The sequence below is a fragment of the Camelus ferus genome, chromosome 19, assembly GCF_009834535.1.
Source record: "Camelus ferus isolate YT-003-E chromosome 19, BCGSAC_Cfer_1.0, whole genome shotgun sequence".
Classification (NCBI taxonomy): Eukaryota; Metazoa; Chordata; class Mammalia; order Artiodactyla; family Camelidae; genus Camelus; species Camelus ferus.
In genome coordinates, this window is record NC_045714.1 from 14,887,796 (window position 1) to 14,956,209 (window position 68,414).

At 63.4% G+C, this 68,414-nt stretch overlaps 2 protein-coding genes across 6 annotated transcripts in view; both read right to left on the bottom strand.

Moving 5' to 3' along the window:
• Nucleotides 1-1,772: 1,772 nt before the first annotated feature.
• On the bottom strand, nucleotides 1,773-51,878 carry KCNQ2 (potassium voltage-gated channel subfamily Q member 2). Of its 5 annotated transcripts, XM_032461578.1 has the most exons (18): nucleotides 51,445-51,878; nucleotides 35,402-35,492; nucleotides 34,611-34,737; nucleotides 34,164-34,339; nucleotides 33,205-33,330; nucleotides 31,063-31,173; nucleotides 30,313-30,408; nucleotides 27,745-27,839; nucleotides 26,613-26,642; nucleotides 23,631-23,699; nucleotides 20,225-20,254; nucleotides 16,049-16,102; nucleotides 12,557-12,780; nucleotides 11,894-12,002; nucleotides 11,357-11,488; nucleotides 9,390-9,497; nucleotides 6,606-6,729; nucleotides 1,773-5,996 (listed from the first exon to the last, which is right to left on the bottom strand). In XM_032461578.1, the coding sequence occupies exons 1-18, from the start codon at nucleotides 51,738-51,740 to the stop codon at nucleotides 5,265-5,267; spliced, it is 2,730 nt and encodes a 909-aa protein (XP_032317469.1). In that variant the 5' UTR covers nucleotides 51,741-51,878; the 3' UTR covers nucleotides 1,773-5,264. The 5 variants fall into 5 exon arrangements, with proteins under 5 accessions (XP_032317469.1, XP_032317470.1, XP_032317473.1 ...); XM_032461579.1 differs by lacking the exon at nucleotides 9,390-9,497; XM_032461582.1 differs by lacking the exons at nucleotides 9,390-9,497; nucleotides 16,049-16,102 and having other exon boundaries at nucleotides 11,894-11,999; nucleotides 12,557-12,744.
• Nucleotides 51,879-63,521: 11,643 nt separating this feature from the next.
• Nucleotides 63,522-68,414, bottom strand: part of EEF1A2 (eukaryotic translation elongation factor 1 alpha 2) — an 8,295-nt gene continuing 3,402 nt past the window's right edge. The window contains exons 4-8 of the mRNA XM_032461583.1: nucleotides 67,719-68,015; nucleotides 66,754-66,904; nucleotides 65,379-65,635; nucleotides 64,538-64,772; nucleotides 63,522-63,925 (exon numbers count right to left, since the gene is read on the bottom strand). Of these exons, the coding sequence (XP_032317474.1) occupies nucleotides 63,798-63,925; nucleotides 64,538-64,772; nucleotides 65,379-65,635; nucleotides 66,754-66,904; nucleotides 67,719-68,015 (1,068 nt within the window). The 3' untranslated portion in view covers nucleotides 63,522-63,797. The remainder of the gene's footprint in view (nucleotides 63,926-64,537; nucleotides 64,773-65,378; nucleotides 65,636-66,753; nucleotides 66,905-67,718; nucleotides 68,016-68,414) is intronic.

Sequence of the window (68,414 nt, forward strand, 5' to 3'; positions counted from 1 at the left end):
AAGCGGGACCCCCTGCAGCACAGCAGCCCCTTGGCCAAGGCCTCCCCCGCCCCCCCACCGGAGCCCGGCCAGGAGCCCGCAGGCCGGAGACGGCGTGAGAGGACAGAGGCCACACGCTGTTCAGGTTGAATCACTGTGTTTTACTAAGTGCACAGGTCCGTTGGGCATCCGAACTCGTCCCTGTGGCAGAACTTTCCACATGCATCCCTGCTGCCGCCTCCACGCCCGCGGTCCCCGGCAAACAGCACTGGGCCTCCTGGTGGCACAAGCGTCAACCTGACAGTGAGTTGAGTGAGAATCTCAGCTGGTCCGTAGAAAACTATAGAGTTCTTTCCCTGGGCGTCTGTCCCTAGAAAACGGCCGGTGTGTACGTCCCCCGTCACAGGGTGGTGACCCGCCCACGAGGAGAGGCCCGGCGCCTGCTGCAGGGACGCGTGGGAGACAGTTTACGTCAGTACTGAAGGCATCATGACATTTTCTTTGGAGCATGAACGTGAACAAAAGTGCAGACAGCCAAGGCAACAGCGCGGGTGGGGGTCACAGCCGCCTTTGGGCCAGAGGGTGCGGCTGCGAGGACAGCATGGGATGGGGGCGCAGGGGACCCCAGGGGTGCAGGGGGACCCTAGGGGTGCAGGGGACCCCGGGGGCGCAGGGGGACCCCAGGCGGGCATGTGGGTGGAGCCCAGCAGGTGCGATGATGTGAGATCCGCCGCCCACTCTGTGCTTGCTGTGAGCTGGTCCCGCAGACCACGGACGGAGACGGCAGGGTCTGGTGTTGGTGCCTGGCGGATTCCAAGGGGGCATGGGGTGACCTCGGTGAATTTTCATCAACATTCATTAAGGCAGTGACTTCCACAGGCCCACCTGGAAGCCCTAGGACTGAGGGCCGCCCCCAAGGAGGGCCCCTTCCTCCCTCTCCCAGCACACGATCTGTCCATCCTGAGGGTCTCTCTGGACAGGGCCACCCAGCCACACCAGGGGCACCCATGCAAATGTCCACAACAAGAGGCCACCCGACTCTTCCTCCAACCCAGAGGGGTCTCTCCTCCCAAGAAGCATCCTCCTCACTCTCTCTGCCCTGCTTCCTAAGCTCCCCTCCCTCCAACACCCCGTCTTCCTATGTCTGTTGTCAGCCCCCATCCCTCACGAGACGGCAGAACCCAGGGAAGTGTGGGACCCCTCATGCATGCTCCAGGGCTACGCAAGGTCTAGGCCTGGGCAGCTGGCTCCCCTGGCCCCTGGAGAGAAGAAAGGTGCCAGCTACTGGCCCCAGCACACCACCTCCTCCAGAAGCCTCCCTGGATGTCTTTCCCACTTCCCAGCACACCACGTCCTCCAGGAAGCCCTCCCTGTTTGTCTCTCCCACTTAGCATTTGGCAGGAGCCCAAGTGGAGCCCACCCCTGGGGGCAGGAACGTGGGAGGCAGCTTGCCTGGGACCGCCACACTGGGCAGGCACCTCCATGGGCGCTACAATCAGGCAACCTACCCTCACAGGGCCCCACCCAGCCCTCCTGCCCTACACCAGACGTTGGACGTCAGTGCATACAAGCAGGAGGCCTGGAGATCTGCTCGGGGGTCACGGAGGGCAGGGTTATCCACGCCACAGCCTTAGGACCACTCAGGACAGCATCGGCCAGGGAAAGGAGTGTCAGACTCGAGTCACTGTGCACTGGGCGTCACGGAGCCCCACCTGCTGCTCAGAACTCCCCACCCTCCCACGGGTGCAGGATTACCCAAACTCTCCCCGGCAGGTCCTCACTGTCAAACCAGCCCTCTTCGCACCACGTTTATTCCAGCGTCTGTGACGCGGGGGCCGGGAACGCGTCCTTCCTCGCAGCAGGAGACCTGGGCAGGCGCCTCCATCCGGCACTCTGCCCATTATATACAGCTCAGGGTGAGGGTGAAACCGTACACATGCCAGTGTTTCTACAAAGGCCTCCCTGCAGCCCTCCACCCTCTGGGGCTTCGGAAGCATCTAGAAATGTCCCAGGGCCAAGTTCTGTCCAAACAGCAGGGGCGGGGCACCTGCTTCCCAGGGTGCCCCACAAGAGTGGGGCTGGCAGGAAAGGGGATGCCTTCCCATCCCCTCCCATCTTAACACCTCAGATTCGTGAGCGCCGGGGGACCCCAGCCTAGTGCAAGGAGGGGTCAAAATCAACCCATGCGTGAAGGATGTGCCGAGCCACCCGGCTGGTGCCTGAGCTCCAGGCTGGGGCGTGGGGCGGGGGTGGGGAGAGGCGGTGGCTGGCTCTTACTGCTCTGACCAGGTGGCCCCCTCGCGGGGTGGACTCCCAGAGCCTCTGAACAGGGCTTTGAAGTGACTCTACCCAAAGGACAGCTGTGCCGCTGGGGGTGGGGGCTCCTGTGGGCAGGGGGCAGGCCCGGGAGGACCCCCGCCCCCTGGCTGGGGTCCTCCATCCTCCAGAGCTGCCCCAGCTGAGACCATGGCTCGTGATTTCACGTGGACAGAAGAGGGAGATGCCGGGCCGGTGAAGAGAGAGGCTGCCAAGGCCGGGCTGCAAGGCTAAGGAGGCAGGGACCGCCCTGGCCCAGGCTCTTGGCATCTGGCTGAGTCAACACTCCAGACAGCCACCAGGGCAGCTGAGGGTACGGAGGAGGGCAGCGTGGGACCCTGGATGGGCTCTGGCGGACCCTCTGCCAGTGCTGCCCAGAGGCCCCACACAGCAGGGACCCTCACCCAGGGCCCAGCGTTTCAGGATCACCTGGGCTCCCGAAGTCATTAATTCTTCTGGCTTAAAGTGGGGGGAGCCAGAGAGAGGTCAGACAGGGATGTGCGCACACGTGGGGGCATGTGTGCACGTGCACGTGGGCGTGCACATGTGGTGTGGGGGTGGGTACACTCGTGCACGCTGCACGTGCAGGCGAATGTGCGCTGTGTGCCCGCGGGTGTGCACATGAGTGCGAGCTGCTGCGTGTGTGTGAGCACAGGTGTGTGTGGGGTTTGTTTGGGGGTGCGACCTCTGGTAGCACACCTGCTCGTCTTGGGAAAGACACGCCGCGCCAGCCACGGGGCAGTGGCGGGCCCGCAGCCCAGGAAGGGCACCGACTTCCCAGCGAGCGCCCAGCCTCTTTCCTGAAGCCTACGCTTCCCAAAAGTGGGGCCCCTGGGCAGCGGACAGACGTTGCTCAGGCCTGGGTCTGGGGGCCCCTGAGAAGAAGCCTGTACCCCATCCTCTCCCCAGACTACACCCCCAAACCATCCCCCAAGCAGAGACGCAGGCCTCCTGTCTTACAGAGGGGCCAGGATGAACTTCATAACCACCTTGCTGCGGGCAGCATGTCCACAGTCTAGCCTCAGTCCCTCCTGCTGCAACCTTGGAGACCCTCCCAGCAGTGGCCTGGCACCAGCTCCAGGCTCCGCGGCGCTGGGGACAGGAGGCGTGTCAGAGCTGGCTCCTCCGTTGCCAGGGCCCCACGGCACAGGGGTGCCTGGTGCAGGACACAAAACTCTCACCAGGGGCCAAGGACCCCTCCTACCTGGGCCAGGGGTCCATGCCAGCCAAGGTCTGACACGGACGGGTCGCTGCTGCTGGCAACGTGAATCTCTCCCCCCGGGGCCGGAGAACGGCAGCCGGGGCCGGGGTGAGGTGGGGCCTCCCCTCCCACAGCGGGAGGGCGAGGGGGGCTCAGACTCCACCCCAGGAGCGGCCCTCTGCCTGGGCCTCTTCGTGCCAATACTGGGAGGGGCTTTTCTCAGCATTGCAGGGTCTGGGGCTGGAGAAACACTGCCCTCGAGAACGAGGAGGACTCTGAGAGGGGGACACAGCAGGGGGAGGGGCAGCAGGCGCCCCTCCCCAGGCCACATGGCAGGCTCCACGCCCGATCCCTCTGGGCTGCTGGGAAGGAGGGGGTGCCCTCACACTGCGGCCCTGAGCACAGACCACGGGTTCTGAGTCCAAGCCTGGGTCCTCCTGCACTGGGCCCAGCCCACCCTCCAGCTGCCCGGCCAGCAGCCCCAGCAGAGAGGTGTCCATGGGTGGGACCCTGCATGGCCTGGCCAGGGTGCGGGGCACACGCAGAGGCTACAGAACACACTGCTCCCCAAAGGTCTCAGAGCGCCAGGACATGGACAGCTGGGGTGGGGATTCCACTCCGTCCCCCACGATTTGACTCTTGGCTCCAAGCTGCTTCCCCTCAGGCCAAGATGCCCAAGACTAGAGGGATGGGGATCCCTGCTCCCCAGGGCCCAGTGTGGGGATGGGCTTCTCTGACTCCCAAGACACCAAGAGGTCGCAGCCAAGGGGCTGATCAGTGGGGGAGGACGGACAGTGGGTGGTGAGCTCCAGCAGGGGCAAGAGAGACACTCTACAAGACAGAGCTGCCTTCATCTCTGGACTGGGGTGGGGGCTCTACTGCCCTGTGGGGCCCTGAAGGGTTATCCTGGGGGTTAGCACACTGCCCAGCCCCAGGTCCTGTGAGGGGACTGATGGGGACAGGCAAGGCAGGATCCTTGGTGAAGGACAGTGCAAACCTGTTCACCATGACCTGCCGGGCCCAGGACCCCAGAACCCGAGCCCCGGCCAGGGGGACGCCACACCCCCACCACATCACTCCTGCAAGCAGTCCACACTGCAGAGCTGGCCACAGCCTGGTGACCAGTGCCCGCTAGGGCAGGGCAGAGAGGACCACAGGAGTCTCCTAGAAATAGACGGGAGCCCCAAGCACCCTCTTCCAGGAGTCTGCAGAGTGGGCCCCTCCCCACAAGAGCCACGTTCGGGATGTCTGAGGGTCACTCTGTGCACCCATGCGGTGCCCGGCCAGGGTCCTGGACTTGGGATGGGCTCCCATCACAGAACACTCAGAACCTGGGATGGGGGGATAGGATGACACTGACCAGCAGCTCTGGAGGGACAGCCATGAGGCAAAGGTCATCGCCCGAGCGGTGCTGCCGGCCACACCTCCCCTGAGGCTGCAAGGCCGCTGATCCTCTCGGAGACCCCTCACTGCCACCCTCACCCGGCCCTGCTCCCGGCCCATGCCTCCACCGGGCCACCAGGGGCTGCCTTCAGCCTTGACCCCGGCCCCCGTCACAGCTGGGCCAGCAGTCTGCAGAGTGGGCACGGCCAGCCTGGCTGCCCCTTGCTGGAAAAGAATTTTTGCCAACTTGCAGTGTGAGAGACCAAGGGCTGCGCCCGCCCGCTGCCCCACACGGGCACCCCCACTGCGTTACTCTAGGAAGAGGCCCCAGAGGGTCCCCCTAGAGACCCGGCTGCTGGGAGTCAGGGAGAGGCTGGAGGCAGCCTCACTTCCGGGGCCCGGCCCAGCCCACGTCACCGAAGGGGCCCTCGCCCGTGGCAGAGCGCGGCGGGGGCCCGCAGGGGGTGCAGAGGTCCGAGTCTGTGTCCGACTCGCCCTCGGCGATGTAGGGCCTGACTTTGGCGCACGGCGCGACGGCCGCGTAGCAGCCGCTGAGGGCGTCCAGGTTCTCCTTGGACTGGGAGATGCTGAAGCCGCTGAAGGAGCGCTCCAGCTCCTCGTGGTCCACGGACGGGATGGAGATGGACGTGTCGCTGCCCCGCAGGGCACCCTCGTGGGGCCTGCCGGCCGGGGCGTCCTCCTGCCTCAGGAACTCCGTGCTGGCCCGGTTGCCCCCGCTGTAGGCGGACAGCGACCGCTCGTGGGCAGGTGGTGGCGGGATGCGCACCAGCGAGCCGTGGTCGCCCACGGGCGAGGTGCCGTAGCCCTGGCGCGGGAAGCCCTGCTGCTGCCACGAGGTGGACGGCGGGCACTGTGCGGGCGGCGCGGCCGGGGGCGCTGAGAAGTTCTTCTGGCCCGTGGAGCTGGTGGAGCGGACCAGCTTGACGATGCAGCCGTTCCTGCCGCCGTGGTCCCGGCTGTCCTCGGGGCTGTGGTACGGTGGCGCCGGCTCTGGCTCCTTGGCCCCAAAGTAGGCCTCGGTCTCCGTCGGGGCGACACCCATGCGCTGCATGTAGATGTTCACCAGGAAATCCAGCTTCTTCTCCATGGACAGGACCTGCAAGAGGGTCTGCTGGGCCGCGCCGGGCCGCTCCTGGGGTGGGGGACCGGGCCCCTCCCAGGGCCGCTCCCGGGGTTGGAGGGGCCCGGGATGTTTCCCACAGAGGTGCGAGGCACCCGGCAGGCAGGCCCGGCAGCAGCTCAGCTGCTGTGTGTGCGGCCCCAGGGCTTCAGAGCACCAGCCCTCCTGCCGGGCTGGGCACCCCTGCTGCCCACTGTGGGTCCACCCCTTAGAGCAGGCTCTTTGGAGGGAAAGAACTAGCCATTCCTTTCCTCAGCTCCCAGAAGCAGACCCTGAGTGGGGGGCTTCACTCCCAGGAGAGAGCAGTGGGGAGTCAGGCAAGGGGGAGAAGGCCAGCCAGGTGGGGTGAAGGACGGCCCCACAGGGCGTCCAGTACTTGGGGCCTCGCAGAGGCCCCCACCCAGGCAAGGGGAGAGGGCGTAAACTGGGGCTCAGCCCGTAGGCCTGTGGGTACCAGAGGGCAGAGGGAAGTGCCCCAAACCCAGGAGAGGCTCACGGGGTGCCGGGTCCAGATGCAGTAGCCCTCCCCTCCCCTCAAAGCTTGAGCGCCCCTGCAGGGTGGGGGCCCTCCCCTGGTCTCCCCACCTGCTTCTCCACCTTCCCCAGCCGGCCCATCATGCTGGGGTCCTCGGGCAGCTCCGCCTCCGCCGGGCCCTTGCTCCGGTCTTTATCCGCTATGGCTGGGCCCCGCCCAACGATCTGGTCCACTCTGCCAGGAAGAGACCACACCCCCAGCATGAGTTCGGGTGGGAGCAGCAGCGGGGCCGCGGCCCTCTCCTCTCCTCCTGGGCCAGGCTGCAGCCCCCGGGGCCCAGGCTCCAGGCTGAGCCCAGAACCCACCGGGGACAGTGAGGAACCAGGACAGATGGATGCCAGGTGACTGGTCCTCATACTGCTGTCTGACGTCCTCGGGGCTCAGCCCCAGACCATTCTGTCCCAGCCCCAGACCATTCTGTCCCAGCAGGCTGGCACATTAGCAAGGAGTAAAGAGAAGGGAGCTAGGGCCACGCACCCCCAGCAACCCAGCCCCCACCCTGCCCCACCCCCACACCAGCTTTGCTCCTGCGTAATGTGCCACTGGGGCCGCCCCGCCCCGCTCTGGCAGGGCGGGGGTAAACGTCTGCAGCGGGAAAACAGAAGCAGAACTCGCTCCATGCGCCATGGTGAGAGGGGACACAGACCAACACAGGAAACCGCCACGCACAACCAAAGGAGGAGACGGACAGAGCCACTGCCAACCAGAGGAGGTCTGTGTGCGCTCGTGCGTGTGCACGTGTGTGCCCACTGTGTGTGCGCGTGTGCGCTGGTGCGAGGGTGTGTGTGCGTGGGTGTGCCTGCATGTGCGCGCACATGTGGGGTGCAGAACACAGCTGGGCTGATCTCAAACAAGGCCATGGTCACGAACGCCAGCGAGAGGGGAAGGACGCTTCCTTCGAGGAGGGGGCTTCTGCCAGACCCGTGCTGAACAGGCAGGGCCACCGAGGGGCTCAGAAGGGGCCTCAGAGCGGCAGTGTGGGCTCCCAACTCTCCAAGCCGGAGAGGTGCGCCTACGTGGACGCTCGCTTGGTCTGCAAGCCACTGGGTCAGTCCCTGAACCAGCTGGGCAAACGCCCTGGGTGCAGCCACGCAGCCCCCGCCTGTCTCTGGCCTGGAGTCTCAGGCACAAAGCACGCCTCCCAAGCTCCGGAGCACAGAAGGGCGCCAGCCCCCGGCAGCTCGCGCTGCCGTCCCATCGGGCACCTTCCTCACCCACAGGGCCGTCCCTGCCGCCTCTGCCAGGGGCTCAAGGGGTCTGCTCTTTCTGTCGCACGAAGCGGGAGGGGTTCAGGCTCGGGTCAGCCGCAGGGCAGCCGCCTCATGCTCCACTGGGCGTCATGCTTGACTCATGCACGGGGTGGGAGCTGGGGGGCGGGGGGCCCTCAGGCTCCAAGCAGACGCTGGTGGGAAAGGAGCAGGGGGAGGGGATTCTCTGGAGATCCGAGTGTCCACACAGTCCAGGCACGGGCGCTCAGCGCCTTCACCCCTGCCACATGACGGGCCACCTGCCTGGCCGCTCCCCCTTGAGAGCCTTGGCCAAGGGTCAGCCTGGAGCTGCTGCTGCTGGGGCACTGGGAGAGGGTCCTCTGTGGAGCCTGTGCCACCCCCTCCCACAGCCTCACGCTGACCAGTTGGGCTTAACCACCCCCCAGGGACTGGTCTGTCCTCCTGGTCCCCTCCCTGTGGGAATCTGTGTGTCCTCAGGCTACAGTGGCCTGGGAGGCCTGGAGGTCCGGGGCTCTGAATGCCCAGCCCCTGTGCCCTGCAGCGACGCCCAGAAAGAAGGGCTTCTGTCTCGGGGCACAGCATCCTGGGATGGGGGACACGGGCAGGAGAGGGGACACGGCAAACACTGTCTGGGCTGCCCTGGGTCAGGCCTGCTTCCCCAGAAATTCCTTTCACGTGGGAGAGCTCCCAGGTTGAGATGCCCAGCTCACTGACCCTCAGCCTCACGTACAGAAACCCTGCGCACAAGGAGTATGGGTCAGATGCCCCCAGTCGCTCCGCTGGCCCGGCTGCCAGCATCCCCAAGGGCCTCCGGACGCCCCGGGCTCCCTCCGCCAGCACAGCCGGGGTGCGTCTGCCCTCACCCTCACAGGTCTGTGCTCCCAGACCTGCCAGAGGAGGCGGAAGGGTTGCAGCCATCACCTCTGGGGAAGCAGGAGCCTCCCACGTCTGAGTCCATCACCAAGGCACCTGCTTCTGCTGACTCTCCGCCTAACTGACCCACCTCCTCTATGCTGGCAGCCGGGCCATCTTCAGTAACACTGACCACGAGGACAACACTGGTAACGGAGCTGCAAAGCCCTCGGCGCTCCCTGGGAGGCCGCTGGGGCTGGGCACCTGCTCGGGGCTTTCCACTCATTCACCAAAAGAGTTTAAAGGCAAGAAAAGGGCAGGGCCTGCTCAGAGCCTCACAGCAGCCCAGGCCGACCCACGGGGGGCGGGGCTGGGGCCAGAGTCGGTGCTGCGGGAGGGCCAGCGTGGGGCATCCCCGCACGTCCGAATGATTCTGATCCTCGCAGGGCTGCCCCTCTGCTTCTGCCCCGGGACCCCCCGTCCAGGCGGACATCACACAGGGTATCCGTGGAAAGGGGTCCCTTGGAGAGCCTCCGCAGGGCCCCACCAAAAGGGGCAGCTCAGGGGCACACTGACCCAGCCCCCGGGACCTGCCCAGGACCAGGCTTCTCCCGGAGGTCATTTTGTCAGGGACAGAAAACCCTCCCCTCCATCCGGTCCTGTAAGAGCAGTGCTGGTGCTGTCGTCATGTGGCCTGGAGTGAAGGGGGCTGGCCTCCCACACAGACAGGCGGGAGCGGGTTGGCATCCTGACCTAGGTGAGTACTGGGGTGACTCTCTCGGAGGGGCCGTGGGTCCTTTGGTGGGGTACTTCTTGTGCCGGGGAGTTGAAGGGGGTGGGGGGCCCACAATCATATCTATCCTGGCGAGTAAACAAGAAAAGAGACACCAGGAAAATGCATCATGAAGCAACACCAAAGGGAGGCAGCTGGAAACTTGCAGAGACAAAGGGATCGACCCGCCGAAAGCAAGAGTGACACTTCTTACAGACCCCGCGCTCCTGGGACCTCAGACTCGCCAACCTCTCCTTGTTCAAGCAAGCACCGGCCGGGGCCACGGCCCTGTGGTGGTGCCCCGCTGCCCGGGCGAGCGTGCGCGCGCCGGCCGGGGGTGGGGGGGCAGCAAAGTGCCGGGTGCGCGGGGAAGTACGCCGAGGCCCAGCCAGCGGGCACAGCCGTCTGGCTCCTGGGGGTCGGTATGTCTCGTCTGTTTTCAGACAGAAAGGGAAGGAGAGGGAACGTTTAGGGCAGAAGCACCTGGTGAACAAAAACGGCTGCCGTGAGAGGAGTAGACAGGCCAGCCTCTCCCTCGCACATGTGCTCACACCCACACCCACACACACATACGCTCACGTGTCTGCACGCTCCTATACAAACATGCATGCTCTCACACGTGGCTCACACGTTCACACACGTTTGCACACATGCACAACGCAGGTCTACTCAACACTCCAAGAGGACGCTGAGCCGTCGGCCTGATCTGGCAGGCAGGAAGGGGTCCCCCGCGGCCCCACCCAACAGGAGCAGCTGGAGGCCCAGAGAAGCCCCTCCCCTGGGACCCCAAGCAGGACAGAGCAGACGCTGCCTGCTCAGGGGCCGGGAGCTGGGCTGACCCCCCGGACTGCCCCGACCTTCCAGACCCCCACAGCCAGGGCCCAGGCTTCAGGGGCGGAGAACTGGCTGCAGCCTCTTGGAGAGTCCTGATGAGCAGGAGTGTGGGGCCCCCTCCAGGGGACCCTCCTTACAGGCCCCGCAGATGTATGTGCCGCTGCTTGTGCGTGGGTGGATGGTGTGTGCCTGCGAGCACCCTGGACTCAGTGTGCATGAGCATGCGTGGGACCCATGGGACGCACATGTGGGCATGAGGCTGAGAGCACGGTTACACAGGCTGGCACCCGTGTGCATGCGGGAGTGGACATGGGTCTGTGGACATGGGTCTGCGCTCGTGTATCCAGGCCCTTGCGTGTCTATACACACGTGTGGGGCCACAGACTGCAGCCTCGGTATGTGCCCTGCCACGGCCACGCTTCTCACACGCATCCAGCCCTGCTGCCTGCTGGGGACGTGGGAGTCCCTCTGCGCAGCGGGGAGGGTGGACGGGCCTCTCTGCTCTGGAAGAAGAGGTTCTACGTAGCACAGCTGCTGCCTGGTGGGGCCCCCAAACCCTGCAGCTTCACCTGTCCACAGAACTGCTCTGTTCCCCACACACACGTGTGCACATGTGCGCACACATGTGCATGAATACACTACACCCACGCATGGACGCACTAACACACAGACATGCACGCATCCACACTTTTGCAAAACATGTGTTGCACACGTGTGCACACATGCACGTGCATGCACTTGTACGCACATGTGCACACGTACATGCACCTGAGGCTTACCCCGTGCAAACACACATGTGCGTCCACACACGCACATGCATGTGCACACGTACGTGTGCGCACACGTACACACACATACTCGCCCGCCCGTCACAGCAGGGGCAGGAGAGGAGAGAAAGGAGAGACAACAGAGATTAAAAACAGACACAACACACGAGGACACAGCAGAAAGCCCACACGGGGCCGACGTGGGGCCGGAGAGGAAGGGTCCCCTGTGCCCCTGCAGCCGCACCCCCACCCCACCTCCAGCGGAGAACCAGCCCATGCCGTCCGCTGTCCCGTCTCATGCCTGGCTTTGGCGCCAGGGGATGGGCGGGCAGGGGAGGGGCTCTTGCCTGGACTGCAGGTTTTTGATGCGGGACAGCATGTCCAGGTGGCCGGCTGAGTACTGCTCGATCACGTCCATCACGTCGTAGGGCCGTAGGCTCTCCTTGAACTTTCGCTTGGACACCAGGAACCGCATGACACTGGAGGGGATGGGCAGGGGGCTGTGAGCCCTGGGCAGAGATCATCAAAGGCTGTCCCAAGTGTTCACCTGCCTGTGGCCCTCCCAGCGTCTCTGAGAAAGGCCACTGATGACCTGTCCCTATTAGCTGAGCCACCCCCCACCTTGTGCACTGGGCCCCGCCACACAGAAGGACCCTTGTCCACCCGAGAACCCCTGTGCGGCAGCAGCTCCCGGCCATCCACTCACAGCCTCGGGCACCCAGCCCCCGGGACACAGGTGACAGCTGTGAGGGCAGGTGCCTCGTGAGTCACAGGGAGCCAGGCTGAAGGGGTCTCAGCCAAGAAGCATCCCACCGGAGTGTGCGCCCTCACCAGCCCCACAAAGGCCCCAGCCCCCTCGCCGCGCCCAGGAGCCGGGCCCTCACCACACGGCCCGGATGCTGACTTTGAGGCCCGGGGTCAGATCCTCGGCCACAAACTCGCAGGTGCAGCTCTTGTTGTCATCCACGATGTCCTCCCCGGGGAGACTTGCTTCTGGGTGGAAGGACACAGCCATGAGGGGGCAGACGGGACAGAGCAGCCCCAGCACCACGGCCCCGTGGCACACACCTGTCAGAGAGCACACCCAGCTCCAGAACCCACCCCTACCCCCACCCGTGGCCCATGGGGAGTGGCCACCACGCGGGCTTGAAAGGGCATCCTATGACTGGTCAAGTAGACACAGTGTGACACGTCCACACACGGTGACCGGGGAGCGTCCACCACGAGAAAGAGCGAAGCACGGTCACCAGCGCAGTGGGGATGAGCCTGGAGAACAGACTCGCAGGGCAAAGCCAGACACAAAAGGACGACCCCGTGTGACCCCACTGCACGGGGCCCAGAACAGTGGGCCCACAGAGTCCAGGCGGGAGCGCCGCCACAGACACGGGCCTCCTCGGGGTGTGGGGCGCTCTGGGACTGGAGGTGGTGGTGGACAAGGTCGACTCTGCTGCACGCCGCTGAGCATTCACTCTCAGGGGCTAGTTCTTCACCTCAATAAAGGAAGGGGCGGGGAAGGAGAGGCCCTGCCCGAGGGGTGCCCGACCCACCTTCCGAGTTCTGCCGGGAAGCGGCGCCCCTGGCCCGGAAGGCCTGCCGTGCGCGGCCGCGCTCCCCGAAGCTCCAACTTTTGGGCACCTTGCTCGGACTGTCCTCCAGGCTCTGGTCGGCGCTGGGCGACCGCCGCATGGTCTGGGCCTGGGGGGACCCCTTGCCCTTGGCAGCCACGCCTCGGGGGCTGGAGAAGACACGGTCTTTCAAACTGACCTTCTGACTGCTCCCGCGAGAACCGACAGACGGACAGACAGACAGATACACAGAAAAACAGCAAGAGAGGTCACTCTGCAAAGAACACACACACCCGTGTCTGCTGGCGGCTGGCCCCGTATGTGGGGCCGCCGTGGCCGAGGGGATGGACACGGTCAGCTCCACCTCGGAGCCTGTGCGGATGCCCGGCCTGGCCGGGGAGTGATCAGTGGACGAAAGGTGCCTGAGGCTTCTCCACGCCATCCGGCCAAATGCCTGCGTGGCTATGGCTCTCCCTGGCACCTGCTGAGGGCCCGGCCCCTCCAGTGGTTTCCATGCCTGCCCTCCAACCCCCTGCCCCCCAGAACGGCCCCAGGGGGCACTCTCCAACCTGTGCCTCCACCACCAGCCCACCTGCAGGAGGGTGGGCTCTGCAGCTGACCATGGGCCCCTCTGCCGCGTCCCGGGGAGCAGGGCACCAGAAGGGTGCAGCACGGAGGGTGAGGGTCTGCCTGCCTCCCCCCACCCGGACCAGCACAGGCCCACAGCACCGCCGAACACATCTGGGAGCAGAACGTCCACGCCCCCCGAGGGGTGGAAGCGGGCAGGTCACACCAGCTGTAACGGGCCTTGCCGGCCCCAGCCCCGGCCCAAGGCCACAGTCACAGCCCTGCCACGGTCTTCGGGCCTCCCTGCCCCTGTGTCTCCTGGTAATCGTGGAGACCGTCCTGACAGTCCAGCGACAGCCAGGAGACAGAGGCTGTCTCTGGTCGGGGTCAGAGGTCAGGCCCAGGGCCAGGCAGCTACTCCCTTCCTCCCGCCGGCAGTTTCCAACACCTGCCCAGGAGGAGAGTGGTGAACTGTGAACCCACTCACCACCACATCTCGTCACAGAGCCTCCTGGAGTGGCGCCTGGCAGGGCCCCTGCTGGCCCTGGGAAGCCGCCACCACCAGCTAATCCCTCAGACAGCGCCAGACCCACCTCAGCCACCCCGAGTCGGCCGCCTCCGCTGGCCAAGGGGGACCTGCCACTGAGACACGTCCATCAGACGGTGCAGAGATGGCAGGCCAAGGACAAGAGACAGCCCACAGCCTAGTCCGCCGCCAGCCTGGACACTGAGGTCCAGGTCTGTGCCCCCTCCCTGCCCCCGGGCAGCTGAGACCCACCTGTGCTAGCCCGAGGCTTGGAGCCCACTCAGGGAGCGCTCCCCAGGAGCCCCTGGGGGCTCTGTGTCCCATGAGCACAGGAGCGGGGGTGTCTGCTGCTCGGAACACCGCTGGCCCCAAGCCCGGATCTGCTGTGCATGAGGCCAAGACAGGGGTTGGGGGCCAAGGGACATCGGTAGCCAGGCCATGGGGGCTTTGGTGCAGGTAACCCTCTTCTTCCTTCGTTCCCAAAGGAGACCACCAGCTGGTCCAGGGGGACCATGAAACCAGGAGAACAGAAGACCCCAGCTGGACCTGATGCCCGGCGCAGCATAAGAACTTGGCCCATGCAGCTGCCCGCGAGGACAGAGCCATAGGAGGGAGCCTTCCTGGCCTCAGCCTGGGCCCCCTGTCCCAGGCCCTCAGGCTGCTCAGACCAGGGAAGGGGTGCCTTGCTGGAGGAGGCCACGGGTGGTCATCTGGACGTCCAAGGTCATAACAGCTCAGTGCCCACAGGCACTCAGCCCCCCCGGCCACCCCAGCCCTGCCTCAACTCCAGGTGTCGGAACAGCTGGCCAACAGTCCTGCAGGTGTGAGAGAGGCCCTCCCTCAGCTCACAAACAAGGACAGAAGCAAACCCAGGACAGGGAAGGAGCCCGAGGCCAGACCAGCCTCCGTGTGGGAGACTAACTGGGGGCACCTGGACTTCGGCGTTTACGTCGGGCCCAGGGAGCAAGTCCAGGAGGATCTAGGGGAGAAAGCCAGGCCCAGCCTCTCCTCCCCTGCCTGCCACGCTTCCCAAGGCGAAATTCCAAATACAGGAGGCCAGCCATCCACAGGGACAGGCGAGCGGGAGGCCCCAGCGGAGATCGGCCACACCCCAGTCTGCACAGCTGGGGCCCAGTGCAGCAGGGTTGGGGTGGCGGGGAGCTGCATCCACAGCGACCTGCCCAGCCCACGGCCAGACCGCGGACGCCCAGGGGAGGTAGGGGGCGGAGTGACGCTCGTGAGACTCGCGCACCGCAGAGCTGAGCCTGGCCCGGGCTCCTGGCCCAGCCGTGGGCCCCTCCGGGCCTTCTGATTCCCAGCAGCCTGATCACAACCCCTGACCTGAAGGAACAGCCTGTGGCCAGAAGCACCCTGGACACAAGCTCCAGGCAAGCAGTACAGCTTCTGCTGGGACCCCAAATCTCCTCTCGTGGGGCTGCAACAGCCTCCCCTGCAGCACCCACGTGGGGGACACACAGGCAGCGCGGGCAGGTGGGGGCCACCCTTCGAGCCCCTCTCCAGGCGGGGGACTTGGAGCATGCACGGATGCAGATGGACAAGCATGCCGCCGCCCCGGGGGCCCTGACCCTGCTGTGGAGCCCCTCCCGCCGCCCGCCGCTGGGCACCACGGCTCCCAGGGCCAGCGCGGACCACATGCACATGAGGACAGGTGAGCACAGCTGCCGGCACCTGCAGGGCCGCCCCGGTCGGGGAGGGGGCGGGCAGGAGGGGCACCCAGAGCAAGCAGGAGGACAGACGCCCCACACGCCCGACAGCAGACAGTGGACAGAGAGGGAACGTGCCAGCAGTCGGGGAGCCCACGGGGCAAAGGTCGGGCAGACTTTCACCGCCCTGTTTCCAGTCTGCCCTGAGCCAGGCCTGTACGGGGGAGGGGGAGCTGTGGACCTCCGGCTTTCCGGTGTGTCTGGTGTGTCAGGACCAAGGGGCCCGGCACACACAGAACGGAGCCGCCTCCCGCGGGCGGGCGGGTTAAGGGCAGCGGCCCTCTGCTGCATAGTAGAGGTGCTAGATGGGCCAGCCGCAGGGGAGCGGCTCGCCAGAGAGCAGTCAGGGCCTGGACACGCCGGTGCTCTGTCGGGGTTTCAGAGCCCCCGGCCAGCCCCCCTCCTGCTGGGAGCAGAGCATCGTTTGGCTTGCAGATGAGGAAGGGTGTTGGCTCCATGACCACGTCACCAGGAGGGTTCGGAGTCAGAGGGAGCCTAGCGCTCCAGAAGCGGCTGCCAATCAGAATCGGGCCTAGGGGGCCGGGCCGGCGCCACCTCTCCCTGGTCCATCTAGAACCTCTAATAAGCAGAGTGTCCGGAGCGGGAGGGGACAAGAGCCGTGCAGCAATGGTTGTCCGAGCGGCGTGTCCGAGGTACCTAGCGTGTCCAGGGCAGCATCCACACAGGGACTCTCTGCACCGTCTGCCTTTACTGGAAATGAGGAGAGGACAGTTAGTCCCGGGGGCGCCGGCATCCAGGACGTGACCAGAGGGGCCTGCCCGGCGCGCGGGCAGAGGGCACAGGAGAACCGAGCCACCGACCGACCCAGGGCAGCTCTGGGCTCCGGCCCCACTGGCTCCAGAGTTCGCGTCTGAGCGAGAGCAGCCAGGAGGCCGTGAAGAAAGTCTTCCCGCTGGCCTGGAAAAGAATAGCCCCTATTTTTGGAGGAAAAAAAATCCCTGTTTTTTCCTCCAAAAATACCTTTTCCTTCCAGCGTCAGTTTTGGGACCACGTCTTTTAAAAGATGTATTATTTTTTGCTCTATTCATGCCAACAAAAAAATAATACATGGGCTAAGGCTTTGCCAGTTCTGGGAAGACAGGACTCCAGAAAGCTCACGTTTTCAGAGGAAAAACGTGCCAGTTTGGCTTCACAAACCAACCCAGCCAGCGGCCCGATCAGAGCGGCCCCGGCTTACCAGGAGACAGCGGCTGCCTCTACCTGGAGGGAGCCAAGGAGAAGGGGGCTCAGGGCACCTGGACTTGGAGGGACCGCCAAGGTCGGATCTTGGGTGAAGTCCACCCCGTGCTGAGGCCCCGGCAGGGCGGAGACGGAAGGCCCACGGCCAGCCCTGCCCAAGAACCTCCCCAAAGGCCCGAGACTCATCTCTGCACTAGAACCTGCAAACTTCTAAGCAAAAATGAAAAGAACAAGAACAAGCAAGAACTTTAAGAAACTCTTCACTTTCCTGGGGCCTCTCTGCCTCCACCTTCAGTGCTGTTGCTTCTGTGACAGTAGTTCTCAAACTGTGCACCTGAGGAACCCAGACGCTCCCGTGTCCTTACGTTCACCTACATTCCAGCGGCACCTGCCAGTGTCCAGACAAGGATCTCCCCACTATGCATGAAGGACACCCTTTCTTAACACCAGCAAGCCTGCAGGTCAAGGTTCCTTAAGGAGCTTTCGCTTGGCTGCCCACGGCTCAGAGTCACTGGACCCCTCCCCGGCCTCATCCCCACAGGGGACCCCGCCAGCATGGCTTCCTCCCGATGGGACCTTCCCTAGTCACTTCGGGGTGTTGAACAAAATGAACTAGAGGTGGATCCCAGGCAGGACGGAGCCGGGGTCCAGCTGTCAGGTGAGTGTACTCATGCAGGGGTCCCTAGGACCCAGAACCTCACCCAGCGGCCCCTGAAACTGGGGCAAACATGCTCTCCCAGGGTGCGTTCTGGAGGCAGCCGCATTTCCACCAGGGCCTGCTGGACAGCAAAGGACCTAAAGACCCAGACCCCACCCCCCAGCCAGCTCCGCCCGGGGTCCCCAGGCCTGCACACAGGGCCCTGCCCACCCTGCCTGGAGGCTCCTCCCCTGGGAAGAGGATGCAGCGGGGATGGTCTCTGCCTCCAGCTCCCTGGGACAGACCCAGCTCTGACCACTCCTCCAACCTTCAAACTTCCTGCTGCCTTTGAAGCTCCCAGCAGTTGCCCCAGAAGCATCTCCCAGGCCCCGTGGCCCAACACCACCAAACGCACCATTCCGTGGGCTCAGTCAACCACCCCGTGCCCGGCTCCCAAGCCCAGGAGACCGAAGACCAGTTCTCTAACTGCGTGGAATCTTTAATTTTAGTGAAAACTTAAACAGCCTCTCATGGCCAGTGGCTCCTGTGTGGGGCACTGCCGTCTGAGAGCATGACAGAGCAGGGGACGGCAGGCTGCTGACACACGGCCCTCCCCGGGCACTGCCCCATGGCTTTGGGGGTGGGAGGATGCCTGGCTAAAGCCCGTCTCCTCCAGGCCCCAGGCTGGCACTAGGGTTTCCTGCCCAGGTCAGCCCCATGGAACCTCACCCCATCCAGACTGCCGGCAGGCAAGCCCAGAGGACCTGGGGCCCAAGAAGGTGGGAGAGGTGCCCACAGACACTCACCAAGACCAGACTGGACAGACACGCAGGCAAGCAAGGCACACTGCCGCCTGCGACGAGGAGGGGGCCACACGGACCAGGGCAAAGCGGCTGGGGTGCAGGGGTTCCCCCAGGCACAGAGGGGCAGTCAGAAACAGGGCGGACACAGGGAGAGGTCAGAGACACACCCGGAGCAGCATAGCCCGAGACCCCCCGCCCGCCCCAACCCCCAGCCCCACACCTCGGTGTGACACCCACACAGGCAAGGGGCACGCTTCCACCTTGAGCCAGGACCGGGGGTCTCACAGCAGCTGAGGGAGGGTTCCTGGATCCACCCTGCCCACCTGCACTTTGTGGAACAAGGTCCCCTCGCCAGGCAGCTCAGAGACAGGCCCACCCCACCCTGCGCCCAGTGGCAGGACACTTTCCCGCACACCTGCTGTGCCCCGGGTGCTAAACGTGGCTCTGGACGCCCCAGTCAGGGGAAAGAAATGCCGCCTCTGTCACCTGGTGGACAGGTGTGCATCCAGGAGAGGCAGGCCCTCTGCTCCCAGGGCCTCAGCCCAGGGTCCCCGGGAGGAGGGCTGGTCCAGGCAGGCCCGGGAAGCCGCTGGGTCACAGGCAGGCAGGGACACAGGACACACGGGGAGGAACGGAGGGGTGGTGTGCGGGAAGCAGGGAGGAGCCACAGAACGTACCGGAGAGCCGGGGGCTCCCTGTGTCCTCACCTCGAGTCCTGCTTTCAGGGCCAGCCACCTCATCCCCAAAGACAGAGCGGACGTGAAAGGGGCCCGAGAAGGGCAGTGACATGATTAAAGGCACTTGGGGGGGGCAGCAAGATTTTCCAGATTGGGGGAGGGGAGGGCAGGAGAGGAGAGAGAGAGAGAGACAGGCTGAGACGACAGTTGTTGGCTGGGGAGTAAAGCAGGGCTCGAGAAGCCGCGTCCAGCCAGAGGGGCCTTGGTCCACCAGGCGGGCGGGCTGAGGGCCGGAGCAGCACCCACCAGGGCAGAGCCAAGGGCAGCCCCACCTGCTTCCTCAGGCAGGAAGGGCCAAAGGCAGCGCCAGCGGGGACTGACAGAACAGGACACCCTTGGGGCGCGTCACACACCAGGCCCTGCCGCACATGTCTCCCACCCGGCCCTGGCCACAGCCCCGCGTCGGGACCCCCTCGCTCCCATCCTGCGGATGAGAACAGAGCTCGCTGCCCGGGCTGAACCCTCTGGTCCCGGGTCTGAGGGGGTCACCACTTCTGCTCTTTGGGCTGGTTGGGGGCAAAAGCATTGCTGACCTCCCCAATCCCAGTCCCAGCTGCCACCCCACTTCTGGGGACGTGAGGGATGGAGGCGCAGGCCCCCTTCTGATGGAGGCTGAGGGTGGGGCTCAGCCTGACTCCTCCCCAGCCGAGTGGCCGGCCAAGCTGCCTTCGGTCCAGGTGAGCAGGCACCTCTGGACCACGGCCTGGGGAGCTGGACTCACTCTGCATGGGGGGAGCGGGCACCAGGGACCCCTGAGCTCAGAGATACACAGTGACCCACACGCAGGCTGAGGTTCATCAGTCTCGGAAGTTGTGAACTGACCTGGATTTTCTATTAAACGCTAGGAAACTAGCAGGCTGCCAGCACGCCTTCGCTGCCCCCAGCAGAGGCGGCCCGTGGGGGTCCCTACACCCACCAGTCTCTGACTCCCAGAAGTAACAGAGCTGCAGGGGCCTGAACAGACACGGGGAGGGAGAGCTCCGGCCCCACCGAGGGGCTGTGAGGGGGCGGGAGACTCTGCCCAAAAGGGGACCCTCTCCCACTCGTCCAGGAAACTTCAGCAAACGGGACTTGCCAGCGGGTGGAGCGAAGACGCCTCGGTAGAGTGGCCCCACCTCCCACCCTCCGCCCCGACCCGCAGTGTCGGAGGGAGACCCGTCCACTCAGAACAGCCCTGTGCCTGGACTGGCGGGCGTGCTCTCCCAGAAGCCCCTGCCTTCGAGGGGCTGCAGTCCTGCGTGGGAGGCGGGAGGGAGCTGCCCCTAGGCTGTGAGCCAGCCCCGGGCCCTGGGAGGGGACATGCACACAGCAGGTGATTGAAGGGCCCACATCACCGGCGGGCAGGGGTCTGCACACAGTTCCACACGGGAGCACGCCCAGGCCCCACGACAGCCCTCGGCTACCGGGTGACACGTGCAGCAGGCGCGGAGGGAGCAGGAGGCAGACAGGCACTGACCTTGGCGAGGGCTCCGGCTGAGGCTCCTTCCTTCAAACAGAAGCACAAGACTATTAGCAGCCGGCCCGCCACGTAGAACCCAGCACAGACCCCACACCCGGCCCAGGCCCGCCCCCATGCTCCCACGGGCGGGCGTCTGCGTGTGAGGGGTGCAGAAACAGCCCCCCGCCTGAGGGCCCCTGGGGGAAGCTCTGAGCCTGGGGTCACCACCTCCCCACGCGTGGGGGCACGCATTTTAATCAGAATCACCAACACTAACAAAGTTTCAAAGAGGCACGGGAGGGAGGCACTGGAGGTGGTCAACTTCCACAGTCGACGTTCAGGACAGACATCAGCTGAGACGCTCCCCCCACCATGGACTTGATGGAACTGCCATTCTTGGAGGGTGGGGCTGGCGCCAAGCCCTGGGCGTGTGTCCCCCCAGGTCCTGTTCTGCTTGGGCTGGTGACCTCCACGAGTGAACACCAAATAGAAGGCTGAGGGCTTGGACTGTTCTTGGTTGGTCCACGGACAACTACTGGCCACACCCTGCAGGTACCTGGGGACGGTGGTGCTCACACTGGTCTGTTGTGTCACCAAGCGGGCGCTCCGTGCACGTCCAAAGTCTTTGCAGAACAGGCTCTGTGTCATCATGACGTTGGCAGAGCCAACGTGACAGTGAAGACAAGACGGTGTGGCCAGACAACCTGCTTGGGGCTGGGGTCTCTGGGGACCGACCCCCGGAACTCACACCCTCAGGAATAACGTCCACCCCAGAGAGACTAGTTCAGAAACGCGTGTGTGGACGCTCCGTGGGCGCCCCATCCCGACAGCCCCACTGGGAGCTCAACGTTTAGAGCTCTCCTGGGCACTCTCAGCCCGGCCCGGGGCCGTCCGGCTCGCCCGTGTCCGTTTCCCGGGACGTGTCAGGTTCCTGGGATGCCAAAAGCAAGGCAGCACAGACCTGCACTGAAAACAACAGAAACGCGCCCTCTCCCAGCTCTGGAGACCAGACGTCCGAAGCCAACGCGTCCGTCAGGCCGGGCTCCCTCCAGGTGCCCTGGGAGGGTCCTTCCTGCCCCTCCAGCTCCTGGAGGCCCTGGCCTGGGCTCGTGGCTGCCTCCCTCCAATCTCAGCGGATGCGTCTCCTCAGGACACTTGTAACTGGCTCTGGGATCCACCAGACAGCCCAGGACGAGCTCATCCAGAGACCCTTAACCACAGCGGCAAACAAGGCCACATTCACGAGGCTCCAGGGCACGGACCCGTCTTGGTGGAGCCACCATTCAACCCACGACAGTCCGTCCCCCAAAGTTCATGCCCACTTTACATCCAGAACACATTCACCCCAAGCCAGCGTCTCTCAAAGACCCAGCCCGTTACATCATCAGCTCTGTGTCCAAAACCTCACTTCAGCCTCATCAGCCCACAAAGTCCCGAAGGTCATCGTCTCAATCACCTGAATCCGGTGTGAGCGGCTCTGGGTGTGGTCCGCGAGTGGACCCAGAAGGCAAGTGATCTGCTCTAAAATGCAGCGGCAGGACCGGCACAGGCCAGACGCGCCCGTTCAAAACGGGAAACCAGGAGGAACAGTCACTGGTCACCCACATTTGAAATCCCACAGGGCAAATCCACTTGGTTGGAAGCCCCTTGCCCACCTCTGTGCTCCTGGCTCCCTAAGCCTCTGCCCGCAGCCCCGGCCGAGTCATCGTCCCTCCTCCTGGAGGGCCACGCGTGCGCAGCCAGCCGACTGGCTCCACCAGCCTGCTTCCCGCGGCGGAACCCCAGGGCTGCCGCATTCCTGCTTTCCGCCCACCTCCCTCCCTCGCTCTTGGTCCAGGCAGGCAGTGTTTCTGCCAGGATGAAACTCCTGAAGCCTCGTGGGCACCTGCACATGCCCCGGGAGGGACCTCTGCCCGGTGACCCACCCTAGTCCCGCTCCTGCCAGGAGGGCCGGTTGCACCCACGATCACACACCGGTCCCCCCCACGACAGTCGTCCAGCCACGCCCATGGCCCTCTCTCCAGAGCACGCTCTCCTGGACCCAGGGTCCTGGTTCGTGGTCCTGTGCACCCCGGACGGGCCCGGGCCGCTCCTGCCTCCACCCGCCTTCTCTCCACCTGCGTTTTCCCACAAGCAGGGAGGAGACGCCAGGCCCACTGCCCACACTCTGCCTGGAAATCTCCTCACTAAACGTCCAAGTTCATCGAGTGCAAGTTCTGGGATGGGATTCGGCCACTTTCTATGCCACTTACAGAAAGGGTCACCTTTCCTCCAGTCCCCAACGACTCGCCTCACGCCATCCGAGCCCCTCCTCTGCATCGTATGTGGAGCAGTCACGGCAATTCCTGCATCACGGGACATCCCCGTGCGCCTCGGTCATCGTGCCTGCCAGCTCCCACGGGAACCAATTTTAACGTCCGTATTCCCACCAACTGCCTCTCCCAGGCAATCTGGGCCTTCTGTCTCGTGCTCTTCAAAACGCTGCCGCCGTCATCCAATTCCAACCACTCTCCAGTCTCAGCCTGGCAGCACCCCACCTCCCGGCCCCAAAATCCCTGCTCGGCTGCCAGAGCTGCCATGATGCTGCACCACAAACAGGGCAGCTTAACTAAATCACAGAAGTGCGTCCTCACCCAGCTCTGGAGGCCAGGCTCCAAAATCAAGATGTCAGCAGGGCGACCCCTCTGGGGCTCCAGGGAGGGTCTTCCTTGGCTCCCCAGCTCCTGGTGGCCCAGGCATCCCCTGGCTGGCGGCCGTCTCCCTCCAGTGTCTGCCTCTGCCCACGTGGCCATCTTCAGTGTCTTGTGAAGGACACCTGTCATTGGCTGAGGGCCCACACTGATCTAGGAGGACCTCACGCTGAGGCCCTTCACTTAATCACAGTCGCAGAGACTTCTTCCAGAAGAGGTCCCATTCGCAAGTTGCAGGACATGGACATATCTCTGCAGGGTGGAAGCCACCATTCAGCCCACGACGGCTGCTCACCCGAAGGAGGGTTCTTCAGTCGGGGAGCCCCATGGGCACCGTCCTTGCCTCTCTCCCATCTGCAAGCTTGTCTCCCATGCACATCCGTCTCTGTCCAGCACTCTGGGAGTCGCAGATTTTGTGTTCACGGGAGAACCAGCGGTTACCACCCACATGTGTGTCCACTCAATGCTCCAGGGAGATGCGGGGCTGGACTCTGCCTCTCACCCGCAGCCAGAGCTTCCTGGCCCCACGTGGAGGTCCACCCTCTGCCCCACCCCCGCAAGCAGCTGCCCTTGGGATGGGAGCCTAGGGCAGGGTCGGCAAAAGCGGAAACCACCAGTAGCACCGGGTCCCATGGCCAGCCCACCGGGAGCGCCCCGGGGCTCGGTGGCAGCCGGGGCCCCTCAGGAGTCCCAGACACCAGGGCCCCGAGCTCCAGCCTGCAGCACCCGCTAACCTGAAGGTGAGGCCAGATTTACTCTTGAGGTTCCGCAGCAGCTCCAGCTGGTTGAGTGGCGGAATCAGTCTGCAGCGAGAGGAGAGGGCAGTGAGCCCCCGCCACGCAGCCCAGGGCCCGCACCCCGCCCTCACCGGGGTCACCTCACACACGGGGCGGGCGGCGCCTGGGGGACTCGGGCTGTGCCCTGTCACAGGCAGAGAGGGGGACTTCATGCGGCCCAGGCTGGCGTCTCCACCGCTGGGGCCGGGGCAGCAGCCGCACTCCCCGGGGGGACTCTCCAGGGGCTTGGCCCTGGCAGTTGGCGGTGCCCAGGCCGTCCCTAGAGACCCGGCCCTGCCCACGTGGAGCGGGCCCAGCACAGCCCTGGAGGACAGGGGCTAGGGGGCTTCTCCCAAGCCCTGAGCACCCCCCCGGGGGCAGCACAGTGGCAAATGCAGCCCCCCAACGTCCTGAGGCTCCCCGACCCGTCTCCTCAGAGCCACACTCTCTGCCAAAGCTGGGGCGGGGCCGAGGTCAGTGGGAAGGGCCGTGCCAGGCAGAGAGGCCCACTGGTCTGTAGGTGAGCCTCCAGGACGGCTGGAGGAGAGGCCCAGGACCCTCCACCACCTGGCCTGGCTCCACTCCAAGGCCCCTCTTCCCAAACCAAGTCACGGCCACCAGGCCCACATTCAGCACTGCAGCCACCAGGCAGGGAAGCCGAGAGGTGAATCAAGTTTCCTTGCGACGCCAGCGGCGGGCTGCACACCTGGGAGGTTCCCGGGGAAGCCCAGGCTCCCCGCTCCGGCCGTAGGAGCCTCAGGCCCTCACTAGGTCTGCAGAGACTCCTGCCCCCCACCCGCCCCCCACCCACCCCTCACCCACCTCGCTCCCAGCTCCTTGTCACCTTCTGCCCCTTCACAGGCTCCCGTCTCTTTGCCCTGCTTCCTGACCCTGGTCTCTCCTTCCTGACCCAGCCCGACCCGCTGGGACACCCCCACGGCTGTGACACCCCCACCCAGTCTCAGCCCCCGAATCTTGTCCTGAGCCTCCATGGTTCCTGACCCTGAGGCCCCCTATGCCCCAGAGCACCTTTGTCCAAGCCTCTCCTGGGCATGCTCCCTCTGTGTCCTGCAGTGCCACCACCCCCGGCACAGGCCTGGCTCCAGCCCTCACCCCACCCCCCACTCCGTCTCCTCCTGGACCTGCCTCTCCCCTCCCGCCCCTCCTGTGCCCTCTCCCCTCGGGCTCCCTGGATGCCCACCACCCCCCTTCCTGGGGCTTGTTCTCGTCACCCTCCTGCTCAGACTCTCCAGAGCGCCCTGTTGCCTCCAAGGTAGAAGGATCTCTGACCCCACTGCACCTGGACGCGCCTGCCGGCCCTCCCTGCTAGTCTCTGGCTTTGCTCTGGTTCCCCCTCCTCTGCCCAGCGCTGCCCTCTGGCGCCAGGTGGAGTGCCCTGTGCCCCACTGTGGCCCCAGCAGAGCCAGGCCTGGATCCTGGAACACGCGCCCTCCCCCCGCCTCCCCCTCCAGGGCTGTCCCCTGTCCTCATAGGTCAAGACCAAGCAGGAGGCCCGGGCAGTCGGGTCGGCTCATGTCATGGGTGCAGCAGAGCCCCAGGACTGGACATGGGGCAGAGTTGGTCCTCCCACCCCCCTGACCGCCCACCACAGGGCCTAGAGCAGAGACCCCAGACAGCTGGCCCCACTCAGCCCCCACACACACAGGTCCAGGGTAGGGACACGCAGTGAGGACGTCATGCCTTGGACACACAGCGGCAGGGAACAGAACACGGGCGGGCAGGGCCACGGGCAGGGACGTGCACGCACCACGCACATCGGGGCCACGCACACACAGCACCGGTGTGGGGGATGAGGGTGCCGTGAGCAACAGGGGTGGGGACACGCTGGGGAGCGTCTCCCAGGAGGGAGCAGTTGTTAGTCTGGGAGTCAGCCACCTCCAGGAGGCCTGGGGCAGGGGGGCACCTCCACAGACGTCGAGGGGTGTGGGGCTGGCTGGAAAAGACGGACCGAGGGAACCACCAGGTCTAGGAGGGGCCTGTCAGGGCCTGACGCAGGCACCCTCCAACTGCGTCTGCCCCAGCAGACCAGGATCAGTAGCTGGGGAAGGCCGCTGCTCCCACTGGCACCTTGTCCTCTGAGTGAGGCCCCCAGGGTCTGCAGCCAAGGGGAAGGGTAAGCACTGCTGGGTGGAGAGGCCGAGGGGCTCAGGTCCCTCCCTCCCATGGAGCCTGCCCTGCACTGCCCAGCACGGCACCCTCTTCCCTTCTGGGAGTGGAAGGGTAACTTTCTAACAGGGCGCCCATTCAGGTGCCAGGGGAGGGTGAGAGACCCCTGGAGGGCCCCTCCTGGCCTACGCAGGGAGACGGTGTCCCTGGCTCGGCAGGGCCGTGCGTGGACATCCCCGTCTAGCACAGTCCCACCACTCTTCAGGGAAGGACAGGGCCTGCAGGGGGACCTGGCCCCGGGCTCGGGGAAACCTCCTATAGCAGCTCAGGGCCCCCAGTAGGCCCAGGACCCCAGACTAAGGGCACAGCAGGAGGAGAGCCCTCCGGCGCAGACACAATGCGTGGACACACGGGTGCACCGCAGCCTCTCCTCCCAGGGCCTGCGGCCTCCCTCTCGCTGCAGTGGGCCGCAGGCTGGGGAGCCCCATCTCTACCACCTCCGCGTTGGGTGTTAAGTGGGGCCCGTGGGGCAGGATGGAGGCGCGAAGAGGGGCCCCAGCCACTGAGACAAGGCAGGAAGCGGGACGAGGAACAGAGGACACCTGGGACAGACAGATCCAGCACAAGAAAGCAGCTTGGGGTGGGGGCAGTCGAGAGAGGCGGCCAGGGGAGCGAGGGAGGCGCGCGTGGCTCCAGGCTGGGGCCACAGGCTGGGTGGGGTGCAGGGGCGCCTGGCAGGGGCGCAGGGCGGCCCCGGAACGGACCTCAACAGAACAGAACCACACCACACACTTTCTGCCCATGCAGTCCTACCTGGAGGCCCCGTAGGTTTGAGTTTGCGAGCTTTCAAGTGTTTTCACACACACACAAAGGGAAAGGAACGAAAATTGAAAAAGAACGGGATAAGAAAAACGAAGTGAAAAAAATGGTCAAGGAAAGTGGGGGAAACAAAAGAACAAAGAAAATTAGCACGAGGGTCAGTGCTGCCTGGACCGGAGCACTGGGAGCGCCGTGCGGGGGCGAAGGCAGGCCCCTCCGGGGAGGAAGGTGGCACCAGGCGCCCCCACCAAGCTGAGTGCTCCAGGAAGTGCGGGTGGGATGGACGCTGAAGGAGGGCTGGGCGGCCCCCTCTCTCCAGGTGGCAAATCCTCACAGAGGCAGGTGGCCGGTGGAGCCCCAGGCTGACAGCTCCGTGAGCGCAAACCCCAGGAGCAGGTAAGGAGACTGGGGTCCCCCAGGCCTCCAAGGGTGGAGGGCAGGCTGGCAGGGCAGTGCCCACCTGAGGGCACCAGTCCTGCATGGACTCCGGGCGGCCCTATCACTTCTCAGCTCAGACCTCGTCTAAGCTAGAGCCTGACACAGGCAAGCCCAGGGTGGCCTGGAAAGCCGCCGGCTGACCAGCGGCCTCATGGGTCTATTGGCACTGCCTCTGCCGACCGCCCCCGGGGAGGGACTGCCGGCCCCCTTCTCTCCCACGGAGGGCACCTAGGGGTGACTGTGCTTTGTCCATCTGGGGCCTCACTGTGGTCCTGGGTCCTCTCCTTTCTCGGGGAGAGAACCTGGCCCCCGCTGAAGGACAGAGGGTCAAGGTTAGCCTTTCACTTCTAAACGCGGGGCCACCCTGGCAGGGCCGCGCCGCGCCGGGGCTGCGATTCACGGACTGGCCAGCATTTACCTCCGCGAGCTCTGGGGGGCTGTCTCCGCGGTGCTCACACACAAGGCACCTGACAGCAAGGACACTAAGCAGGGGGGCAGAATGAAGGTGAAAAATAAAAGCCGCAAACTACAAAACAAAGAACAAAATTAACACTTCAAAATAAATCACACACAATTCTTTTTTGAAAGTTACATACATTTTAAAGAAAAAGAAACAAAAAAAAATCAGAATGATGAACAACAACAAAAAATGGGGCTTAAAGAACAAACGGGAGGGGCAGGGGGGTACCTGTACATGGGCACGGTCACCGTGCGCTCATAGTACTGCCACGTGGAGTGCAGGTCCGTGCGCGAGAGGTTGGTGGCGTAGAACCTCCAGGCGGACTGCGGTGGAGGACAGGGGGGTCAGGCGGCCCTGAGGGGAGGCGGGGCTGGCAGGGCCCAAGGCCTCAGGAGGGGCCCCCCACCTCTCCCAGGGCCTGACCCCTGAGCGCCCCCCTGCACCAGGCTCTGGACTGCGGTCCCCTGGCACCTGCCCCACCCCTGATAGGCCTCAGTTAGCCTCTGTAGAATGGACACACATGTTTGCCCGCTGTGGCTGGCGGGGTCTGGAGGAAGGGGCGCAGGTCAAGCACACGGTGAGTCTGCAGGGGGCCTCCACTTCTTTCCTTTCATCTCATCTCACCTGAGGCTCAGCAGCTACCACCTGGCATCGTGGCTGCCTTCCTGCCCTCCCCCAGCCCTGAGGGAGCTTTCCACTGGACTCGGGAGCTGGGGGCGGGGGCAGAGCCAGGGACCCGCTGGCCAGCCCTTATTATGAAATGCGTCACCCCACCGCCTTCCGGCCCCCGCAGTCTCTGGTGAGGAATCGGCAGTTACTCTCACTGAGGCCCCTTGGGCATCAGAAGTCACTTCTCTCTCGCTGCTTCCAAGATCTGCCTTCGCCAGTGTGCTCCTAGTGTGTCCCGGAGCATCTCTGTGACTGTATCCTGCTGGGATGTATAGATTCACGTCTTTCATCCAATCTGGGAAGTTTTCAGTCTTTTCGCCCGCCTCTCTTCCCTTTCTGGGACTGCCATTATGCCAAGATCGGCAGGTTAGCTCATGTCCCGCCAGTCTCACGGGCTCTGTTCATTCCCCTTCCTTTGCTTTCTTTCTGCCCCGCAGCCTGGGTAACTTCGATTGACCCGTCTGCAGGTTTGCCGACCCTTCCTCCTGCCGGCTCAGGTCTGCTGCTGACCCTCCGGTGAGTTTTTCGTTCCAGCCACTGCACTCTTCAGCTCCCGAATTTCTCTCTGGTTCCCTTTTATAATTTTGATCTCTATTGACACTCCCCGTTTGGTGAGACGTCATTCTTCTGTTTTCCTTTCATTCTCTTCCATGGATCCCTTTAGTCTTTTGAGCATACTTAAACAGCTGACTTGATGTCTTTGTCTAGTAAATCAAATACCTGAGCTTCTTCAGAGACAGCTTCCACCGATTTTTCTCCTTGTGATTAGACCATACTTCCTTGTTTCTTTGCATGCCTCACAATTTCTCGTTGAAAACTGGACATTTGGAGTATTACCACGTGGTACTTCAGAAGCAGATCCTCCCCTGTCCCCGGAGCTTTTTGTTGCTGCTTGCCTCTGACGGTAGCTGTTTGTCCAATGACTTTTCTAAGCTAGTCTGCAAACACTGTATTCTTCATTGTATGTGGTCACTCACATCTGTTCCCCTTAGCTCGGTGGTCAGTGACTTGACAGAGGTTCCACTAAACCCAACAAACCAAAGAGGAAACAAACACCCTTGGTCCCTGCAGACCGGCCCTGCATGGGGGCACTCCTTCAACATTTGGCAAGGCCGCCTACAGCTCCACCTTAGCCTTCACTTCCTGCTTGCATGGAGTCTAAAGACCGGCCTGAGGTGAGCACTGAGGGTCTTCTCTAGTCACTTCCGAGCCTGCGTCCGGCACTGCGCAAGTGAGTGGCCGCCTACATACCCCGAGACATGGGGGTCCCTCCCAAACCCTCAGTCCCCCCCAAACCCTCAGTCCCCTGTGTCTCCTTCCCAAACCTCTGAGCTTCTTGGAGAGGAGAGGAAGAGGGGAGGTGCCATGTTGTCAGGCCTCCCTCCCTCCCTGCGATGCTCGAGCCTCTGAACCGCAGGCAGGGCTGCGACTTCACTGCCAGTAGTGGGCGAGACTGGGGGCGCTTTTGTTCTTCTTTATATTTTTGTGCAATTAAAACAAGTAGCCATTTGAAGCTCTTATGGTGAAAGACACGTGCGTACATATATCTGTAAAAGCAGGCTGCACCCAGGGCAGGACCATGTCTTCAAGAAAGACAGACACGTGAGGTGCTGGGGCCATGTCCAGCCAGCGGTAGAGTCGGTCAGTTCCAAAGGTCCCCGGGCCCCCCCACGCTTTGAGAGGGGCTGTGGGAACATCAGGCCACACTTCCAGGATGGCTCCGGAAGCACTGCTGGGCGCCGAGCAGCCACTGTGGCCCCTGGCGGTGGGGCGGGCATTCAGCTGGGGCACCTACCTGAGGTGGGGTCTCTGAACCCTGATCCCACACCTGCAGGATGGGTACCAGTGCTATGAAGGGACACCTCAGGGGCAGCTGTGATAGCCTGGCCCAGAGCCCGGGGCCGGTAGAACCACAGCCAGCACCAGCCTCCACGCTGCCTGGGCTGGAGCCACCATGCAGCCCGGGGCGTCTGAGCTGGTTCTCGGCACAGACAGATTCCTTGACAGGGAGACACTGAGCAGGGCTCTGCTCCGACGCCGTGGGCCCGGCCAGAGGCTCCGCCAGTTCACGTGGGGGTTCCCGTGGGGGTTCCCATGGGGGTCCACGTGGGGGCCGCCTGGACTCACCTGGATCAGGCCAGCTGCGGGGTTCCGCCTCTTCTCAAAGTGCTTCTGACGATGCTGCTCTTGAACTTTCAGGGCAAAGCCAGACCCCAAAATGCCCTGCAGGCCACTGGGATCAGATGGCGCCCCAGGGACCACAGCCCCCCCCACCCTTGCCTGCACTCCTGGCTCTGCCTTCCCACCTTCTCAGCCCCTCATCACCAGGAATCACCAGGAGACAAGCTAAGGGGAAAGACTTGGGCTCACAGGAGCCTGGCAGGGCCTGCCCACACGGAACACACCTGGGCCCAGAGATCAGTCCTCCTGCCCTGGTCTGTCCACGCTGACGTGAGTGGAGGGGTGAGGCCCAGGGTCACAGAAGGGCCACCTGGGGAGCAGCCCCACTGGCCACCCCCGACCCTGCCCGGCTGTGGGTAAGAGTTATCAGAAGCTCCTCGGCAGGAGATGGGGTCCCTGGTGCCCTGGGACCTGACGGGGAGCCGTGTCGCCCCGCAGCACTGCTCCTGGTAATAGGGCCCCTCCTGGCCCAGCCCACTGGGCTGGGGGGAGCTGGCAGGTGTGGGTCAGAAGGCACAGCTGGGAGAGACTCAGAGCCCCCGATGGAGCCTTGTGGGAGCTCTGTCCCCACGGAGGTGCCACCTGCAGCTGCTCGGGGGCTGGGGGCCTGCTGGGAGCCATGTGCCCGCCTCACGTCACTGTGGTCCCTGGAGCCCGAGACTCATCCCCAGCAGAGGCAGGAGGGGCAGGACTTACAGCAGGAAGAGCAAAGAAGGAGACACCGATGAGGGTGAAGGTCGCTGCCAGGAGCCTCCCGTTCCAGGTCTGGGGGTACTTGTCCCCGTAGCCGATGGTCGTCAGGGTGATCTGCGGACAGCGGGGCCTGTCACTGCCAAGCCGGGCAGTGGCCGCAGGGAGGCCAGGGAGCTGAGCCGGACGCGCCTCCTCCTCCACCCCAGGGTCTACACAAAGGGCTCGCCCGCCCCCCTGGGCAGCTGGACAACCCCCCCAACTGCCCTCACCCCTCAGCAGCCTCATCCCAACGCTCCCCCTCCCTCCATGCCGGGCGGGGGTCACTCAAAGGCTCTGCTCCTGCGTGTCGCCCAGGCTGGCAGGGCAGGTTCACTGTGGACAGAGCAGCGGCTCCAGCTGAGCTCAGGCCAGGTGGGTGGCCAGGAGGCTCGCAGAGAGCAGGGCCTGAGAGGGGACAGTGCCCAGAGGGCCCCTCCAGGGACACAGAGAGGGTTGTGTGGGGGCCTTCAGAAGGCGGCTTGTAAGCTGAGGCCAGAAGAGGAGTGGGAGAGGGCTGGGGGAGGAAAAGGACCTCTCCCTGAGGTGTGGCGGGCAGTGCGGGCTGCCCTAGGGCGATGGAGGGACCGGGAGACTCGGCGTCCAGGGGCCAGCACCCGGGGGCCAGCGTTCATGGCCCACACGCAGGAGGCCGGCTTGAGAGGGAGGCAGTGGGGGGACTCCCCCAACACCAGGGAGCCCCTCCAAGGACCACAGGCCTGCAGAGCAGAAGAAAGGGGGCCTCAGGCAGGAGGCTTCCCAAGAATGACAAGGATGGGAAGGGGGCTGACCTCATCCTGTCACAGAACAAAATGAAATCTTCCAAGTGTGACGTTCACAGTGGGGGCCACGGTGTAGGTGTGACTGGGGAGCGTGCAGGAGGGGCCGGGCTGGGGAGAGGGGCACCAGCGGGGGTTCCACGTAACACTCAGGCACTATTCGGCATATTAAAATTTTGGATTCAATTCTTAAATATGGGAAGGCCCTCAGGAAGCGCAGGCCGTGTCACCAGTGAGGGCAGACTGTCCAGTCAGAGCCTGGACCTGCAGGGAGCTGTGGGCTGTGGGCCCCAGCCTCAACTCCCCTCGCCTGCCCTGTGCCCAGGCCCCTGACCACCCTGCTGCCCACGTGGTGAGATAGAAGGACACGGATTCGAGCCTTGTGGCAATTAAAATGACCACAAGTAAACTGCATTCTGCTTAAACGCTGGGTGGAGGCTGGCATCTCTCTTCCCAGCAACTGGGTTTACAGCACCTGCCTAGCGTCACAAGGTCATCATTTTCTGAGCTGGGTCTGGGGTCCCAGAGATGATGGGCTCTGCCCTCCTAGACCTATGGGACCCTTCACGGGCCTGGTGCCCCCCAGGCGGAGTGTCCAGCAAGCCCAGGAAGTGCCACAAAGGAGGGGTACTCGGGACCCCCCACATGGAGGCGTCCCTGGAAACGGCTGAGAAGGAGCCAGGCTGACATCCATTCAGCCACTGGGGTTGTGGCCTGTGGGGCCCAGCTCGGTCTCCAGAGGGCACTCTCTGAAAACACGGGGTCCCCACTAGGAGCAGGAGGGGCCCAAGAAGGCTTTTCTCACAAAAGGCCACTAGCACTGGTCCCCGGACGGGGTGGCCATGAGCGTGGACCAGAAGTCCGGGGGCGGCCCTACCACGCTGGGCAGGGGCAGCCGGGAGGTTGAGCTCAGGGAGCCAGGGGGTCCAGTTCCCCTTTTTCAAGCTCTCCTGTCCCTTCACATGACGGGCAAGGCCGCCCCTCCTCCCCTCCAGCACAAAGGTCACACAGGTGTCAGTAAGGCAGGAAGGTAACTGGCCAGGCTGCGCACGGGACCCCCGGGGGCCAGGCCTCCCTCCGCCCCACATGGGCCAGCGCATCCCCACCCACCCTGGACGAGCACCGCCACCGGGCCTCTTGGTCAGGAGTGGCCAGCAGGTGGCCCCCGAGAGACGTCTCCAGCCAGGTTGGCCAGGGAGAGTCACTGCACCTCCTGTCCAGCCCAGGGAGTCGAGGGCACACCCGGGGGGAAGGGGCAGACAGTGGCGGAAGGACCCCCGAGGGGCCGTGCCCAGCGAGCCCTTCCTCACTGCAGCGCGGCCCCACTCACCAGGCCCCACCAGAGCGCATCTGCATAGGTGTCGAAGTGGTCGTTCTCCCCCTTCTCCGCCAAGTACACCAGAAATGAGGCCAGGATGAGGCAGAGGAAGCCGATGTACCAGGCGGTGACCAGCTCCTGGAAGAGACGGCCACGTCACAGCCGCTGGGCCAGCGTCCAGCCCTGTCTGCCCCTGGAGCACTGAGGCCCCGCCTGCCTGGAGGCCTGCTGGGCTCCGCGACGCCAGGGCTTCAGGGGGTGGACGCCCTTCCAGAGTGCCAGCCACAGAGCCCCCAGCACCCCAGGGCCAGGGCGGACAAGAAGGGCGGCTGGTTTCCAGTCCTGGCCCTGGGTTGTCCAGCCTCTGCGCATCTCACACCTGGGAGGGCGGCGGGGAAGGATGGCCCAGCGCCACATCCACCCGGCTTTAGGTGTGTGGTCAGGTGGCCACCAGGCAGTCAGGCTGGAGAACCTCGGGATTGTGGGGACCCTACCCCAATTTCCCCGAGCCTGGGGGAGACACCTCAGTACCTCTGGGGACTAACACCCTCTCTGCTCTGCCCACCAAGCCCTAGCCTCAGGGCTCAGACAAGTAGGACAGTGGGGAGGGGGTTGCTGGGCCAGTGAGCCCACCCAGGAGCAGGTGGCCTCGGCACAGCCTGGCATGGCAGACAGGGCTCCTTGGAACACGGAGGCGGAATCTGGACAGGACGTGGGCCTGCAGCCACCTCGTGGGTCCCCAGCCAGCGGCCACTGCAGGCTGCAGCCTAAACGGGCAGGTAACTGGGAGTGCCGATCAAGCACACCCAGCCAAGCACACGGCGAGCCAGTTCCCATGGGGCCAAGTGGACCGGGCCTGGCAGAGAAGCTGGGGAGACCGTGGTGGAGTCAGGGGAAGACGCCTGGAGGAAACAGAACCTCCCGCCCCGCCCGGCAGGGCCTGCCGCCCTCGGCGCAGCACTGGCTCTCACCTTGCTGTGGGCGTAGACCACGGAGCCCAGGAGCTTCCAGGTGCCGCCGCGCCGGTCCATGCGGATCATCCTCAGGATCTGCAGGAACCGCAGGCTCCGGAGCGCAGACGTGGCGAAGACGTTGCCCTGGGAGCCGGCGGCCAGCACCGCGATGGAGGCCACGAGCACCATGATGTCTACGGGAGACGGCGAGCGCGGGGTGAGCCCGGCTCCGGGAAGGCGGACAGAGGGGCGCACATGAAGTGCCGGCCTGGGCACAGCTGCCCGGCACCTTGGCTCCCTGCACTTCGGCCACGCTAACCACGGGCTCGATGCCCAGAGAGCAGGCTTCCACGAGAAGTCGGTCACGGGGTCCCACCTGCCCCTCGCCCCTAGAGCCAACACGACACCCAGGTCCTTCCCAAAGCCGGGGTCCAGCCCAGCCCCCCCACCCCCGCCGGGCCTCACCGATCACACAGAAGGGCTTCCGGGCAAACTTGAGCCGCCCCCTCCAGCCGCGGTACCGGCAGCAACAGCCCGCAGCCCAGATCCGCACAAAGTACTCCACACCAAACACCACGATGGTCACGATTTCCTGCAGGGGAAGCCAAAGCTGAGACACCGCCAGTGCGCGTGCGGGGGCCCCTGTCCTGTGTGGCTGGTGTGCAGGTGGGGCACAGAGGGCAGAGCTGACGGAGGGTTTCAGGTAACTGCCGAGTGGTGGGGCCCCCAGGCCTGCGGTAGCCCAGAACAAAGGGCAGGGCGGGGGGGGGGCCCCAGAGGTGCCCCTGGAAGCAGGCTAGGCCTCCCTGCGGGCCAGCCCCTCCATCGCCAAGAGCAACACCAAGGTTACCCTGTGGTTGCCATGGCGCCTGCCCCTACCCGTCATGGGGCTGCTAAGAGCATAGCAGCTCCCAGCCCAAACCCACACCTGCTAGGGAACACCCCGCCCCCTGAGGTGGAGAACGGGAGGTGGGAAAGGCGGTGCGGACGGCGGTGGGGGGGGGGGTGCCGTCAGGCGCTGTTACGACACAGGGAGGGGCCAGGACCAGGCTGGAGCAGGACCAGGTGCTGCGGGGGCTGGGGGGAGGGGCGGGGGGGCTGCTGACCTGCGCCAGCACCGATGTCAGGACGGGAGCGGGGGACCGAGGGCCACCAGGCTGGAGCCGGAAGAGCAGGGCCCCCGGCTGCAGGGAGGACGGTCTGGGGATGAGAGCAGCAGGGGAGGGGGACAGGCTACGCCCCCCCCGGGGACCCACCAGGATGTAGAGCGCGCCCTCCGAGCTCTTCTCGTACTCCTTGATGGTGGAGAACACGGACAGCACGAGGCAGGAGAAGACCAGCAGGAATCTGGGGGGGCGGGGGGGCGGGGGGTCAGCCAGGCCGGGCCCAGAGCCGGGAGAGCCCCGGGCAGAGCAGAGGGGGACACCAGGCAGCTGCCCGGGCCCACAGCGGCCACCTGGGCCTCGGCTGCCTGCCGGGGAGCCCACCACGCTCCCCTCTGTCCCTCGTCTGTCTGGCTGCAGCCCTGAAGACACGTGCTTCGGGAGAGTCCACGGAGCTCTCAGAGCAAACGGGGAGCACCGCCCACCGGGCTGCCCTGGAAACAAGAAAGGCGCAGACCCCACAGCCCGCCCCCGCAGAAGGCACCCATACAGGCCCAACCCTCTCCTCGCCCACAACCGGCTCCTCCCCAGGCTCAGGAGCAGTTAACACCAGCTTCACACACACCAATCCCAAACGCCCAGACTGCGTCCGCAGTTCCTGACTGACGGAACTGAGAGCCGCTGGGCAGCAGGAGTGGACTCCGAGGCCCCGTCCAGCATGTCCCACCAAAGTGGACAAGGTTAGGCTAGGGTCCCAGGGAACAGAGCCCCTGAGGGCTGAGAACGGGGTCCAGGGCTCCTGAGAGGCACAGAGCACGTGGTGTGGAACACTGGACAGGGGCCCGCACACCACGCCCCTCCCACATCTTCACCGCCCAGGACACCCTCATCACCCCAGCTCCACTGGCCCAAGGAGGCAAGACCACCAGCCTCCCTGGTGGAGACGGGGGATGAGGCCCTTCAGAGCCACACGGCACAGGCCAACCCAGGGGCAGCCACAGCGACACGGGCTCGGGCCAGCCCCGCCCTGTCCAGATGGGCATCCTGCCGGCACCACCGAGCGGGGGCTCGACACCGAGAACTCCGAGCCTGGGAGGGTCCAGGCTCCTCCAGCAGCCCTGCCCACATGCCCTGAAGAGGCCTGGCGAGCAGGCCCAGAGAGAGCCGCCCCCACGGGGCCAACCTGGTGCCTCCCGCCTCCCAGCGCGCCCCCAGCTCCCAGGCAGAGGCGCTGGTAGCGGATAACAAGGGCCGCTGGAGCAGACAGATGCACGCAGGGAAACGGTCACATTTCAAAGTCGCAATTAATTTCCTTTGCTCATTAGCCAATTTATCCTATTAGCTGAGTCCTGGGAAAAAACGTCCAGATATCTCGTGTGCCTCATGCGCGTAATTCTCTGCCTGGGGGTATCTTCTCCCAGCTCTTGGTGGGAAGGAGCCCACGTGCCCAGAGGGGGCCTGCCAGGGTTGGAGGAGACCCCGGGTTGTGGGTCAGGACTCCGGAGGCCTGGGCGGTGGGAGAGACTGACAGGATTGCCCACTCAGGGGGGCAGCTGGACCCGGCTCAGCTCAACACTGTGATGCAGGAGCCCGGGGGGACGCATAACCCAGCAGGCTTCCCTGCAGAGGTGCACACAGCACTGCAGGGTGAAGGGCTGGTGGGCATCGGGGAGAAGGGACGGGAGCTCCTGGCAGAGCAAAGAGCAAGGCGGGTGGCTGGGCGTGGAGGTGGACGGTGTGTCCAGGACCCTGTCGGGGAGACTCAGAGTCCAGGGCTGTGCCCATGAAGGCCAGCGCCTCGTGTGGTATAAAACCACTTCCCTAAAGTCAAACAGAAAAGGCCCAGGTCCCGAGGTGACCAGACCCTCTCTCAGCCCTGCTTCCCGAGGGCAGCTCTGACCAGCATCTCGGAACATTCCAGAATGACCCAGCCACGCTGTACGGAAGCGCAGCCCTTCCCAGCAGGCAGTGGCCAGGATGCCGGGCACCAGGCCAGCAATTCAGGAGACACACCCACAGCTGCAGCCGGAAGGTCCCGTGGCCAGGGGGAGGAGGGCTGGCTCCCGAGAAGCAGGCCTGGGAGACGGCCCCCACCCAAAAGTGCCGGAGACACTCCAAGATTTGTTTCTGCTGTTTGGGGACAGATGGCCACAGATGGCACGTCCTGGTGGTGTGCAGTGGGGGCAGCAGGTCAGACACTCGGGAAGAGGCCGCCCGCCCACTCGGACAAGAGGAGGAGACAGCCAGGCAGCTGCGTGCGTCCCTGTCACCCTGTCAGGTCCCAAAGCGGAGACAGTCCCACGGGCACCCGCATCCCCACCCACGCCTCTGGGCCCCTGCAGGTCAAGAGAGGAACAGCTCCAGAGCATGGTGGCTTCTCGCCACCCCTCAGCCACTCTTCCAGGCAGCTGAACGACGGGAAAACCTTTCCAGACCTCCTCCTGTCGCAGGCACCACAGTGACCAGCGCCCAGCCACCTCCTGGACCCGAGACCTCTGGTGCTCGCACCCATTTAGAGACGGGGCAGCTGAGGCTACAAGAGGCTGGTAGGGGCTCTGCCTCTGGCCTCACAGACCCTGAGATCAGCGTCCTCAGTCATGGGGACACTTCACTGGGGCCCAGCCCCACTGGCTCAGACCCCAGCATCGCCCTCCCACGGGACAGTAAGGGTGACCACCCACAGCTCCGCAGCCCATCAAGGGGTCACCCGCTGGAGTTATGTCGGGGTCCTGGCTCCGCCGCTTCCAGGAGACACTGGGGAGTCTGAGCCAGGCAGGGGCCTCCCTGCCCAAAGGCGACTGGTCATTCTGGGTCCTGGCTGCTGGCAGGCTCAGGAGAGATGGACCAGAACCCCCTTGGGAGAGGAGCTGGGCAGATGCACAGGGGACACCACTGACACCACCGGGGGGTGCTGCATGCTGACCCACAGGCCCCAGACGATGGGGGGGCTGGTAGCCTGGTCTGCTCCCTCCCCAGGACAGCTAGCTGAGGCGCTCCACCCGCCCGCAGGCTGGGGGTCCCACCCCTCAGCTGCAAAGTAGGGGCTCTGCCTCTGGCCTCAAGCCCAGCACCACCTGAGCATCCCCCCAACACCCAGACCGAGGCCTCGGGGCCCTAGGGGAAGGGTTCCCAGGCCCTCCAACCCAGGAACTGTCCAGGCTGTTTCAGGAAAGAAAGGCGGGGAGGCAGGACACGGTGGTTCTCCTACAACCGAGGCTAATTATGAAAATGAATTCAACATCAAGATGCTTCCCTGGCTGCGGTTGCCAAGGAGACAAGCAATTCAAGCAGCTGGTTCCCAGCCCCAGATTCCAGGGGCCGAGATGGCTCAGGCAGTGGAGCTGGGAGGAGAAGGACCTCAGACCACGCTCACCTGAGCAGCAGGGAAGGCAGCCACCTGGAGAGCGAACTTCGGCCAGAACAGCCTCGTCCCAGGTGTGCTCCAGCCAGAGCGCCCAGTTCACAAGCCCCAGCACTGCAGGATCCACAGCAAACAGACTGTCTTCACCCACAGCAGGACAGACCTCAGCCAGGCTTCAGGAGGGGCTTCTGCCACCTGCACTCTGGGGGAGGTGCACCCCTCTCTTAAAACAGGTGGAGGCCCGGCAGGGTCCTGAGTGCAGGGATTCTGATGTTTGGGGAGACAGGTGGGGAGGGGCCCAGGGAGGCAGGAGGTGACGGGAGGGACGGAGGGTGGTGGAGGCTGGACGGACGCCAGCCAGAGGAGACCCCAGTCAAGGCCTGACAACACCCCACACCTTGCGGCAGGCAGCCACTGCCACACCCGCAGTTCCTGGGGTGCACTGTGAATTCTGCCTGCCCCTAAACTCTCGGGAAGGGCAGCCCCTGCCTCAAGAGACCAACCCTCTGCTTCTGGATCTCCCCCTCCCGCCCCCCCACATCGGACTGCAGGCAGTATTTCTTTTCTAGAAAAACCTGACAAAGCCTCTGCCACCTTGTTCCCACATCTGATGCCCACTTCACCATGGGGGCGGGGGGGCGCCGGGGACGGATGGCGATGCAGCCCAGGCGGGGACAGAGCGCTGGAGGTCGGTGCCTCAGCCCAGACCCCCCACTCCCTCCAAAGGCCAGCTTGGGAGAGGGCAGGGGTCATTAATCTCCCTTTACGTATTTAAGGAAACAAACCTTTCACAAGCAACTGGCAGGGTTGAGAGGAAAGCAGGGCATGTCACCAGCACCACTCGCTCACCCGGCCCCCGGCCGGCAAAGCTGGGACAGGAGGGTGGGGAGAGGTCCCCGACACACAGCACCACCCGCAGGCTAGAATCATGACAACCCTGCAGACAGGGAGATGCTCGTCCATTTCACAGATGAGAAAAACAAGGCTGTAAAGCAGCTCACCGTGACCCCACGGGGTCGAGCCTGAGCACCCCTTCCAGGGGAGGGGTCTCCCCACAATGACGCCCATTCCAACAAGGCTGTGTCTCCCTGGGGGCCACACAGCCCAGGAACCTGAGGGAGATGGGAGGGAGAAGCAGCCAGTGCGAGGCCAACCCGGTCCCCTCAGGTCCAGGCCCACACCCTGCTCCCCAGGGAACCTCCCGCTGCATCGTCCATTCTGCGGCTGGCGCTGCAGCCTGGAATCTAATTTCACCCCCTAATAAACTGCTCTGCCCCCAGGACCCACTGCCACTTCCAATCTCTGGGAGCGACGGGAAGCCTGGACTGCTGACGGCTGCTCCAGGTGCAAACCAGATGCGAAGAATCACACTGAGATCCTGCCAGGGTCAGAGGGAGCAGGAGGCCACATGCCTGAGACCACCATGCACAGACCCCTCTCCCAGAGCCCATGGTCAGCCCACCCCCAGCCCACTGCAGCCCGTCCCTGTCTGAGCCTGCTCATCGGAGAACCCCCAGAGCCTGAGGGACCCTCGTACACAGCAAGTGCTCAATAAATGCCTCAGACCCGTAGGCCTCCACCGACGGGCCTCACCTCCATTGCCCCACCCCACCCCCATCCTGCTCCAGCCCCTTTGCCAGCTGGACCCGAGGGCACATCACGTCTGTGGCCTTTCCACACCAGTTCCCCCACCCAGCCCCCCTCTCTCCCCACACCCAGGGCAGGAAGGCACACTCAGGGGGCCCCTTGATGACCCCCACTGGCCAGTGACCTCCGAACAGCCAGTGTCCCCCAAAGCCTCAGCCATGAGTACTGTCCAGGACTGGGGGCTCTGGTGGTCTGGGGTCCTAACCTCCCTAAGCACCAGTCCCTAACCGTTCACCCACCAGAAGCTCTAGGTTCACAGGGACCCCCAGCCCCACCTTGCTCACTGCAGAACCCAGACCCCCCAGAAAGACCGGGCATCCTCGATGAAGCTCCAGGTGCTCGGGAAGTCACAGGGGGTGGGGGGAGCTGCCACCGGGGCCGGGCCTGGGTGGGGGGACTCAGGGCCCTGGCGGCGGATCTGCTGGCTCAGCACACAGTAAAGCCACTTCCCCAGGCGCCTCCCACTCCGTCCGGGAGACATTGCTCCACCCGGGTGATTTGCTGTCCACTGGTCACCTGTCCACACGCAAACTGTAGAATCAAAGGCTCACCTGCGCACCCTCCCCATCCCACACCAGAGCCCACTCACACACATACCGGGCAGCATCGGGGACCTGACCCCACCATACCCATACCCTGGGCTCTCCCTCTGCCTCCCACCCCCACCCTTCTCAGAGACAACAGTACCCCCTACCAGGCTCACAGCCCCCAGTCAGAGGTCCTCCCTCCCAAGGGCTCACCTCAGCTGTCCCATCCAGTGTGCCCCGACTGTCACAGCTGTCCAACCCCCATTCCTGCCACCTGTGGCCCCCACCAACACTAAGACCACAGGAAGAGTGCCTGCTCCCCTCCTGCCTATTTCTGGGCCTCACCAAGCCAGCTTCCCTGCCCCAGGCCCTTTGCACCTTCTCCTCCACCACCTGGAATGTTCTTCTGCCAGCACGTCTGTCACAAGGCTGCCTCCTCCTCCTGTCCAGGATTTACCTTCAACGTCACCTTCTCTGAGAGGCTGCCCAGCCCCCAACTCTCTTCAGTTTCTCTCCTGGGGCCTCAGCCCTCCTAGTGCCAGCACCCTCCTCGCCCACTCTGTCCACAGGCCCTCAAGTGCACGGCCAGAGCCCACACACAGCAGTGCCCTCAGCTCGAAGGCGTATACCCACTGGACAGTTCAGGAGTAAGGAGCCAAGAAGTGGCCATGGACAGGAGACCTGTGTCCCAATGAACGCAGAGGCTTCCAAAGGCCAGCCTGGAGGTCCCGAGACCAGGAGGGCACAGCCGGCCCCGGGGGGCCTGGCCACATCTGAGCCCATGAGGTGGGAAATGCAGCTCATTAAAAACAAGGCTGCAGTTCCACAAGAAACGCTTGCGTGTGTCCGCACAGGAACCTGAACTCCCACGTCCACAGTCTGGGCACCGCAGACCGAGGCTGAGGGGCTCGGTCATCGGCAGATGAGTGGTGGACTTGGGGGCCCGTCCACGGCGGAGTGCAGCTCAGCCTGAGGGGAGTGAAGCACCGACACCCGCCACAACCTGGATAGACCTTGGAAACGCGATGCTCAGTGAGAGGACACAGACACGCCGGGCCACGGGGCATACGACCTGCTCACATGAAAGACCAAGAACACAGAATCCGGCTCCAGGGGCCGGAGGTGGGGAGACAGGGGCCTACAGGGGCCGGAGGTGGGGAGACGGGGGCCTACAGGGGCTGGGGCACTTTATGGGGTGAGAAAAAGACACCTCACTGGGAACACACTGAATACCACCGAACTGGCCACTTGAAAATGGTTCCCTGTGTGTCCCGTGCACTTCACCTCAGGTACAGGAAAGAGAACGGGCCAGGCCGCTGAGGTCTGAAGCAGCAGCCAAGCCCCGCCCGCCTGCCTGTGCCCGGCAGTGCCCCCCCCACAACCTGGGCCCTGGGCCCCCTCTGCGTCGGCACAGATTTGTGTGGGAAGAGCCACCACCTTCCCCCAGACGCCCCGCCCCCACCCCCCCTGCCAGGGGGCCTGGCCCCATCCTGGGGCGGGGGTGGTCTGTCCGGGAACAGTCCCAGCTCCCCCTCGTGAAGCCTCAGCACCAACACACGAGGTGGCCTCCTGCGGGGAGTGGGCAACCACTGGCCAGTCGGTTTCCTGAGCTGGTGGGGGAGCACCCATCCCATGGTCTCCTCTGGGCTCTGTCCTCATAAGCCCCAGTTTCCCCTGGCCCCGGCTCACTCTGGGGGCCCGTCCTTGGGTGTGTCTCCCTGGCCTGCCACACACACCCCTGACACAGGCACCTTTTAGGTCCCTCGATTGCCCTGCCCTGTCCGGAGCTGGCCTAACCAGACCAGCACGGCTGACTCCTGCCCCTGCAGGTCCCACAGCCCCGCCCTGCCGGGTCTCGGCCCTGCCGTGTGGAGCCTGCCCAGGAGCGGGGTTGGGAGGGACTCCCCGAGGGCAGTACTGCTGTGGACAGGCCTCTGCGATCAGGATGCGATTACAGAGCTTGTAATTCACTGTGCAGACACCAGTTTTCAGGGGGTGCTCTTCCCCCAACAAGGGGGTCCATTTGGGCCACACCCCTGGCATCTAACATCCCCTTCGTGAGCACAGGAACTCACGCAGGTGCTCAGGGCCCCCAGCAACAGCTCTGCTGACCCAGGGTGCCTCACAGACCTACCTCCCCCATGTCAGTCTCCCCCAGACTCTTTCTGAAGACCCTCCTAGTGCTTCTCTGTCTGGCCCACCCCCCAGGCTCCCCAGCTCTTGGCTCACTGGTCCCCTAAACCACTCCCAGTGTTCTCTGTCTCCACTTACATGCTTCCAGCGACACAGGGCTCACCCATGGGCAGGACCTCGTTTTAACAAGCCCCCTCCCAGGGCAGCCCTGGTCCTGACCCCGGGTGGCCACCAGGCATGCTCTCACTCGGGGGCCTGCCCCAGGCCAGCACCCACTGCCGCCATCTGCTCCCCAGCTGTAAGCCAGCGAGGGCGCAGGGTGAGGGGTCGGGGACAGGCCACCTCGTCCCCTGCCCCAGGGAGCACCGGGAGCCCTGACGACAGAGGCAAAGCCAACACTCGCCCATGGGCGGCCCATCTGATGCCACAGCACGTGGTTAACACAGAGGAGGACAGCAGAGTCTGAGTTTTGCCTCCTGTAAGGAAGGAGAGATGGGCACAGACAGTCGGAAACACATCGGAACAGACAAACGTTCCCCCTCGGGTTTTCCATGTCTTCCCCGTTTCCTGCAGTGGACATGTATTATTTCTGAAATCAGAAAAGATAATAGAGCACAACCGAGCATTCTCCTAAGAGCCATCGTGCCCCCGCTCAGGCTGCGCAGTGCTGCCTGCCCATCGCGTGGGCCGAAACACTTGCTTTCCATGCACACAATATTAATTCAGCTCTCAGCTAATTAAACCGCACAGACCAGAGGGGACCATCTTGGAGAACCCTAATGAGGAGGGACGCGTCCTGGGAGCACAATGGCTGAGTCTGGAGATGGAGGAGTGGCCGTGCCTGGGTGTCGGCCCCAAGAGCCCTGCCCCGTGCCAGCAGCAGTGGGCCAAGTCCCAGCACTCCCTGGGCCTGAGCCCCCACGGAGAGACGGCTGGGGGCTTGTGCTCAGGACCATGGCCAGCGCCCGGCACGGCCCTCCCCTGTGTCACCCACCTGGTTACACGACCCGGCCCCCCACCCCCACCCCTGCCACAGGCTGAGCTCCAAAACACTCCCCCTTCCTGGGAGCTCTGGGTCTGCCCTGCCCTCCTGCCGGGGGCCCTGCCGGGGGCCCTCCCGGGTGGTGCCACTACATCCCACATCAGGCTCACCTCTGGGGTGAACAGGCTTCTAACCCCCCGTGGATGTGGCCAGGCTCCTGTGGTGACCTGTCCACTGACTGGACACCTGGCTCAGGGCTCTGCACGGATCAGCCAAGTGCTCACTGCGGCTCCTCCCACTTCCACATCCCCTCCTGGTGACCCAGCTTCCTCCCCTCAAAACCTGGGGTCCCAGGAGAAATACGCCTTTCCCTCCTACAAACACTTCAAATATTTTTTTCCAAACCTAAATGGAAAAGCAAACTCAAAAGGTCAAGACTGAGGCTCTGTGGAGGGAAGGGGCAGACCAGACAGGGCCTGGAGGAGGGTGGGGCCTGGGCAGGGGGCTGCTCGCAGCAGACACCAGAACAACCTGAAGGACACTCCCTGCAGGCCAGGCTGCCTCGGGCCCTGGGAGCTGTGACCCGCCACCACCACCAGTGAGTAAGGGATCTCTGGACACACTGTGTTTCCAATCGCTTCCAGGAGGACTTTCTGGAACCAATGCTGTTTTGTACATTTACAAAATTATTCCGGGTAATCCAAAAAATTAAAGACCTAATTTTATTCAAGCCAGTAACTGGTTGAGCCCAAGGATTCTCAGCTCTGAGCACGTCCCAGAGACAAAAGTCAGACTCAGGACTGAGAGCCTGGAACCTGGGCCCTCCCCCCCGCTTCCCCAAGTGGAGCCACCGCGGCCCCCAACCACCACGGCCTCTGCAAAGTGCTGCCGGAAAACTCCGCCTGCCCGCCTGCACCCCCTCCCTTTGGCCAACTGCAGCTGCTGGGCAGTGGGGCTAAGGCTCTGGACAGCCGGTGGCTGGGGAGCAGTGAGAGCCCCGTCATGCACAGGTCACCTGCCCCGGACCAGGGGTCTCCCCACAGTGCTCGGGGCTGCTGAAGAAGGCGCAGCCCCCGCGCTGCACCAGCCACGCTGCAGAGCTGGCGGCCTCGCTCGCCAGCGTGTGGTCTTGGTTCGGTTACTGTACTGGCCCACCTGGGCCCACCACCTCAGTGTCACAACACCTGGCGGGAGGCAAGTCACCGTCCCTGTTCTCCACTGGGCACCATCCTGCCTGTTCTCGTGGGAACCCCTCTCCGTGGCAGAACCCACACTTTGCCAAGCCCAGGCCTTCACAGGCAGGGATGCTGGGGCTTTTGTCCCCCGAGGGCCCTGGCTGGCTGCAGAGGGAGCCACACAAGCTCACCAGCGTCGAGGTGGGGGACATGGGCCCTGCAGCCGCACGAGGAACGCAGGTCCCAGAGCGGCCCAGGCAGGGCACGTGACCCTCGAGTATCCAGTCCTGTTTCCTCCCAGATGAATTAATAGCATGATGCGTCCCAGCTTCAAGCAACAAAGACCCCGGTCCTCCCTCTCTAATTCCTGACCGGTCTGTTTGCTGACCAGCCCCGGGCCCCTCCCTCCAACTCCGTGGCTGTGACTGTCTTAGCTCAGGTGAGGAACAGACAGGCCTCAGAAGTAGTCATCTCTCTGCCCCGAGCCTCTCCTGCAAGCACCCACCTCACCACAAGGGGTTTCAGGGGCTACATGCCCCTCTTTTTCCTTCCTTGGACCTGACCCAGCTGGCCTGGCCTTGCTGGCCGGGGGCCCATGGCCACGCCACGAGGACGCTGCATGGAGCAGGTGAGGCCCGTTTTTGGAGGCCGCCAGAACTGTCAGCAAACCGCCGTGGAAAGCACGGCGCAGATCCAGCCTTTGGGAAGGAGCAGCCCCACCGGCAGGCGACTCCCACGTGCAGGGGCCCACATGCACCAAGTCACCACACAACAGCTTAGGAGAGAGGGGGTGCTCACGGGGACACAGCCCACGTGGAAAGCTGACGTCCCCTTTAAGGTCTAGGGCACCCACTGGTACAACCCGCCCACAATGGTGGTTTTCAAGCCAAAGCCATCCCGGCCTCCCTGCTCGGAGGTTCAGGATGCTGGGGCCGTGAGTCCGTCAGCTGTGGACAGAAGGCCTCTCCCAAACCCAGGCAGCCATGGAGCAAGCAGTCTCCTTTAGGAAAACGGCCAGGCCCCCTGGGCAAATGCACAGCATCAGACCGGGGCCCCGTGTCTAATCATGAGGTCCAGTTAACAGCAGCCCCAAACCTCTCCATCCAGGTCCTGCCACTGGCCGACTGGACTGAGAACTGGGTGGGGGCAGGCGGCCCAGGGTGTTGTCCAAGACGCACCAGCCTCCAACCGCCTTCGTCTGCCTTTCTCCCGACCAAGCCACAATCACGCAGACGGGACGATGGCCAGAAGCCCCCAGAACACCACACACACCAAGCGTTGAGCGAGTCACAGGAGGCCAGCATGGAACTGTCCCCACGTCACAGACGAGGAGATGCGGGCCCCAACTCGGAAGCCCCGGCAGAGGCAGAGCCCGTGGCCCCCACCACTCACCATCCTCTGCCACACACGCCCTCTGAACCGTTTCCACTGGTTATACCCTCACATCGCACCTCGCGGGGGGCGTGGGAGTGAAGAGGTGACGTGTGTCACTGAAGCGCACACCCAGCAACGTCCACCCAGGGAGTGCCTGGCTTACGCCTACGTTCATGCTCCAGAATGCTTCCCGCGTCCCAGCTGCAAGGTAGCCTGGGCACCACTGTTTGTCGTAACCAGATGTCGGCACACGCAGTAACAAGATGCCAGCGTCCTCCCGGTGCAGCATCCAGCCCAGAGTCCACCCACCAGCCTGGCCCTTCAACAGGCTCAGCCCGGCCTCTGGCCCCTCCCCTCCCGCCCGACCTCCAGGAGACGCTCAGGTGGCCCAGCACACCTGCTGCGTGTCCCTCCGCGATATTCTATAAAGAGGTTCATCTTCCCCGTGGTCTCCCCTGCCTCCCCCACCTTCTCACCTTCCATAAAATGCCCAAGAGCCCTCGTCCTCTGGACTCTGTTCCCTCTCCAGGGCGTCAGAGTGTGCCTCCTGGGGGGTGGAGGCCAGCCTTGTGGCTCTCGGTGGCAGGGACTCAGGGCATCCTGTGAGTGACACTGATACACAGGCATGCTGGGCCTCCGTGGACAGGCCGGAGTGCAGAATTGACAAGGTCTGAAGATCATTTACTGACTGAAGCAAGCTGGGGAAACACCGCCTTGAACACTCTACCGACCACTGGACTCAGCCTGCGCTCTGGGAAGCGATTCGGTCTCTTCGAAAATGTTCCGGGACTTACGCCTCTTCAGAGGCTGTGCCCGCGCGGAAGGCCTGCTTCTGAGTCTCCACGGAGACCCGCTTTGACGTCTGACTGATTTCCAGCAAAACAGAGGCTGTCTCTGCCCCAGTCACCACACCGTCAAGAACTGGGGCTCTGGCCTGCCCCGTTGCCTCGAAGACATGAGACTGCCTGTGGGATCTGCTCCACAGTGTAGTGAGACACAGTGATGCAGGAACAGCTCACGGTTGTGGGGGAGAAATCCGACAAGGAGGCCGAGGTCTCCAGACAGCCGGGACAGCCTGCTGAGCCCAGGTTTCCCCGGAAACCACACCCTCCCCCTGCTTTCACCTTTGGGGAAATTTCCGTATGTCTCTCCAATCAGCAGCCACTTCCTCCCTGGGGCTGTAGGGAGGTCTGGGACCTGAAAGAAGGTGAGAATTCAGCCGTTCAGTCTCCAGTCCCCTGCTCGGAAGCAGAACACCCGTCGGCAGAGACCCTGGCCACTAGCCTGAGCCCACACTCACCCTCAGATGCGGTCAGACCAAGGAAAGAGCAGCCAGCACGGGGGCCCCGAACTCCGCCTCCCATCCAGGCTCGCCTGCTGGGGCCAGAAGGTGAGCCGGGCTATGGGACCCACGTGGGTCGTCCAAGGCCACGCAGGGAACTGGAGCAGGGCCCTGGGGCTCCAGGTCCCCATCCCACTGCCATGACCACAGCTGCCCAGCAGCCTCCAGCCATGGGCCCCCGATATGTCAGCCTCCAAAGACGCCCCTGGGTGACACGCGAGGATGGAAAGGGTTTGACGGACCAGCCCGGGGTGGGGTGGGGGACTCTCAAAGGCCAGCAGTCCAGGGGGCCCCAGCCTCCGGGGGTCAGTCCCACCCTCTGCTGTCACCAGCACTTTCCATTCGGCCTACTTCAAACACGGTTTCATCCTGACAACTCAGAGTAGTTTTGGGATGTTGGAAACGTCAATTTATCTGCACCCCAAGCTGCGCCCCTGGGCAGAGACCCCTCTGGGCACCAGTAGGCAAATCCGGAACTCGACCGTCTTGGCCTCGGTCTCCCCACAGCGAGCGAGGGCCAGCAAAGTAAGAGACGCCTGGGCCCCGCACACGGCAGGCCCAGAGCAGGTGTCGGTCCCTCTCCCGCCTAACTTGAGACCCCCCCCACCCCCGCCTCCGGGGGTGGACTGACTGCCGCTCCCAGCTCCCACCTGCGGGCTCTCAAAGGAGCCTCGAGGGCTCTCCTGAAGCAGGTGAGTAACCTAGGAGCCCTGTGTGCCCAGACACGTGTACCTAGGATGGTCCGGGGCCTTTTCTGTGGCTCACACGCCCTTTGAGAAACTCATGAAAACCGCACCTAGAAAATTCTCTGTAAAGACGCCTGGTCCTGAGATGCACAGACCCCAGAGCCCGGACACCTGCCGCAGAGTGTGAAGGGTGGGCGGCGGGACCCTGAGATACACCCTTCCCCACCCCACGTGGTCCAGCTCCTCGAGACAGGGCTCCCACCACCACTGAGGACGCGAGCCTGTGCCCCAGAAGCCCACCCAGGTCTGGGTGCGCACTCATGCAGGCTGGGGCCTGCCCCCCCCCAGAGACGGCTTTGTCTCCAGCCTGGGCAGAGGAAAGAACCCTCTGGGGGCTGCAGGGCAGGGAGGGGTGGTCTGAGCTGTTTCGTCCCTGACTCAGGGAAGTCTCCCGTCTCCAGAAGGGCTTCTGGAGAAGCTCACAGGCGAGGGCGTGATGGCCATGGCTCCATGCCCAGAGGCACGGCTGCGGAGACAGCCCCCCGCAAAGACAGGAGGCCTGGTCTGATGCCCACCAAGCCTGGGGGCCACTGGACGGCCGCCTCTTCCCCACCTCTGACAGCTGCTGCCCCTGGACCCACTGGGACACCCAGAGAGCCCGGCACATCTCCACCTTCCAGAAGCCAGGCTTTGGTGAGAAAGGCAGAGAAAGGTGGCCTAGGAGGGGCCCCCAGCCCTGGACTCTAGTCCCTGCCCCCACCAGCTTCCCCAGGCCCAGCTCAGGAGGGACTTGAACTTGCTTAATTAAGGAATCAACAAACCAACCAATTGATGCAGATGTGGGCCAGCCCATGCAGGGTGGGAGTGGAGGGTGTGGGTGCACAGGGGAGGCCACACCCTCTGGGACCAGCACAGGGGCAGTAGAGGCCTCCTGGGTTGGGTGGGCTGGACCTAGGGACAGTGGCCTGGGGAGCTGGGGCACAGCCGATGAGCAAAAGAGCAGGACAGAGATGTTGCTGTTCAGGGAGAGACCCCGGGCCAGACCTGGGAGAGTGGAGACCCCACGAGGTTCACCTCCACAATGCCTTGGGAACAGGGGAGCTGTGCCCTGCTTACTGCCACTGGAGCCCCCACGCAGCAGGCCCTTCTGTCCCGACTCAGGGACACCCAAGGAGGAGGCAGCACAGACCCTACACGCAAAGGCAGCTGCCTGATGCACGGCCACACACGCTCTGTCCCCGGTTCCAGGTGCTGCAGCCGTCAAGACGCAGGACGCACAGGGAGGTGGACCACTCAGGCCCAGGCAGGGAGAGGCCACACAGACGGGACCCAGGAAAGGCTACCATCAGGGACATTCACACCCAAAGCACGAGTCCTCCAGCAGCCATGCCACAGGCCAGGTGGGGTGGGCTGTGGGGGCAGGCTCTGTCTATGTACTGGAGGTCACCTCGGGCCAGGTCTTGCCTGACCAAGGAGACCCCTGAGCCCCAGCCAGGCAGGGCAGGAGAAGGCGGGAGGAGGGCCATGGATGAGGAGACACAGGGCTCTTTCAAGGATGCAGGGCACACCTGGGCATGCCTGCTTGGGAAGAGCCAGGGCCACCTCCCCGGGGGCAGGCAGGAGCTGCCACTTTGGTGCCAGGGGAGCCCATGCCTCTCGGAACTCCCAGGGTGGCTCAGCGCTGGGGCTGGGGACAGTGCCCAGGGCTGTGGTCGCTCCAGCACACCCACCCCGCCAGCAGCCTGGCGTTTCCCTCCCGGGTCTCCTCCCCCATTCCACACAGGGTCTGTCCAGAGCACACACTGACAAGTCACAGGCACACTCATGGGGCACACACCCCCTCACCCCAGGGTGGGCACCAGGTCAGAGCCGGTTTCCCAGAATCCACCCCTCACTCCCATCCCAAAATGCCTCTTTCATACAAAATGGCCGAGTCCCGGTCCCAGTCTAGCTGGGATGGGAGAGAGCGCCTGCACGCTCAGAGGCTGTGCACGCCAACGGCACAGGCGCACATGCACATGCAGCGACTCCTGCACAAATGCCACACACACAAACACCCATGTGCACACAACGCCTGCCCGAGGCCACCAGCCCTGCCCCAGGAGCCGGGAGTTCCCTGAAAACCCAGCCTGAGGACACTGACAGCCCCTTCTACGGACAGGGCTGGTGGGCCCCAGGACGGTGGCACCCCTCCTCCTGGAGGTCTGCTCTGCCAAGGAGGGGATCCAGAGCCCAGAATGTGCGCAGGGGTGTCAAGCATACACCTGGTCCCCAGCTGGCTGCTGCAGAGAGGGGTCAGGGCTGCACTGGGTGGAGGGGAGAGTGGGGGGTGCAGGCCTAGCCAGGGCTGGATGCAGGCACAGGGGGGCAGGATGGCCAACTAACTGCCTTTAGCTTAGGGCTCGGCAAGTAGGACCCCTCCCCCATGTCAGCAACCCAGAAGTTCACCCCAGATGGAGAGTGAGAGGTTTGGGGGGATGGGGAAAGGTAGGCCAGCCCCTCCCCCATGCTTCCTTCCTTGGGGGAGCCCATGTAGAGGGGGCCCCCCCAGGAGTCCGGATCCAGTGGCAGGACAGGCAGCGCCGCCCTCCCTCCCAGGCTGGCCTTTGTTCGGTGCAGCGGCCGTGGGGAGGGGCCTCTCGGGCTGAGGAGGGGAGGCTGGGGCGCTGCACATCTCCCCATCCTGCGGGGGAGGGGCTGATGCAACCCAACCAGGCCGCGGGCGGGGGAGGGGGACAGGGGCCCCTACCCCGACCTAAGAGCCTGACCCCAGAACTCCTTCTAGCCAGATATCTCCAAAATCGCTCTCCAACCTCCTCCCTTCGCTTTAACCATGGGACCCCAGGCACACGGTGTGACCGTGTGACAGACGGCGGGCCCTCATGGCCCGCGGCTGCGGGCCGCCAGCAGCCGACCTGCCCGGCGGTGCCGCACGACCCGCGCCCGCCGCCCGGCGGGTGGGCACTCACACGTAGGCGTGGTAGATGAACGCCCAGCCGCGCGGCCGCTCCAGCACGTTGTAGAGGAAATTCTGCAGCTTGCGGTAGAAGGCATTGCGCTTGGGGGGCTTCCCGGCGCCCGCGCCGCCCGCGCGCGGCTTGCTCAAGATGCTGCCGCGCTTGGGGGCCTCGGAGCCGGCGATGAGCAGCGCGCCGTCCCGGGTGGAGTCGGGCGCGCCGGGGTCCAGCCCCACGAAGCCCACCTTGAGCTTCTTCTCCCCGCTCGGGCCGGGGTACACGCCGCCGTTGCGCGACTTCTGCACCATGGTGCCGGGCGGCGCCCGGGCGGGCACGGGCTCAGCGAGGGCGGTGCGTAGGGGGCGGCGCGGGCCCGAGCCCAGGTCCCCAGCCCGGGAGCCGCATGGCCAAGGCGGCGGCGGCGGCGGCGGCTCCGCGCTCCTATGGGCCCCGGGCCGCGCGCGGGGACGCTGCGGCCACCTCTCTCCGCGCTCCTGGGCTCCTGGCCCGAGGCCGCGCCGGCTCCGCCCGCCGCCTCGCCCCGCCCCCCGTTAACCCCTGCGCTGCCGTGCTGGGCCCCAGGAAGGAAAGGGCGGGAGGAGAGGGAAGAGAGATGAGGGAAGCGGACCCCTTCCCGCTCCCCGGACACCTTCCCGCTCCCCGGACACCTGTGCCCTGACGAGGGAATCGGCCCCCTGGTCTCACCTGGGGTGAGCAGCACCGGGCAAGCACACTGCCTGAGCAGAGCCCGCAGCTCTCTCTGGCTCCCCAAGCGGTGCCAGGGCCCAAGCCCTGTTGAATTCTTACCAGCTGGGCCCTGAGACTGGACACCTTGGAGTGAGGCAGGTACCAGCTCTTGCCAGGCTATGACCCAGCCGCCTGGGGACAATATGCTCTTGGCCTCTAGATGAACCAGGCATGAGGACCCCCAAGACCCCAGACCCGCAGAGAGGTGTCTGGGGAGAACCTAAGAGGTAGCCTGAACTGGGCCTTGAGGAAGGCATCTTGGAAGGGAGACAGCAGGGGCAAGGCGGGCATTTGCAGAGGTCTCTCGGCAGGGAGAGGGGCAAGGATGGTCAGAAGGGCAAGGCCTGAGAGACTCACCCCTGGAGGACCTCGAAGTCTTTGTTCTGCAGACCCCAGAGGGGCCTGCCACAGGAGCAGGGAATTGGAGGGTGGGTCTCAGGCAAGGCCTAGGCCTGAGGCCAGTAGGGACGCTGGTGCCACAGTACAGGACAAAGGAGGGCAAGCTCTGAACACAGACGGCAGGCTGTCCCCTTGAAGGAGACTCGGCAGAGCTGGCCTCCCCTAGCCATGGGTTTCCTGAGGGGTCGCTCTGGACCCTGCTGCTGGAAGGCCAAAGGACCCTTTCCTCAGCCCCTGAGGGGTCTCTGCACACTTGATGCTGTCAGTGCCTCCCCTGTGCCCACGGGCGCCTCCCTCTGCACACCTGGGATGGTGCTGCCAGCAGGTGCCCCTCCTGATGACATTCAGCCCCTTCCCACATCCATCCGGCGTTGTGGGGTCTACCGAGAGAAAGGCCCTGCTGAGCAGCTGGTGCTGCCCCCTCAAGTAACTCAGCCACCTAAAACAGTAGGACCCCTGGCACCAGGGCAGCTGTGTTGTTTGCCCTTTGGTTTCCAAAGCCAGTAGCCTGGGCTTTTTTTTTTTTTTAATTGGGCAGAAAACATAATGGTCAATGCAGGTCACCTAGAAGGTTGGGGATGGACTGCAGCTCATGCCACACACATACCTGTGCACACAGGTTCGTCCTGGGGCCACACCTCTGACCCCCAACTGCCTGCCTCCATGCCTGGTCACTAGCTATGATCATCAGCATTAGGTAGGTTTGCCCCAAGTGGTTGCAGGCACCCCCACTGAACCCAGGCTGAGGAAGGAGGTGCCAACCTGGTCAGTTCAAGGGGCGGGGGTGGACCTGGGTTACAAAAGGAAAGAAGGGACCACTGGGTCCCCGCACATGCTGGGTCTACATGGGGAGGAGGCACGTCTGGGGGACACTCACATTCAGTCCTCAGAAACTGGACATGCAGATGCCACAAGGTTTGGGCCATCTTGTCGTACTGAGGAGGAGCCTTCCAGACCCCGGGGTGCCACCTGAGCTGGGTATGGTATCTTCTGGACCGTGAGAGCCCCTCCCCAGGGTTGGATGGGAGAGCAAAGTGGGCCCATGGTTAGGGTGGTTCACAGAGGATGAAGGTGTCACTTTAGCTGGTGCGTTGAGACAGGAGCAAGGTTTGGGCTCTGCATTCTAGGGCACTGAGCAGGAAGAAAGAGGAGGGGGTGTCCTTGAAGCCTGAGGGGCCCCTGGCTACCTTCAAGATCTCCTGGGGGAGGCAGTGCTGAAAGGGACCCCTCACCCAAAGGCTGGAAGGGGACCAGGCTCAGGTGCAGGTGGCCTCTGCCTCCCTGAGCCCCCGCTCACTTGTCCCCAGTGGCCTTGGCACCAGCAATTTTGCCACATCTCTCAGGGGTTCTGGAAGGCAAGCCTGCATCAAAGTTTGGAAACCTCTTCCTCTGTTTAGGGCATCTTGTCCATGATCACTGACGCCCTCAGCTTTGTGTCTTGCACACCACAGACAGTGTGCCATCAGCGTCCTGGTCACCACTGCCCCCACCCCTGCAACCCAGGCAAAGCAGGTCCATTGAAGACAGTTGGGGCTGAATTTCATGCAAGCGACAAGAATTCCATTTATTTAAAAACAGACGGGAAGAGCTTTCAGGCTCAAGCCATCTTTGCCAAGACCGCACTGACAGGATCCAGAGAAGAGGAGTGGAAAAATTCAGATGCACATGACACCCAGTTCCAGTTTGGGAAGGAAGCTTTCACCGGAGCTTTGGGGCAGCAGCCGCCCAAGCCGGGCGCTGTCCTTTCAGCACCATCGGCACCGCGCACGCTCCCCTGAAACTTCCGAGCCAGATACCCTCTTCTTTTGCCCTCTCCCCGTGGCCTCCTCCTCCTGGCGCACGTCACTGGTTACACTAAGTAGCCAGAATGGAATGCTGAGCTGACAAAACTGATGTTGGCCACTGTCACATCAGAGGACAGCTCGGGGTCTCACAAATCCCCTCCCCAAGTATTACTGTGCATTCTTTTCCCATGGGGAGCTCACCCCGCAGGGCTGTGACCCTGCCTCTCCTGTCCTGGCTCCCCTGCCTTTGTGTGCCTCTCACCCACCATCATGTCCCCCCGAGCCTGTCACAGACAGGGCCCACGATGTAGTCCGGGGATGTCACAGCTGCTGTTGGCAGAGGCCATCGGGAAATATACCTGGATTATCCCATCTTTGGGGAAACTACAATGGTGACCCTCCCCATGATGGTGAAGCTGAGACAGTGGGCTCAGCACCTCCTGGGAACCCACTTCTCCACAAGGCCGGTGGCTCGTGTCTCTAGTTCCACACACTCAACCTTGGACGGTGGGGCCAGAAGGGAAGACATCAGAGCAGAGGGGAGTCAGTGGGGAAGAAGCCAACTTCCACCGGCTGCCCATCCTGGCCAAGGGCCATCAGCTGAGAGGGCGTGCAGGCCACTCTGGTGGAGGGGGAGGCGGCTCCAGCACCTTGCTGCGGGGGCCCTTTAGGCACAGCCCCATGGGATGCTCTGTTGAGACCCTGCAGTCACAAAGAAGATCCTTACACCCCACTCATGGCCAGTGACCACATGGACACGGGGGACCAACACTGAAAACAGCGTCTTCCGTCCCATCCCCTCCCCGCTTCCTCCCAGCAGGGAAGGAGCAAGCTCCTTCTCTAGTCATGGTGCCTTCAGAAAAGCAGACGACCCCACAGCACCCAGAGAGAAAGCTCCACCAGACAGAGAAGCAAGGCTTAATTTGGGGAAATGAGAAGAGCCAGGTTCTCAGTCGTGTAACCTGGGTCAGGGCTGCTGTTGCCCTAGCCCTGTGGTTTGGGCAGCAAGAAGTGCCTACTCAGACAGAAAGTCCCGGCCCTCCCTGCCAAGGAATTTTCCATTATTAGGGAGAAGGGCTGTACTATTTATCCAACTTATGGGGGAACAGGGAAGCGAGGAAAGTATTTAAGATATGAAGGCACTGGTTTTTTAAATCATCTTACACTAAAGGCAATATAAATTTAGTTTATAGTTGTTTCCAAGATCAGAACTCTCAGCAAGCCCCCAGCCCCTGGCAAACCAGCTAGTTGTGTGGGAGGGTGTTTCTCGTCCACCAGTCAACACCTTGTCACCAGGAGCCCGCAGTCGCCCGGGCAGCAGAAACAGGCCAGGCAAGGGTGGCCCTGGACGTGTCTAGAGGGCAGAAATCAACTTGTAGATCCTGGACCCTCGAGGGAACCCCCAGCCTGGCGCTCTGCCTCGAGGTGCCCCCACCCCGCACCCCACTGGCCAGCTTCTAGGAGCAGGGGGTGTTTGGGAGGCTGTGCGTTTTGTCCTCATCAGTCCATGGCTTCTGTACAAGGCAACTCACCCTCCCCTTCCCACACCTCTGGGCAAGTGGGGAGTCTGCTACACTCATCCTCATTCCGTGAGAGAGAAAACAGGGCTCAGAGCTCACACATTCTGGACCTGAGGTGTGACCCAGGCCCCACTTGGGTTCTCAACTTGCCGTCCCTCCCAAGGCAAGTTGAGGACATCCACTTTCCTTGCCACAGACTCTTCACCTCTGTGATCCAGCCCTGCAACTCACAGACCACCCCGTCCTCACCCCACCTCCCTACCTCCCACCTCCCTACCCTGGGCACATGACAGCTGCAAGGACCCTCAAGCAGGAGCCTTCACATGTACTGTTCCCTCTGCTAAGAATGCTGTTCCCTTCACTAGCACCAGAAGTTTCCTTCACGAGCACCGGAAGGTCCCTGTGGTTCTTCTCAGGGAGGCCCTGCTTGTGGGTCTCCCCTGAGGTGGGACTCCAGCCCTCCCTCTCAGCTCCGGTTTCTCATCACAACCTGAGACTTTGTTACTTACTTTCTCTCTCCTGTTCATCCGCTACCCTGACTAGACAGGAAGCTCAAGAGGAGAGCAGTGCACACACTCACACCCCGTGCACTCACACCCCGTGCATATACTCACACCCGTGCACTCACAGCCCCATGCACACACTCCCTCCCCGTGCACATGGCCACTGGCCCAGCCCACAGAAGCTGCTCATCAACCTTCCTTGTATGAGTGAACACCGTGTTCTAGGGCTGGATGTCACTTGGAGCCTCCAGCCAGGATGCACCCTTGATGACTTGCCTTGGGCTGGTGTGGGGCAGCAGCTGCTGGGATAGACCAGGGAGGATGAGAGCCAGAGCTCAATTCCGTGGAGACAAGCTCCCCAGCAACAGAGCGGTCAGCCGCCCTGCCCACACACAGGCTGTTGGCATCTAGGCCCTGGCTGCCCGCCCACTGCCAGCCCAGGCTCGCTTGAGTGCTTGCTTGCTTGCTTGGCCAGATGTCCATTAGGCTTTGGGCAGAACAGTCCAGCCCGGGGCAGAGCCCATGGGCTGTGAAAGTCCCCCCTCCCCTCACCCCCTCACCCAGGACAAGGTCACCACACACTAAGCCAGGGAGATGGGACAGAAAGGGTGGACTCCTGTCCCAGCACACCAGGAAACATCAGCCTAGGAGGAGCTGCAGCCGTTGGCCAGCAGCAGGGGCCCTGCTGGGGTGGCCACTGAAGAACCACAGCACTGGCAAACAGGAGCTCACCTCGCGGCAGTGCAGAAGGCCGGGGGCAGCTCCTCACTGGTCAGGCGGAGGGAGATGGTCCCACCTCATGAGGCTGCCTGGTGCTAAATGGAGATGACCCTGTAGAGCAGCACCCAGGACAGGGCAGTGCCCAGGAAAGAGCAGGGAGACACACGGTGACCCCCGTCCCAGCTTAGAAGCCCCTGCTTCCTTGGTTTCCTGCAAACCCTCCCATGGGGGAAGACTCCCAGTTCAGACCTGCTGACACACCACCCCTGCCTCCTCCCGGTGTCTAATCACAGAGATAAGATCCTCTTAAGCCAGTCACTCTCACGCGGGGCAGCTTTGTCCCCCAGGGGACATCTGTAATGTCTGGAGATATTTTGATTGATTGGTATGATGGGGGCAGGTGCTATTGGCATCTAATGGGTAGAGGCCTCCAAGAGTGCACAGGACAAGCTTCCCACCCCCACAGAGAATTCTCTCTCCCTAGATGATGAGAGTACTGAGGTTAAGACACCATGATTTAGGTTAACAAGTTTTCTTTCTTAAAAGGCAAATATTTCTGATAAGTTAGCCATTCACACCTTAGTATGAAATAGTGCCAACAAATTAATTTTCTCCTTAAAGCTCCTAAGGATACCTAAGCCAAGGGAGGAGAGCTTTCATGGGCAAGGAGGAAGGAGTCTGGGGTGTTGGGAAGGAGAGCAACTCCCCCCACTCCAGGAAGGGCTTTGGGTGGCAAGTATCTGCCAAGTGGCAACAGGATAGCTCCTCAATGGAGTTCAACAAAGTAATCCTAGGTTTTCCATATTGCTATTTTCTAGCCTGATGACGTCTACCTTTACACCATCACAGAACAAGGAATCTCTGCTTCTGCTTCCCAGCTCACTGGCTTACTCTAAGTGCGTGACTGGGCCAGCTGTAAGCCTCTCTGTCCCTCCGTCCCTCAGCCTGTAAATGATGGGGTAATGCTGATAAAGATGTCACGGGAGTGTAATGACAGTGCACAGCACCTAGAACAATGCCTGGCATGAGTAAGCGTTACATAAGCTTCAAAGTAAAAATAAATGAATCGATTCCAGGGCCGGCTCTGAGTGATCACATTTCCAACGTGTATGTACCCCCTTCCTCGACACCGGGGCTGTGGATCCTGGGTGTCGGGAGACACACAGTAAAGGAAGGGCTGAGAGGACACCAGAGGCACCTAGTGTCCCCAGAGCCCGCCCCCACCCCAGCAGAGGCCACTGCAGCCTTCCTTCTGAGAGAGCTGGGGCACAGGCAGCAGCCCTGGTCTCACCCAGACCCCAGGCCTAAAGGTGCATGGAGCCCCCATCCAGGCCCTTCCCACTCTGAGGGGCAGGAAGTTTGCTCAGAGACCTGAGACGGAAGGGGAAATTTTACAAAACCCCACCGTGGGATTCAGGAGCACGGCCCCACCCCTCTTCCCTCCCTCTGCCTGTCCTCCAAGTCCCCATGGCTCAGTACTGCCCCTTACTCTCTGGACAGCTGAGGCCTGGACCCCAGGACCCCAGCCGGCAATACAGGCCCAGCTTCAAACAGCAGCTGGCATGATGCTCATTGCCAGAGCCTGGGGTGGGCTCCCTGGGCCAGGGAGCTGGGACCATCAGGCACTCGGGGCTGGCACAAGCCCAGCCCCCAGCCCCCAGCCCCCAGCCCCCAGCCCCCACAGGGCTGCCAGTGTGCCTCGCAAGATGGCTTTCAGAGGCTGGGGCCACTTCGCCAAGCATCTTTAGAGACGGCCCAGAGAGTATGATCTGGTCCCTGCTCCACTGACCCTTCCAGGCCGCCCACTCTACCCAGAGTGGACACAGGACAAGCAGGGCCTGGGCACCTTCTTGCCTCCTCCTGGTCTTGGCGCCTTGCTCACTGCTGCCTCAGGCCCCCTTAGCCCATGTGCAGGCCAGGCCCTGGTGTGAGGCTGACTGGACCGCCATTCTGGTAGCGACCTTGGCTGGGCTCCCAGCTGATGAGCCCACGTTTGAGCTGTTTTTCTCCTCATGCAGTCATGGCCACCCCCAGCCCTTCTCTGCCTCCTCCCCAGCTGACCCCCACAGAGAGACACCAAGAGCAGGAAATAAAGCCAGGAAAGGAGGCAGCTCCCCCTTTCATGAGCTCCATCCCTCCACGACCCAGCCCAGCGGAGTCAGGAGCAGCCTGGACTCATACTCTGCCCAACAAGTGTGGCTGCCTGGCTGGCTTCTCCCCACATGGCTGCTGGGCCAGGAAAGCTGCCCAGTGCTGCCCTCATGCAGCCAGCCATGGGCACCCCCAGGGACGCAGTCCTGACTCCAGGCAGCCAGCCATCAGCGCAGGTGGAGCCGAGACACAGCTGGTGTGTGCTCACACACACAGTCATGCTCAGGTACTCATACGTGCATGCACATGCATGCTCTCCTGAGCACGCACAAGATGCACGTGTATACACACACGCACACACACCTGCACACATCCACTGCCCCAGCTCCCAAGGACTCCGGTTCACCCCACCATGTTCTGCCCACACTCTACACAGCCACACGCAGATGTGCACTGTTCTCGCACAGGTCTGTACGGCTGGGTACACACCCCCGGGGCACACATGTAATCTGACACACCTACGGTCCCACTCAGAGACATGCTAGGGCACCCAGGAGGAGACACACCCACAGCCACCCACAAAATGAGAAACCCTGGGGTCCCGTCACTGGAGTCTGAGGTCCCTGATCAGACACAAAACTGTCACCACCAGGGTCACCCCAACCCCTGGAGGAGGGAGGGAAGGTGCTTCCTGCCTTGAGGGAAGGGCACTGGGAATCCTGGGGAGACAAGAGCAGGAGAGCCAACCCATTTGCCCAGCTCAGCAGGACCCTGCAGCTCCACGGACTCATTAATTTTTCAGAGGCACCCAAAGTGCAGATTGAAGTTGCCAATCCGGTCATGGCGGGTCCTGCTTTAAATTATTCACCAGACCAGCAGAGCGGGAGAGATCTGGCCCCAGGCCCCAGCTTCAGGGGCCACTCGCCCTGCCTGGGCTTGGCACCAGCTCTGTGGCTGCGGGGAGGGCAGACCCCTGGGCCCCCACGTTCTCCTTGGCAGCCCAGGCGTTCAAGCTGGGTGTGAGCACTGGTCTGTCCCCAGCTTGGGCCCCGGCCCTGAGGCTGTACCACTGCCCCCACCCCAGGGTTCACTGTCCAGGCTCTGGTGGCCCACCCCATCCACCCGCCGCCCCTGAAGCTGACGCCCCGCCCCCAGGCTCGGTGGACTCCGCCCCCTGCCCTGCTCCTCTGCCCCAGCCCGCAGTGGGAAAGCCCGCTGGACCAAAGGGAGGGCCCCCCACTCCAAACGTTTCACCGCGCCGCCTCAGCCTGGACTCCAGCGCCCGCGCTGGGAGCTGGACAGCGGCAGGGGCAGTTGGGAGGCCACTGCGCAGCGCCAGCGAGCACCTGACCGCAGCGGCTCCTTCCACCCACCACCGCTCCATCCGCGCGTGTTGGGGGGTGGGGGGAGCCTAGGCCGGAACCTGCACCCTTGCTGCCTGCACTGCCGTTCTCAAAGTTCGGTCCAGGCACCCCAGGGCCCAAGAACCTTCCAGAAGGCCCTCAAGGTCAAAGCTGTTTTCACCGCAATACCGAGGCCTGGTCTCTGTCCAGCCTGCTCTCCCTCCTACAGTGGGGTATTCGGGGCCACGTGCTGTGTGATCTTGTGCTTTATGCATTTCTGATTTTATTCCCTGGGCACAAAACACATGGCTACTACCCCAGTGGTGTTTGACACTGAGGGTTTGAGAACCGGCGCCCGGAGCGTGAAGGGCTCAGCTGTCCCACCCAGTCCTCCCCTCCCGACTGGGGCACATCTTCCCGCTGTCAGGCCCCAGGTGTGGCCAGAGCCCACCCTTCCCCATAAGCCCCTCCGGAACAGCCCAGAGACCCTGGCCTCTGCCCACACCCATCTCTGCAGGGTACTGGTGGTAGGGGAGCTCCAACCTGGAGGTCAGCGGGAAAATCCTGGGAGAAGTGCTGGGTGTGCTGCCCCCGCGTGGACACTGGGAGCTACTGCATGTCCTCACCAGCTAGGACCCAATTTCTCCTCCGCCCCGCGGACTCCACATTGAGAAAGGCACCAGGGGCGCAGCGAGGTACGGATCCCTACCAGGCAACAGAGTAGGAGCCTGTACCTTCCTGGGCCTGGCTTTATTACTCCATCCCCAAAGGGGCCCGAGGCGCCCAGATCCTCCTGAGACACCCCACCCTCCACCGCGGTGGGGACCTCCGTCTGCTTCAGGTTATGCTGGGCACCAGGAAACGCTTCCACTTCTGTCCTCATGCCATCTTAGGAGCCCATGAGCCTGGAAGTATTTGTGCCCCCACACCAGAAACACGCCGACCAGAGGGGCGGGCAGTGCGACCCCAGGGGCAGCCCTCTGGTGGGCAGGACAGGTTGACATTGCCCTGCCCGGGACATCTCGATGATCAGAATTTGCTCGGACCAGAGAGTGAGTAAGGGTCCCCTCAGGGACCACACAGAAGGCTTCCTTGGACCCCAGCTGGTTTCACTCTTACCTTGTCTCAGGTTGGCAAGTTTCTCTGGCTTGACCCTAATTCTAACTGGGCCAAAATGTGTCAGAACAGCTTCCTGGGGCACAGCCTGTAGGATCACACCAGGTTTCTCTCACCAGCAATGGTGGCTCAAGGAGGCCCAGGACTGCCAGGGCTCCGGAGAGCTGCAGGAGGCCCCCAGTTTCCTTGGGTAGGGCCACAAGATAAAACACACAGTCCACTTTGAATCTCAGGTAAGCGACAAATACTTTTTCAGTGCAAATATGGTATGGGACATATTTATATTAAAAAATTATCCACCATTTATCTGAAATCCAAATTTGACTGGGGATTGTGTCTGTGTTTGCTGATTCAAGCTGCCTTCCTTGGAGGCCTCTGTGGGTCAGCCCCGACCCTTCCCGGCTACCAGCACGACCCTGGGAAGGGCGTCCTGACCCACTTTCTGCCTGGCCAATTCAGCTGTCCTTTTCCTGGTCCTCCCCCTGCGTGCAGCCCATCCCCACTCCAAGAGGCCCGTCCCCACTTTGGGACTGGGTGGGGAGACACCAGCAGCCCCTCCATGGGCTTAACCCTAAACCACGTGTGCCCTCCTCTCCTGGCTGGCCCCTTGTTCGCCTGCACAACTCCCATCCCCACCTAGTGTGGTGAGTTGGTTATGCTCCCAAAGATTTCAGGCCCAACTCTGGAACCTGTGACATGTGGCAAGAAAGCGTTTTGCAGAAGTGACTAAATCAAGGGTCTTGAGATGAGATTATCTGGGATCGGTCAGGTGGGCCCTCGGTGCCCTCATATCTGTCCTTGTAGGAGGGAGGCAGAGGAGACTTGACCCAGAGAACAGTGGCCATGGGACCATGCAGACAGATTAGGGAGATGTGGTCACAAGCCAAGGAAACTTAGCAACCACCAGAAGCTGCAGGAGGCATGGGATGGACACTTCCCGAGAGCCAGTGCAGGGCGCGGGCCTGCCCACACTGGATCTAGTCCCAGTGCTGACTGTGGACTGAGAGTTCATTGCTGCTGTGTTAAGCTGCCAGCTTGAGGTCCATTTGCTGCTGCAGCCCCAGGGGTCTCACACTAGGGTGCCCTGCGATTGGCCCAGTGCTCACCCTGGAGGGGAGCCTGCACCCTGCAGGCCAGCTCCTGCTGAAGGCAGACAAGTCTGCACTGTGCACTCTTTCAGGGAATCTGCTCACCCCCACCCTGAGCTCGGTCTGCAGCACCAACACCTGGCACAGTCTGGCTGTGTTCTGGCAGCAGGAGTGGCTGAGATGGGAGTGGTCCTGCCGCTCCACCCCCTACTCCCACCCCCACACCCTGTGCTCGCTGACCAAGGTCAGGGCTTGCTCTGGGGTTCCTGGGGCTGGAGTTCCTGGGTGTGCCAAGGGCCCCGTTGCGAAGCAGGATGGATAGGAAGCTGTCTCCAGCCACAAGTGACCGGCTGGCGAGGACAGTAAGACAGGGCTTCCAAGGGCGTGGGAGCTGGAAAATCCGAGGGGGGTGTGTGTGTGTGTGTATGACAATCACGCGTGGGGGAGGAGCCCTCAGCCCATCTGTCCTTAGAGAGACCCCAAGAACACTCAACCCCCTTCTGCGGGTCCGAAGTGGCTTTGTCCTGGAAGCCCCCACAGGGGGAATGCCAAAGCCCCCTCACCAGCTGGACTCGGGATCCAGCGCCCCACGGCCCACCCCAGGTAGCCCGGGAGGACACTGGTCAAGGCGCCGGCAGGGCTGGTGGACCCCGGGCGGGACGCCGAGCGGGGAGAGGCCAGCAGCTTGGTCGGGGACCCGGATGGGGCCCTAACAAGCACCCTCCTGCAGGACAGGCCGCCTCGCCCCACCCCACCCCCAGCAGCAGGCGCACACGGCTCCGGGGTCGCTCAGTTTATTGGTAAAACGGGCACTGAGCGTGGTGAAGGCTGGACGCGGAAGCCGGGGCGGCAGGGGCGCTTTTCCTCTTAAAGAACTTCCACTGGACCTTGATGGCGAGCATCCAGTCGCTGACGGAGAGCCTCTTACAAGCGGAGGTGCAGACATGCGCCTGGAGGGGGGGCGGGGCTCCGGGGCCGCGCCGGGGGTGGGGCCGGGGGCGGGGGGGCGGGGCGCGGCGCCGCCGGGGAGGGTCGCGCCGCGGGCGCCCGTGCTTCACTTGCCCGCCTTCTGCGCCTTCTGCGCCGACTTGGTGACCTTGCCGGCGCCGCCACTCTTCTTCTCCACGTTCTTGATGACGCCCACGGCCACCGTCTGCCGCATGTCGCGCACGGCGAAGCGGCCTGGCGGAGAGGGCGTGAGGCGCGGGCCGGGATGCAGCGCGCAGGCGCCCTAGCGCCCGCAGCATCCGCCCCAATCCCTGCGCCGGTTTGGGGGTGGGGGGAGGGGGCGGTGGAGTGCGAAGCTCCCGTCTCCTAACTTCGGTGGCAGGAATGACTCACATAGGACTCGGCCAAGGCCTTGTTGTGAGAATTAAATGGCATGTGACCCGTCCTTAGAACACGCCTGGCACCGAATGTGCCCTTTTAGCTATTTTAACAATGGCCAGCAACCTTGCATAAGGCAGCTCTCCGATATAGATCTGTGGGTCATCCTGTGGGTATCTGGGGCGGGCCAGCTGGAGGTGGGTGGTTAGTCCTAACTCTGCCACTAGACTAGCTGTGGACCTTGGGCAAGTCACTTAGGGGCCTTCATCTGCAGAGAGGGACACCATCCCAGACCTGCCCAGTGGGGCCACCTGTGCTCCTGGAGACAAAGGCCAAGGCCGGGGGCTTCTGCTAAGCTCTAAGCCGCAGAAGAAAAGTGCAGGACCCACCTCCCCCAGCAGGGGTCCTCCACCCTTGGCCTAGATTGCCCCCCTCTCCCCCCAGCCCCTCCTTCACCACCCAACTCACCAAGAGGAGGGTACTGGGAGAAGCTCTCCACACACATGGGCTTCCCTGGGACCATCTCTACAATGGCCGCATCGCCGGACTTCAGGGACTTGGGGTTGTCCTCCAGCTTCTTGCCAGAACGCCGGTCAATTTTCTCCTTCAGCTCGGCAAACTTGCAGGCGATGTGGGCTGTGTGGCAGTCAATGACCGGTGAGTAGCCGGCGCTGATCTGCCCAGGGTGGTTCAGAATGATGACCTGTGGGCAGGGTTGCACGAGGCCATCAGGCAGGCCCAAGGTGGGCACCTGGGGAGGGCACCAAGTTGAAGGAGGCTCTGCCCACCTCCTGGGTCCCTGGGGCCCAGAGTGCTGACCATGGGGAAGGTCAGGCTGGGGGGACCCAGGCCCCCAGACCTGGACCTATGGTCCTCATCAAGCCCCTGAAAAGCCACAAGAGACAGACAAGGACAGGGGCACTGGTGATAAGACTGGACCTTGGTGACCATCTTTCAGTTACATCTCAGTAAAGCCAATTTTAAAAATTGTAGTCATGTACGAGGTGACCAAAGAGGGCACAGTGAAAATGTAGAGAATAAGAACATCACAGACCTGTCCCAGCCAATAAACTGACAAAAGTGTTCTCAGGACCTAAGTGGGACCTCAGTGAGGCTGGGGGCAACAAGACCTGGGCCTGCACCCATCTGCTCTTTCTGCAAGCACCCTCAGCCAGGGTGGACCCCACAGGCTCAGTGGCCCCCTCGGTAGAGTGGGGATCTGAGTCCTCCCTGGCTCCAGGCAGCCACCTCACTGAGGACAGCCCTGGTGACGACTTGGGGTGGGCCCCCTGGCCACCAGGCTGCCCACCTGGGAGGTGAACTGGGCAGCCTCCTGGGGTGGGTCAGACTTGCTGTCCCCACACACGTTGCCCCGGCGGATGTCTTTGACGGACACATTCTTCACATTGAAGCCGACATTGTCGCCGGGCAGGGCCTCGCTCAGTGCCTCATGGTGCATCTCCACTGACTTCACCTCCGTGGTGATGTTCACTGGTGCAAAGGTCACCACCATGCCTGGCCGAAGGATGCCCGTCTCCACCCGGCCCACAGGCACGGTACCAATGCCTGGGTGAAAGGAAGGGGCCATGAGGGCAGGCAGGGGCCGAGGGCTGCCCCATTCTCCCTGGCAGGCAGGGGTGGCCATGTGGAGGGAGGGAGGGGACAGGGAGACACTGAGCGAGGCAGACACTGAGACATGTGGACAGAAGTGGAGGCTCCCCCGTCCCCACTAGGAGAAGAAGGGACTGAGGTAGCAAGTTCCCAGAACATAAGGAAAACAGGCAAGGGGAGGCAGTCTGGAAGGGCCCCACCCTGCCCCTGGGTGGCAGCAGTCCCCAAGGAGGCACTGTGGGGTGGACCCTGCCTATGGGCAGCAACATTGAGCGGGCCCCACTGGGGATGGCCCAGCTGGCTCCAGTGCTGCGGTCTTGGGGGTCTCGGGGCCAGTCCTGAAGGGCACGGGCGTCCCAACACTTGCCACAATCTGCTTACACTGCAAGGCTACTCAGTAGGTGTCTGGTGCCCCCCAGAGCAGGGGATGGGGGGGCTTCACCCTGGCCTCCTGGGCTGTGACAGAGGCTCGCGTGGCCTCACGGAGACTGAGGTTGGTGGCTGTTCCCTGTGCTGGGTGAGCGTGATACCCGCACCCTGCACACAGGCCCCCAACGTCTCTTACCATAGCTGCCTGGCCAGGAGCCCCTATTGCTACCCATCACTGGCCTCATACTGATTCATGGTTTCTGTACCATTTCACGAACAGCTTTTCCCATCCCTGGAATAGACCATGTCTCCCACAAGACCAAAACCTCCAGGTGAAGGGCAACATGTGACTGACCCCGTGCCAAGGTCCTGGCTGAGGGCTGGGCACTTCTCTGGAGGGAGGAAGATCCTGGCAAATATGAGATGGACTGCTGGGTGGGTGGGGGTAGGTGGGCGGATGAATGGACAGATGGATGGACACATGGACAAATGGATACTGGATGGGCTGGGGTGAGGTGGACCGGTGGACAGATAGATGGATGGATGGATGGAGACAGGGGGTAGATGGTCCCCCAGAGAGTGTGCAGCAGAAGGGAGAGGCAGAGATAACCCGGCCACGGATGGTCCTTGTCAGGGGCCTGTCCTCAGGAGGAGGTCTGAGGGTGGAGCTGGTGGGATGGGCAGATCATGGTGCCCTCACTCACCACCAATCTTGTACACATCCTGCAGTGGCAGGCGCAGGGGCTTGTCCGTGGGGCGTGTGGGGGGCAGGATGGTGTCCAGGGCCTCCAGCAGGGACACACCGCTGGCGTTCCCTTCCTTCCGCTCCACCTTCCAGCCCTTGAACCATGGCATCTGGGCAGGAGGAAGAAAGCACTGTTGAAGGTCCGCCCGTAGTTGGCTCAGCCCTCCCTACGTGAGATCCAGTGAGGGGAGTGCCATCCACAGCACCAAACACGCTGCCCAGCCAGACCCAGGAGCCCCCGACCACAGGGTTCTAGAACTAGGTCTCCCCTGGCTCCCCTGAGGTCCCCTCCATGCCCGCCTCCCTCAGTGTGGGCAGCTGCAGCCTGACCAGGATGAGGCCCACCCTGCCGGGCCAGGGGTGTCCTCTGGCTTGGCCGTGCGAGGCACTGGGTCCTGGGCTCCACACATTCATAACAACCAGGCTCCACTCCTCACTCCCTGTTGAGTGAGAGTCCCTGGGACACGGGCTGCCAGGGCCCCCAGCTTTCTGGCTGACCAGCAGAGAGCCTGACCTGTTCCAGGCCTCAGGGAGGTACCTGGGAGCCCTCTAGGCCCTGGCTCCCAGGGAAGATGAAAACTAACCCCACCACACAGGTGTCCCAGAGATGTGGCAGGTGGGCCTGGGCCACTGCCCACACAGTGTCTGCCGGGGGGGTGTTGTCCCTGGCCAGAGAAGGGGCTGTGGAGGCAGCCTCATGAGAAGGCTGGACTGAGGGTCTGAGGCTGGGGCTCCCCACCAGCACAGACACCCACCGGGGCTGGCTCCGCTCTGGTACAGACCCAGGGAGCCAGACAGAGTCGAAGGGAGCCCAGGGACAGCCCTCCAACCTCCCGCTCCGGCTGTCTGTGCCACACCCTGACCCAGGGTCCTCGGCGAGGGGTCTGAGCAGCCCCTGCCCCCTGCCCCCAGCCGGGCACTCACGTTGGGTGAGGGCTCCAGCATGTTGTCACCGTGCCAGCCGGAGATGGGCACGAAGGGCACGGTGGCCGGGTTGTAGCCGATCTTCTTGATGTAGGCGCTGACCTCCTTGACGATCTCATCGTAGCGCTTCTCGCTGTAGGCGGGCTCCGTCGAGTCCATCTTGTTGACACCCACGATCAGCTGCTTCACGCCCAGCGTGTAGGCCAGCAGTGCGTGCTCCCGGGTCTGCCCGTTCTTGGAGATGCCGGCCTCGAACTCTCCCACTCCTGCCGCCACTATCAGCACGGCGCAGTCCGCCTGCCGCAGGTCGCGCAGGGTGAGCCCGGCCCCGCCCCGCGCCCAGGCCTAGGCCCCCGGGGCAGCAGGCGGGGGGCTGGGCAGTCGCCCTCGGGTAGAACCTGGGGTCTTGCCCTCAGGGGCAGTGTCCGTCTGTCTATGAATTCCTGGCAATGTCAGATTGTCGAGGACCGTCTGTGTGCATTTCTGCCCACATTTGCAGTGTCCCCATCCTGGCCTGTGTCCGTGTGTCTGTGAAGGTGGCCCTGACAGTGGCCGGTTGTCCTTACAGGCATCCTCACTGGGCTGAGATGCCAGGAGACTTAATCAGTTCTTGGTGGGGGGCAGTGGTGACAAAGGTGAGAGGTCTCAAGCCCTGGCAAGGACGCAGAGGAGACCCAACTATCCTCAGTGACTCGG

Coding starts and splice junctions, on each gene's coding strand:
- KCNQ2 (XM_032461578.1), bottom strand. CDS start 51,740: ATGGTGCAGAAGTCGCGCAACGGCGGCGTGTACCCCGGCCCGAGCGGG. Junction 34,340..34,610: donor GAAGCCCTTCTGTGTGATCG/GTGAGGCCCGGC, acceptor CGTCTCCCGTAG/ACATCATGGTGCTCGTGGCC. Junction 30,409..31,062: donor CCTTCTTTGCTCTTCCTGCT/GTAAGTCCTGCC, acceptor AGTGGCCTGCAG/GGCATTTTGGGGTCTGGCTT.